The 72,089-nt window shown below is 42.8% G+C and overlaps 1 long non-coding RNA gene across 1 annotated transcript; it reads right to left on the reverse strand.

Annotated features, from left to right (window-relative positions):
- Positions 1-754: 754 nt before the first annotated feature.
- Positions 755-36,673, reverse strand: LOC307212100. The gene is made up of 2 exons (XR_013836825.1): positions 36,196-36,673; positions 755-980 (listed from the first exon to the last, which is right to left on the reverse strand). It is a non-coding gene; the product is annotated as an uncharacterized lncRNA (long non-coding RNA).
- Positions 36,674-72,089: the final 35,416 nt, after the last annotated feature.

The raw sequence follows: 72,089 nt of genomic DNA on the forward strand, positions 1-72,089 counted from the left end.
AGGGGGCAGATTTCCTTTTACAAGAAGAAAATGCATAAAAGAGCCTTCCTGACAACATCCTCCTTTTGGTAGCAATCAACTCATAGGTGAGTAGGATTGAACAATGTGTGATACATCAAGCCAGCTGCAAGTCTTCAGCAGTCAAGCCTCATATGATATCTCTCCAAGAGCTCAATAAACCTATTGCTTTAACTGTCTCCCTAGGACCAGCAGATCACAAGGCTGTAGTTAACTTGGTGGGTTACAATTTGTGCATGACTCCTGCAGAGGAAGTCCATAGGAACCCAGAGAGCATTTTCTGTTGTTCACCCTTGGTGCCTTCAGCCACCAATGGGAAAGGGAGGAGCCCAATGGCAGGCAAGCAGAGGAGGCCTTGACTCTTCCTCTGCTGCTGAGGGAAGAAGTCTTGGTGATGTTGCTCCCTCTGATGAATCCAGGGACAATGGCATTTCCCTTCTGCGGTATCTCAGCTTTGCCATGTCCAGTTTTGTTTGCAGTTCACACAAGCACAGGATGTTTTCTCCCACCCGAGGCTGTCTTTTGGGGAGGGAGAGAGGGATGGTCCCTTGTCACTCAAGGGCAGGCAGGTTTGCATCCATTAAGGGGGGAATTTAAATGGAGGCAGGTCCCCTGTGTGAGAAGCGGAAGCCCTCCCTACGCTCTCAGCACTGGCTGCTGGAATGCAGGCCAGGGAATCTCATTAGGAACCTAATACAAAAAGGGCACATAGATCCTGGGTTTGCAGGGGAAGAAATCAGATTAGCTTCATTACTTTATTCTGCACCTCACAGCGCTTCTGCCAGTGGACAATTACATTAGATCAGAAAGGAGATCAAAAGGCAAAATCTTCCTGGAATGCCGCTTTTCATTGTCTTATTGGTAGTGAGGTGTGGAGGTGGGGATAATTCATGTAGATTGAGGCCACATCCACCATTGCTAACAAACAGGTTTGGGATAAGCCATTACTTTAGGAAGAGGGTCTGTAAGAAAGAAAGGAAAAAACGTTACCGCTTCATCTGCTCAAACTGAGAATCTCATGGAAGCGTTAGCCTTCACAGCAATACATTCCCTCAAAATTTGGCCACGCAACTTTATTAACTCATTGTGCATTTTTGTAGGTGTGTAAGTTAGCATTCCCCTTCATGGATCACTGCCTTGCCGTGGCGAAGGGGCTTGAAGAACTCAGAGAAGCTATGAACTATGCCGAGCAGGGCACCCAAGATGAACAGGTCATAGTGGAGAGTTTTGACCAAACGTGATCCACCTGGAGGAGGAACCGGCAAGCCACTCCAGTATCCCTGCCAAGAAAACTCCATGGACAAAGACAACAGGCATATAAAAGTTATGACGCTGGAAGATGAGCCCCTCAGGTCGGAAGGCGTCCAACATGCTACTGGGGAAGAGCGGAGGGCAAGTACAAGTAGATCCAGAGCTGATGAAGCGGCTGGGCCAAAGCCGAAAGGACGCTCAGTTGCGGATATGCCTGGAAGCGAAAGGAAAGTCCAATGCTGTAAAGAAAAATATTGCATAGGAACCTGGAATGTAAGAACCATGAACATGGGTAAGTTGGAGGTGGTCAAAAATGAGATGGCAAGAATAAATATTGACATCCTGGGCATCAGTGAACTAAAATGGACGGGAATGGGTGAATTCAGTTCGGATGACCATCATATCTACTACTGTGGGCAAGAAACCCGTAAAAGAAATGGAGTGGCCCTCATAGTCAACAAAAGAGTGGCAAAAGCTGTGCTGGGATGCAATCTCAAAAATGATAGAATGATCTCGATACGAATCCAAGGCAGACCTTTTAACATCACAGTAATCCAAGTTTATGCACCAACTACTGGTGCTGAAGAAACTGAAATTGACCAATTCTATGAAGACTTACAACACCTTATAGAAGTGACACCAAAGAAGGATGTTCTTCTCATTATAGGGGATTGGAATGCTAAAGTAGGGAGTCAAGAGATAAAAGGAACAACTGGCAAGTTTGGCCTTGGAGATCAAAACGAAGCAGGGCAAAGGCTAATAGAGTTCTGTCAAGAGAACAAGCTGGTCATCACAAACACGCTTTTCCAACAACACAAGAGACGACTCTACACATGGACATCACCAGATGGGCAGCATCGAAATCAGATTGATTATATTCTCTGCAGCCAAAGATGGAGAAGCTCTATACAGTCAGCAAAAACAAGACCTGGAGCTGACTGTGGCTCAGATCATCAGCTTCTTATAGCAAAATTCAAGCTTAAACTGAAGAAAGTAGGAAAAACCACTGGGCCGGTAAGATACAATCTAAGTCAAATCCCTTATGAATACACAGTGGAAGTGAGGAACAGGTTTAAGGATTTAGATTTGGTGGACAGAGTGCCTGAAGAACTATGGATGGAGGCTCGTAACATTATACAGGAGGCAGCAACGAAAACCATCCCAATGAAAAGGAAATGCAAGAAAGCAAAGTGGCTGTCCAATGAGGCCTTACAAATAGCGGGGGAGAGAAGGCAAGCAAAATGCAAGGGAGATCGTGAAACATACAGGAAATTGAATGCAGATTTCCAAAGAATAGCAAGGAGAGACAAGAAGACCTTCTTAAACAAGCAATGCAAAGAAATAGAGGAAAGCAATAGAATGGGAAGAACCAGAGATCTGTTCAAGAAAATTGGAGATATGAAAGGAACATTTCGTACAAAGATTTCCATAATAAAGGACAAAAGTGGAAAGGACCTAACAGAAGCAGAAGACATCAAGAAGAGGTGGCAAGAATACACAGAGGAATTATACCAGAAAGAAACGGATGTCTCATATACCCCAGGTAGTGTGGTTGCTGACCTTGAGCCAGACATCCTGGAGAGTGAAGTCAAATGGGCCTTAGAAAGCACTGCAAATAATAAGGCCAGTGGAAGTGATGGTATTCCAGCTGAACTATTTAAAATTTTAAAAGATGATGCTGTTAAGGTGCTACACTCAATATGCCAGCAAGTTTGGAAAACTCAGCAGTGGCCAGAAGATTGGAGAAGATCAGTCTACATCCCAATCCCAAAGAAGGGCAGTGCCAAAGAATGCTCCAACTATCGCACAATTGCACTAATTCTCACGCTAGCAAGGTTATGCTTAAAATTCTACAAGGAAGGCTCAAGCAGTATGTGGACCGAGAACTCCCAGAAGTGCAAGCTGGATTTAGAAGAGGCAGAGGAAGCAGAGACCAAATTGCAAACATGCGCTGGATTATGGAGAAAGCTAGAGAGTTCCAGAAAGACATTTACTTCTGCTTCATTGACTATGCAAAAGCCTTTGACTGTGTTGATCATGGCAAACTATGGCAAGTTCTTAAAGAAATGGGAGTGCCTGATCACCTCATCTGTCTCCTGAGAAATCTCTATGTGGGACAAGAAGCTACAGTTAGAACTGGATATGGAACAACTGACTGGTTCAAAATTGGGAAAGGAGTACGACAAGGCTGCATTTTGTCTCCCTGCTTATTTAACTTATATGCAGAATTCATCATGCGAAAGGCTGGGCTGGATGAATCCCTAGCCGGAATTAAGATTGCCGGAAGAAATATCAACAACCTCAGATATGCAGATGACACAACCTTGATGGCAGAAAGTGAGGAGGAATTAAAGAACCTTTTATTGAGGGTGAAAGAGGAGAGTGCAAAATATGGTCTGAAGCTCAACATCAAAAAAACGAAGATCATGGCTACTGGTCCCATCACCTCCTGGCAAATAGAAGGGGAAGAAATGGAGGCAGTGAGAGATTTTACTTTCTTGGGCTCCATGATCACTGCAGATGGTGACAGCAGCCACGAAATTAAAAGACGCCTGCTTCTTGGGAGAAGGGCAATGACAGGCCTAGACAGCATCTTGAGAAGTAGAGACATCACCTTGCCAACAAAGGTCCGTATAGTTAAAGCTATGGTTTTCCCAGTAGTGATGTATGGAAGTGAGAGCTGGACCATAAAGAAGGCTGATCGCCGAAGAATTGATGCTTTTGAATTATGGTGCTGGAGGAGACTCTTGAGAGTCCCATGGACTGCAAGAAGATCAAACCTCTCCATTCTGAAGGAAATCAGCCCTGAGTGCTCACTGGAAGGACAGATTGTGAAGCTGAGGCTCCAGTACTTTGGCCACCTCATGAGAAGAGAAGACTCTCTGGAGAAGACCCTGATGTTGGGAAAGATGGAGGGCACAAGGAGAAGGGGGCGACAGAGGACGAGATGGTTGGATAGTGTTTTCGAGGATACCAGCATGAGTCTGACCAAGCTGCGGGGGGCAGTGGAGGACAGGAGTGCCTGGCGTTCTCTGGTCCATGGGGTCACGAAGAGTCGGACACGACTAAACGACTAAACAACAACAACAACAAGTTAGCATTTGTGTAAGTTAGCATTTAGCATTGTGTAAGTTAGCATTTGTGTAAGTTAGCATTTAGGTGTGTAAGTTAGCATTTAGATCCTGATGTTGGGAAAGATGGAGGGCACAAGGAGAAGGGGACAACAGAGGATGAGATGGTTGGATAGTGTTCTCGAAGCTACCAGCATGAGTCTGACCAAACTGCGGGAGGCAGTGGAAGACAGAAGTGCGTGGCGTGCTTTGGTCCATGGGGTCACGAAGAGTCGGACATGACTAAACGACTAAACAGCAACAACAAGTTAGCATTACCTCTCCTGGTTTTCAATTAAATAAAAAAATTATATCCTGTCCCAAAAGGAAACAGGCCTATCTTGTTAGCTGTGGTACTGGTCTTACCAAGAAGAGAAAGGTCACATGGCCCATAATACACAATAGTTTGTACCGCAGAGTACGGCTGGAAACCTGTGACCAAATAATTGTGGGACTTAATTCTGACTAGATTACAAAAATCTAAATTTATAACCCATTGGCTTAGTAGATACAGTGCTCTGATGCTTCCAGCTGGGAGCCATACCATAATCAGAGCAAATCCAGTTCAATAAACAAATGACATTAGTATCCCATGTCTAGTATGAGAAGTGACTACTCATGGGAAAAACACGACAAGCTTTGTGTGGAAAAATGCCACCTTGTGAGGTTGTTATTTAGTCTTTGGCTATTTGGTAAATGTATAGCCTTTCCACCACATACTATTCAAAGTGGCTAGCTACAATAAAATACAAACGCCAAAAAAAAAAAAATCAAAAATCCTCACCCCCCCCCCCAAAAGAACAGGTGAGGTAAAATACATTAATAAGACTATTTTTTTAAAAAAAAGCTTTCCTTTAAAAATGAATGGCCACAATCAATCAGATTGTGATGATGATTTCATTTATCAATCTCTTCCTATGAGGCATTTCAAAACATATCATATGAGGCTGGAGTTCTATTTCAGTAAAAAGGCCTATGGAAGATAGCTAGGGAGAGAGAGGGTCAGTCAGCAGTTCCAAAGCCTAGCAGCAGAAACAAAAAATGCCATCAAGTTCTTTGCGAAAGGTGCTTCAGATATTGGTGGGACAGACAGAAGAGCCTCTCTGATGGGTCTTAAAACACACTGGCCGGTTCATATGAGAGAACAGCATATTTCAAATCTTAATTGTAATAGCCAACACTTAGAATCATGCCTGAAAACTGACAGGCAGGCAGCGAAGATGTGATAATCTGGGAGTCACATGCTGGCTTCAGTCAATTGTTTGGTTGCAGCTTTCTGAAGCAACTGGAGTTTCTAAACACTCTTCAAAGGCAGCCCCATGCAAAGCGTGTTGCAGTAGTCCAAACAAGTTATAAACTAAAGCATGTCATTGTGGCCAGATCTGGTAGGGACAGGTGTAGTTTGTGTACTGTCCTTAGCTATGCAAAAACACTCCTGGCCACTGCCAAACCCTGGGGTTCAAATTGCAGGCCTAAATTGAGGCGTATATCCTAAACCATTTGCACCCCATCCAAAGACCTGCCTTTCTACTGAACGAGAACATGTCTATCTTGTTCATATTAATCGTCAGTTTGTTTGACTTCATTGATTGCTATGTGGGAGGGTGGAGGGAATTTAACCAGCAAGTTCTCTTAGATAGAATAAAAACCAAACCAGCCTCAGAAACCCTTAAAAAGGAGGGAGATGAAATCGCTGAGGAGGAAGCAGAACAACAAAACAAAGACAAGACAGCTCAAGGCAGTCAATAGCACAAATAATTCAAGAAGAATAAGGAACCATTTTTTCCCTCTTCTCCACCGACACACACAAAAATCTATATTGTAAAATATTACTGACAAGAACGTCTGTTTTACAGTCTATCAAATCATTTCAAAAAGCCTTTAAAGGGCGAGATCTCTCTAGTAATTTCAAGGGACATCAATATCTGCAGATTTTATGCTGTGTCTGATAAACCCACTTGAGCTGAGAGGGATGCCTGAGTGCTGGATTCCTTCCTCTACATTCATGGGTTTTGAACCTGCCACCTGACAGCTGCATTCTTGTGGCCGAATTTAAAGCGAGTATCAGGGAAAGATCAAAGGGAGAGAAGAGTGAAGGGGGGGAACAGAGATAAAAGTCGAAAGAGTGGTCCTCACCCCTCTTCCCCCAGAAGCCTATTGGGCAGGTAGGAAGTGGAATAGGGAGGTAGGGGGCTGTCAGAAATGGGGAGAGAGAGAAGGTGGCGTAAGAAAGAAAGAAAGAAAGAAAGAAAGAAAGAAAGAAAGAAAGAAAGAAAGAGGCTCCATCTGTACATTTTAAGCAAAAGGATACTACTTTAAAAGTAATGGCTTCCACCAAAAAAAATCCTGAGAATTTGTAATTTGTTAAAGATGTTGAGAATTGTTAGGAGACCCCTATTTCCCCTAACAGAGTTACAATTTCCAGAATGCCCTGGGAAGAAGTACTGATTGTTAAACCATCCTGGGAATTGTAACTCTGTATGGGGTCTATGCCTGTTGTCTTTGTCCATGGAGTTTTTTTGGCAGGGATACTGGAGGAGACTCTTGAGAGTCCCATGGACTGCAAGAAGATAAAACCTATCCATTCTTAAGGAAATCAGCCCTGAGTGCTCACTGGAAGGACAGATCCTGAAGCTGAGACTCCAATACTTTGGCCACCTCATGAGAAGAGAAGACTCCCTGGAAAAGACCCTGATGTTGGGAAAGATTGAGGGCACAAGGAGAAGGGGACGACAGAGGACGAGATGGTTGGATAGTGTTCTCGAAGCTACCAGCATGAGTTTGACCAAACTGCGGAAGGCAGTGGAAGAGAGAAGTGCCTGGCGTGCTCTGGTCCATGGGGTCACGAAGAGTCGGACACAACTAAACGACTAAACAACAACAACAATAGGGTCTATTAAAAGCTCTGAGCACTCCTAACAAGTTCCAGTTCTCAGGATACTTTGTGGAACGCCATAACTGTTTAAAGTGGTATAATAGAGCTTTAAATGTACAGTGCAGATGAGGCCAAAGGCAGTCTTGTGGTCACAAGGTTGTGTCCCTGGCAGATTACTCCCAAGAGAACACAGCTCCTGACATAGAAGAGGTTCCCCACCACCCCTGATCTAGAAATTCCCCTCACGTGCCCATCCTTTCCTGTTTCAGAAAAGGAGCCCATTGCAAATCCCTTCCATTTCCTTGCCCGTTAACTTCTGAGCTGACAGAATATGAAACAGGGTTTAAAGGCGAGATGTTCTGACAAGGAGAATTCCTTGTTTAAGAGCTCTAGTCATGAGGCACCCTTAATTAAAAATTGTATTGATTTCTCTCTTCCCTCCCTACTTCCTACTCCTAATGACAGGCACTGCTCTGGAAGTCCCATTGTTAGTCCGGTTGACAGTTTAAGTAGTGAAACAAAGGGCATTTACACAGCACTTAGTGCAAAATTATTACTGATTAAAAAGTGATTTATCATGGTAATGGTATCTGCTTAGACTTTGGTGTATATAACACACACACACACACACACACACACGCACACACACAAATGGAAGTGAAGAACAACAAAAGAGTGCCCATTCACTTGATTCCGGATCCTTAGCCGGATGCAGTTGTTGATGGTAGAGGTTGCTCACTAGATTTCAGAACAGTCTCTGAGAGCCAAGGTGATACTGTAGGTACATACTAGGTGCTCCTCTGCAAGCATATGCAGCAGTAGCCAAGCACAGCCCTACCACTGGGCAGAGTGAGGCAATTACCTCCAGTGGCAGAGGCTAGGGAGTGATAGCGAGGTGATGGAGGGTAGAGCTGTGTGTGCTGTGCCCCCTGCCCCCTTAAGCTAGCCTCCTCAGAACAGGTTCAACTGCTAGTCTGTACATCAACAATACTGAGATGGACCAGTGGTCTGCGTAGGCATAAGACAGCTTCCTATACTCATATTTTGCATTCCAATGCTAAGTCCTGGCTCAGCCCAGCCTTTCTACCTGTTTTCTACTACTTCTTACATTGGGAGGCCAACACAACAGCCTCTTTGATACCAAAGAGGAAAAAGGGAATGGGATCAAAACTGATACATCAATTAAACCATCATGGCTTTCTCTTTTTGCCACATTCTTTTTATTCTACTGTATGCCAAGGATGGGGACACTGTAGCACTCTGGACAATGTTAGGCTCCAACTCCAGTTGGCTTCAGCCAACAATGTCCAGCAATCAGGGATGATGGACGTTGTAGTCAAACAATATCTGGAGAGCCACGATGTTAGGCTCCAACTCCAGTTGGCTTCAGACAACAATGTCCAGCAATCAGGGATGATGGACGTTGTAGTCAAACAACATCTGGAGAGCCACAGCTTTCCCATCCCAGACATGTGAAAACAATTGCCTCACTTTGCTTAAAGAAGCAACAATCCACACAGCTTGATGCAGATAATTTATCACGCATATGGGATTTGGGTTCATTCAGTTGACTGGGCTTAGTACTTCTCTTGCTAAGGTGGCCGACATGTGACATATATCCTACTTCACAGGCTCTGGCCCAAGACAGGAGGACTATCCATGCCAAGTCTGGTTTAAAGATAAATAACAATAAAAGGAAGAGCCAGGGCTCTGAAGTTGCCCACTGACCATTAGCACCTGCCTTGCAGACTTAGCAGGTATGCAGGTCACCTGATCACAGTATTTCCCACTATGCTGAGATGTACCGTATTTTTCGCCCCATAAGGCGCACCGGCCCATAGGACGCACCTAGTTTTTTGGGGGGGAAATAAAGAAAAAAAAATTTTCCCCCTAGGCACGGGGCTGGGGCGGGAAGCTGTCCCCCAAGCTTGTGGGGCTGGTGGCGGGGAGAAGCAGCCAGCCTTCAAATCAGGTCAGGGGATAGCGGGAAAGGCGCGCTCTATCCCCCGAGTTTGTGGGGCTGGTGACGGGGAGGAGCAGGCTTCTCTCCGCCGCCAGCCTCCAAACCAGGTCGGAGGACAGCTGTCCCCCGAGCTTGTGGGGCTGACGGTGGGGCTCTCCAGGCTTCAGCGAAAGCCTGCATTCACCCCATAGGACGCACACACATTTCCCCTTCATTTTTGGAGGGGAAAAAGTGCGTCCTATAGGGCGAAAAATACGGTATTTCATCCCCTTCTTTGGTGATGCATTCCCCCACCCCACTCTTCCTAGGACGGATCCACTAGTAGCACACTGTAATTATGTACATTTTGTATGTGCTGAAGAAAGTAGCTGTATAAATGACAGCTAATTATGAAGAACTCTCCTGGGCATTAGTATCATTCTACCTGACTACTTTTAATGCTGTATACCTAGGCAGCTATCGCAGCAGTTCATTTCACAAGAGAATTATACTGCTGACCCTTCAGAATTAATTTATAGAAAAGCATAGCAATCCTCAGTGTAATGGAACAACCACCCATTATTTCAAAAATAAACTGGGGCACAATCCAGCCACCTGTAAGTTGCTTTGAGTCCCCTGGAGATCAATGGGAAGAGATGAGTGCTTGACTTATAGTTATTTTTCCTTTGTATTATCTCCATTTATCCAGGAAACTTTCAAGTGATGTTACAGATATCCACTGTGAACCAGCAAACACAGGTTTGGGATTGATTGATTGATTGATTTACAATATCTATGCTGGGGTCACCAACATGGGTGTCAAGTGAGCCTGCTAGTATCTGTTTTCATATTATTGTGTGTTGGTGGCGAGGGTCAGTCTGTATGATGTCCCTTCTATTTCCTGGGATCCTGGATCCAGCAAAGGTTAAAATCTAGAGGAGGATTCCATTGTTGAACTAGTCAGGCAAGTTTCATTGTGAGATGACATATGTCCGGAATATCCTGAACATACTCAGATTACTGTAGCTTCCCCCTCCAAAAATAGCTTAACAACTTTCCCAAAATAAAGCAAAAGCTCAACAACTTTTCTGTCCGGATTTTCACTTTTTGAAACATGGCCACCCTAGAGTTAATAGACCTAGGTATCATCATTAGAACAACAAAAGAAGTTGCTCTGTGCCAGAGGGCAAATGGATGGGCTCCACCCTCACCTGGTTGGTGGTGAGAAAGACGAAAGCCAGAATGTGTGTGAGTTGAGAGCTAGAAGCTGATAGCTAGAGAGACTGAACCATTCTTGATTTCTGCTGGAATCCAAAGCTATGGGGGAAGCAAGACTTCAAATAAGAGCAGATTTATTTTTATTTTATTTTTTAAAAAACATTAACATTAAGATTAAAATACAGAGACAAAGCAAATCAGATCAGCACAGTAGGCCAAATAACTGTTTCAATAAAGTAGAAGTTTCAACAGCATAATATTACGACAAAAGTTACAGTAAGTAAAATGCAATAAAGCAATCTAGTTATTTTTGCACTGTTTTAAAAACTATTTTAGACACCCTTATATGTTTGCAAATCATATTGGCATGCATGTAAAATGCATAGATTTGTTGCTGTTGTTAGCAGTAGTAGTATTTCTGAAGCAGGAGGAAAAGTCATGCCTTTTTAAATACAAAAACCTACTCTTTTCCCTGTGACTTAGCAATGTACAACACTGAATCAAATAGTGCAAAAATCTATGGCCCAGGCATGCCCTCCAAGTGAATCTATGCGATCTGTTTTGACATAGCTGAAATCCAATTTATATTACCAAAGGATCTGGCAAAGTCCTTTAAATTTGGCATCAAGATACTAAACAGGATCTAAACCAAATGAAACAGCCAAATTGTTCATGGTGGCAATAAAACCATAAAAGGACCAAAGACAACAAAAAAAGGAACAAAAAGAGGCATCAATTAAATATAATAGGTTTTTTTTAATAAAGAAAAACTAAAATAGCAAGCACCGCAATGCCTCGCAACAGTAGGAACGAGAGTGCAGGTGAGATCTTTGCCAGAGTCAAAGCCCTGCTGCCTGTGCTGTGATCTTTCAGACTAATTTTCTTAGCAGTCTGCATCTTTTTCCTCCCTTCCTCGTTGACAGACTGCGGCTGTGCTAGTGAAGTGGCATTTATTGCATAAGCAGGTGTCCTAGTGGAGATGCAGGTGTTCTCTCCTCATTCTGGCATAATCTAGTCCTATGGGGATAAATAAAGTTGCTTCTCTGTAGAAAATATTTTCTACGTGCCCTTGAAGACAATGCTTGAAATTCTAAGCGCCTGATTATGCAATAGCATCTGAATGGAGCTTGGCCACCTGAGTGCTGATTTCAAGCAAGGGAGCTGTGAATTCGCAAAGTGTTAGCCAAAGGCTAAAGTCGCAGTCCAGCACTGTGATGCACAATTAACCAGTGCAATCCTATGTGCACGGAATGACGTATTACAGTATACATACAGTGGTACCTTGCGTTAAGTAATTAATTCATTCCGAGTTCTGTTCTTAACCTGAAACTGTTCTTAACCTGAAGCACCACTTTAGCTAATGGGGACTCCTGCTGCTGCCGTGCCTCCAGAGCACAATTTCTGTTCTCATCCTGAAGCAAAGTTTTTAAGCCGAGGTAATATTTCTGGGTTAACGGAGTCTGTAACCTGAAGTGTATGTAACCTGAACCGTATGTAACCCGAGGTACCACTGTACACTGGTGTTTATTCTCAAGCGTCCATATGGTTGCATCCTGAAGCAACAAGCCTACGTAGACTACATGATTAATGTAATATTTAATTTGGCTCTAGACTTGGACTATAACTTCCCTAGTTGTTGATGGCTGAGTAAGAGTACCCATTTCCCTCTGCAATCGTGGGGAGTGGTAATTGCAGCCCCCTTGGCCATGGAAAGCATGCACTTCGTCCTCCTGGTCATGGCATGAAAGGAGGGGTCACTTCATGCTCCTCTGGTTGCACTAACAGCTGGGAATCACTTGCAAGGCTCAGTAGCCAATCGTAGGTGCTGAGGAGGTGCAGCTTTGGAGCAGACCTGAGAAAGAACTTCCTGTCTCTGGTCTGATCCCTGTTCTGGGGTGCAAGTGCCCTCGGTGGCATGGAGGGCCTTCCACAAGCTTCAGCTGGTAGCCCAGCTCTGACATCATCTGGGTACAGTCTGGCTTTAGTCGTCTACGCTCTGGTAACTTCCAGGTTAGACTATTGCCATGCATTGCACATGGGGCTGCCTTTGAAGATGGTCCCAATATGTAGAACTGTCCATGTTTACACAGCACAGAAGTTAAGGCAACATCCTTTGGTGTATGTGGATTGGTTCCAATTGTTCTACGAAGCTGAAAGGCTTTTGTTTTTTGGTCTTGAAATATTTTACAGCATGACCTGAAGTGACACTTTATTATCTTATAGGAGCGAGCAGATAACAAGCAATGAGTCCTAGTATCTGACAACATTTAATAGACAAAATGCAGCGGTAATTAGTATTTGAAAGTTGAGAGCTTATGAAGTTTTGTGACTGGAACCTGGCAAAAGAAAAACACATCAGAATCTGGAAAGCAGAGCGAAAGGGGTCACATTCAGACCACAAATGTGAGTTCAGGATTCAAAATTCAGAATTCAGAATTTGAACAGTGGGAATAGAAAATTTGTAAACATACATCTCAGCCTTCAGCACTGAAATGTAACTTACATAAAAGGCTTTGCACATGCTGCTAGATCTCCATAAGAGCCAATTGTTAACAACATGAACCCAATTCCCGATTCTGTCCACCTTAAGTGTGCTTTCCCATCCTTGTTGAAAACAAGGATGGTATTCTTTTCCATCCAACAAAAGTCCCCCCTGCAATTCATCATCATATCCTACACTTTGGCTCTTTGGTTTATTATAGGGAATGTTAGGATTTGTCCATAGGAAGAGAAGGCGGCAGATATACTTTTGCCTAATGTCCTCTTCCCTGTATCTCATGAGTTCCCATGTGAGCAGCTGGAGGTAATGAAAGGTAGGAGAGAAGCGGCTTGATAGGATTACCTAGGAATTAAACCCATTCTTCTCTACCTTGCTTCCCCGGCCCCCCCTTCTATGAGGGTTTTTCTTAATAGGCTTTTGAGCGAGAAGACAGAAGGAAGGAGTAGAGGGCAACTTGCATTGTGGCAGATTGGAGCAAAAGTAAAAAACTGCCCAGGCTGGGGGCAGGAAGGAGAAAGCCTTCTTTCCGATGGTTGCTAATGGCCTGCGGAGGAGCTGCACAGCAGTCATTTCACAGATAGTATGGCAGGTCACCGCGACAGATGTTCCCAGCATATGTGGAGAATTAATTACCCACTAGTAAACAAAATCTGTGATGCGGAGAGTCATTTTATCCAAATTTCTTTCGATTTTGCTGTTATTAGGAGCTTAATTTTTCTTGATCAGCCAGGCTCTCTTGAATTAAAGCGTTCCTTAATGGGCTGCGCCGAACGTTTTCTGAAGTAAAGTGTGGAGCGAAAGTGGTTAGGAGGAGGGGGCTGGGGCGAGAGAGATGAGTTTAACTGGAGATGAGTTGATTGGGATGCCACAGTGAGCGATTAGGAAATTATTTGATTAAAAGGCTGGGTACTGTTCATATAGGATTTTTTTAAAAAAGTATTCTTACAGCCAACCTGTATCCAATAGCATTTTCACTCCATTTGCTGCATATTATGAAACAGCTGGAGCCCAGGGGGTACATTATAATGTTTCAAGAGGAAGGGCTTTGGAAGGGAAAATGGCTGTGTTTTCATTCGCTGTCAATATTCGGATGTGTTAATGTCGGGGGACCATATTGTGCCATTGAATTTTAAGCAAAACTCTATTTAAATCCACGATGAAATTGGGTTAAAAAAAAATCAATGGTGGTAATAAAGGCCTTGCAACATTAGAATACTATTCATATGTTCATGACCCAGATAGTGGAGCAACAAGGCCAGGAACCACATGCTATTTCTCACACACTTCCAACCCACTCCTTATGGTGAAGTAAAGCATTGATAGAAGCAGATTGTCAAGGGACAATGAGAACTGAATGTTCTGAGGCAAAGGTCATTTTACAAGTGTGAGTCTCCTTCATTCTGTGGAAAGGATGCAGTTGTGTTCTCAGTCCTCTAAGCAAATTTGCACACGATCTCTCCATTCATGTGCTGAACTTCTGTTTCCCCAAGAACACGATTCTTCTTCTGAATTGCTGTGTTGTCCATGTTTACTCTTGTTTGGCACCACCATGTAATGCTTGCTGAGTGCTTGACGCAAAACAATGTGCCGAATCTCCACAAAATGGATGTGGGTAGTTGGCCATATTTGACTTTGAAGGTGATTATGGAGTTGAAATCTGTGGCTCTTATCAGTGCTATATCTGCATATTCTAAGGTATTCATTTTCATTACCAACACTTGTTTGATACATTCTTTGGCGTTAAATACAATCTATACATCATCTTATAATAAGTTTATTTCAAGCCGTAACGTGCTGTAAATCTTATATCTGTTTTCCAAAGCTTTTCTCAGGCAGCAATGTCTATCTTGTGTCCAACATCTTTTGCCCATCATTGTTGTTTTAACCATTTCATCCTTCGTTTCCCATGCTAGCAACAGTTTATACGTTTTGGAAATTAATTTCTCATTGTTTTCATGCAAACTAACTTCAAAGTATGATCGTTGCTCAGCAAATCCATTCTTTAAATCCTCTTTATAAATTTCATTTAATTGGCGATATTGAAACCAGTTGCTCACTAGGTTTCGTATTTCATTAAATTTTCAAAGCTTACATTCATTTTCATGGTTACGACGGCAGCTCTGATCCAGCTGCTGCAAGCAGAGCCTGCAATTTTGTGCCTACTATTCTACTTGCTTCCTGCCCATTACCACTTGTGTCAAGTTAGCCAGAGGGCCTGGTTACCTTCCCTCCATCAGAAGGAAAAGGAAAAAACCAAAATCCACTACTGACTGACGGGGGGGCGGGGACAAGTTAACTTGGGAAGGGAAGTGTGGTACTCCTGCAGTGCTCTTAGGTAACTGTAAAGCTTTTTAGGGTTTCTCACTGGTTAATCAACTGAAACGGTAGCTGACTAATCTACCTAATAAACCTTATTTAACAAGCTAGCAATTCTATACCAACAGAAGTGAAGGACAGTGAAATTTCATTCAGTATTTTAACACTCCTTTGGCTGAAAGATCACCCAGAAGAGATAGAGAGACCCAGCAGCATGAAGGCTGGTACAAATCATAAGACACTTAGTTACAGCAGTGATGAAGAGAGGAAACAGCATGCCTGAAACCAAGGATACTTTTTATTTTATTTCTTGCTCTACTTATTGATTTCCTGTCTCTGTTTTTACAGGCTTGACCCATCGCAGGAAACACAAAATTCCTTGAATAAAAAGGGATTTGATATATAACACCAGCTTGGGTTATATTTCTACTGCTAGAGTCCACATATTTATCCGGGCAAAAGCTTATTGCACCTGCTTCCTCCGGCATGCTCATTTTAGGGGATTACAAAGAATCCATCACCCTATCTCTCAGTATAGAATCATCAAAGGCAATTTAGATGTTCATGATGAAATTCTAGCTTACTGGTTTCAAGAAGCCAATGAGAACGTTGCTGTTGGTGGCTTTGGGTGAGGATTACTATTTAGTTCAGTGTAGCCTAGGAAGCTGCTTTATAAGGAGTCAAACTATTGGTCCATCTAGCTCAGTATTGCCTGCACCGATTGGCAGCAGTTCTCCAGGATTTTTCACAGGGGTCTTTTCAGCCCTACCTGAGGATTCAGTCTGGGATCTTCTGCAAGCAAAGCAGATGCTCTTGTGGCACAGGCAGAGTTAGGGAAGCACAACTGGTTTGCCCACACTGAGTGCCAAGCCAAGAGGGCATCACAGCAGTCGCAACAAGAATGACTTAGAACAAAAAGTGAAAGCTGGGGAGCACCGAATTTTGGCATCGCAGGAGACACAGATGAAATGTAAAAACACAAGGCTTCTGGTTCCACTCTGCCTTAATGGAGGCAGCCCAGGTGGGAGATCATAGGTGAAGGAAAAACTAGGATGACTGAGGGTAAATCATCCTTGCAAATCCCCCCCCCGGGACAGGGAGAAAGCAGTGTGTCTTGGTACCTGGCTCTCACTCCAGCATGCAATGTGTGGGGCAGGGAGGTGCTGGGTGCAAAAGCACTTCACTTGGTGAAAACCCTCCAATGCCATCATTAAGAAGCAGAGGTTCTCCTGTTAATTAGAGCTTAATTGGACTGAAGGACACACATGTGTGAGAAGAGATGAGATCACAAACTGCGGAACAAACCAGCTGCATGACTTTAAGGTTTGAATTTGAGATAAGACTTCATTCAGTGCAAAAGACGTGGGGGGGGGAGAGGGGAGTCTATGGTATCTTTATTTAATCTTTTCTTCTTTACATTTATGATTCAGCAACCCTCCTCTGAATGTTAGTTCAAATTATATTTGTACAAGTGAGGGTGGACGAAAAAGGATTATAAATATGGAGTATAACATCAAATGGAACTGTGTATGTAAAAAAAATAGGGAAAAGGGAGCAAAGCTCTATTTTGCAATAGGTTTACTTAGAGCTGACTCTTCCTCACCCTTTATTATGTTACAAAGTGAACTGAATAACGCTAAGAGAACTTGGAATTTAATTTAATTGGAAGGATAATCAGCTGGAAGGAAGGATGAAAGGAGTCTGTGAGCTGCCAAGGAACTGATAAGATTATTTACTGAGTCATCTGCAGTTCAACAGACTGCTCTTCTTCCCAGGCTGGAAAAAAAAAATGGTGACAACAGTTTATTTACTGGGACAGAGTGACTTTTGCAGCTGTCATTAAAGTTCTCAGTGCAAAACAACGAAGCACTGGATGGAGCTATGGAGAAATTTCTGGAACAACAATGGGATATCAGCTTCGCCCAAGGCATGATGGATAACAGCAAATCAGGGGAAAGAAAGACATAACATCTTAGAAGGACAGGAAGAAACACCACGGGCATAATAATTGCCACACACAGGAAGAACAAAGATATAGTTTGAGTTCCTCACTTGAAATTTTATAACTCATTTAATGTGTCAACATGAATAGAAGTTATTAATATTGCATTTGTTGTATAAGGGATAATTATTATGACCGGAATGTAATTGAAACTAATCAGATTTTGGAACACAGAAATAAAATAAACCACCAAATCATCAAATCTAGCATGCAGGTGGCCACTTTAACTAAATTGTATAATTTGATACTTGAATGAATGGTATTAATAATTGTATTATAAATTTGTATTGTTATAATGAGACTATTATTGGACTGTAATTGAAAACTAATACAAAATTATTCAAAGAAAAGAAAAGAAAAGAAATTTGAAAATGCAAAGTCTGCTTCTGCAAGGTTGCCTGGAAGAGAATGTGCCCCTAGGGCTAAAAAAAAATTCCCACCCCTGTTCTAGTGGGGACATGGAAATATTTAGAAGAGCAAATGATCTTCACAATAGTCCTGTGGGCTTTTCCTGCTTGCTCTCCTCCTCTGTAGCATGGAAGCATCTCAGTTCACGGGAAAGAGACTTTGAAGTTGGCTAAGATGTAAATTTGAAGTGATTTGGAGGAGGACAAGCACCTCCTCCTGGTCTGCCAAAATGACGAAATGATGGTTGCCCTGCCACTATTTACTCCTCTCAAAAGTAATATAAACGATTAGGTGTAAGTCAGATGGTAGAAAAATGCCATGCCAGCAAGTTAAGGAGAGAGCAATGTAAACCAAGCAGTCTACTAACACTCAGAGGTCATTAACTGCCCCCCCCCCACAGGTAAGGTAGGCTGTCCCCTGGATTCTTTTAAGTGCTGCTTATGCCCAGAAAATGCTTAGTTCAAGAAGCATCTTGTATGGACTTCATCTGCTCTCATTTATTATTCCCACCAATAGATGATTAGACCAATTCTCTGATTAATCAAAGGCTCACTTTGTCACCAGCTGTGTGAGACCAGAATTTTAAATCAAACGCCAAAGGCTGAAGCAGAACAATCCCGGAAAAAATTAATTTTTTGCAAGAAATATTTAGCAAATAAAGTCTAATTTTATTTTCCACTCAAAGTTAGTTTCACAGCCAGGCGTCATTTATCCCATAATTGTCCACTTCAGTTCCTGACACACAACCCCCTCCCTGCTTGCTTCTTGAGAAACACTTCATATTGCTAACTGCTGGAAAGAGCATGCCTGCGTATCCTATGTGTGCAATTTTCATGTGGGGACTCAGTTCTTTTTGTCTAAACACATTTTGCAAAATCTCTTTTCTCTTTCCTTCCTTCCTTCCTTCCTTCCTTCCTTCCTTCCTTCCTTCCTTCCTTCTCGCCCTTCCCTATCTCCACCCTGTGTGCCCATCTTTGCCTCTCCCAATCTTTCCTTCTTTCTTCCAATGTGGACTTTGTCTACAGCAGGTTTTTGGTTGTTGCTGATGTCGTTTACATTTGGATTGGGGATGACGACATAGAATTTATATACAGTGGTACCTCGGGTTAAGTACTTAATTCGTTCCGGAGGTCTGTACTTAACCTGAAACTGTTCTTAACCTGAAGCACCACTTTAGCTAACGGGGCCTCCTCCTGCCGCCGTGCCGCTGGAGCCCAATTTCTGTTCTTATCCTGAAGCAAAGTTCTTAACCTGAAACTTTATTTCTGGGTTAGCGGAGTCTGTAACCTGAAGTGTGTGTAACCTGAAGCGTATGTAACCCAAGGTAAAGGTAAAGGGGACCCCTGACCATTAGGTCCAGTCATGACCGACTCTGGGGTTGCGGCACTCATCTCGCTTTATTGGCTGAGGGAGCCAGTGTTTGTCCACAGACAGCTTCCAGGTCATGTGGCCAGCATGACTAAGCCGCTTCTGGCAAACCAGAGCAGCACACGGAAACACCGTTTACCTTCCCGCTGGAGCAGTACCTATTTATCTACTTGCACTTTGTGCTTTCAAACTGCTAGGTTGGCAGGAGGTAACCCGAGGTACCACTGTATTAATTTAATATACTTGTTAGTCACTTGTTACCTGAAGGGCTCCAAGTGACTTATAACATATTTAATACATTTATATTAACACATCATGCCACAAAAATGAATATGAAAATGGAACTACCCGCGTAACGGCCAGTTTGGCAGTTCACTAATAACAAAGCAAGGGCCTGAGGAAAAGAAGATAAGTCTTTTCCTGGAGCCAAAAAGATGTTAGTGAAGGCACCAGGGAGGCCCTGTTGGGGAGAGCATTCCACAGATGGGGAGCAACAACTGAACAGGCCCTCTCCCTTGTCACCATCCTCTTAGCTTCCCTATGACGGGGTGCCTGGACTTATTAAATAATTATAACAATCATACTGGGGTGACAGTCACAAATATAGTGATTTGGTTCATACCAGGGCATGCAGGGCATCTGAACACTTATTTACAATAATTTTTATACCTCCTGCCAAAGCAAAAGTCTGCTCAAAGGTGATGAACTGAACTGATCTTTTGATTATTATTATTATCAATATTTTTTCTGCCTGCAATGTATCCGTGGAGTCTAGCAATGCCTCTTGCTTGTCTGGATGAGGGACACAAAAGTGTGGGTAGATAGAAACTAGCCTACAGCAGAAAGGTAACAATTTCATTCATTGCTCTGCCTGCTTTTGCCTTTCACCATTCACCACTGGCATGTGGCCCTCAGAAGATTGCACAGGGGAGAATGCGGCCCTCGGTCTGAAAAAGGTTCCCTGTTCCTGTACTATTCTGATGGGTAGCAGCTCTCCAGGCTTTCAGGTCGAGGCCTTCCCCATAATCAGGTAATTACGTCTTTTAACTGGAGAAGCTGGAGACTGAACACAGAATATTCTGTATGCAAAGAAGGTGCATTAGCCTTGGGCTTCAGTAACTCCAATAAGCAATTCCTGAGCTAGCTAAACATTTTTTTTCAGTCAGGTAATACTTCTAGCTGTTCCTCTGCTTTTTCCTTTGAACTCTCCAGAATCCTATAGCTCTCTTTCTCTTTGGTGATCATTCATAGCCGAGTAAGATTGTCTTCCATAAACACGGTTTTAACAATAAATCCGTAAGTGACTGTGGAGGCAATTCTGGATCCACACGTCCTTCCACAGTGGGGACATTGGTTTCCGGGTAGGAGTTGATCATGATGTGGATTTGCCAAGCGTGCCTTCCTTTTAGCATGTTTCTCCCTTGTGTCCTGAGTTCAAGTGTCTTCAAAGCCCATGACACCTTTGGTAAAGGCTGTTCTCCAGTTGGAGCACTGGCAGGCGAGTGTTTCCAATTGTTGCTGTTTATACAAAAAATTTGCCTTGAGACAGTCTTTAAACCTCTTTTGTTGACCACCAGCATTACGCTTTCCATTTTTAAGTTCGGAATAGAGTAGTTGCTTTGGAAGATGATCATCAGGCATCCACACAACATGTCCAGTCCAACGAAGTTGATGTTGAAGAATCATTGCTTCAACACTGGTGATCTTTGCTTCTTCCAGTACACTGGTATTAGTTCACCTATCTTCCCAAGATCACCGACTAATACGCTCCTATAGCATGACTCACTGAAGGAAAGCTTTATTGGAGAAACTATACTCATTTGCCCTCGTAGTTTTCTCCTTAAACAAGCAATGCAAGCTTACTTCATGCCCATGGGTTTTCCCCTCGGCTTTTTGATGTTGTGATCATTTATACACACATATTTACGTACCAGAGAGGTAGTGTTTGTCCTGAACTTACATTCAGAACTTCATCCATAGGTATAGCAAGTGGTAGGCGGGTTACTTAAAGGATGAAATTATTTCCATTAACAAGTTACCTAATGGCACTACACATTTCTAATTAGTCACAGGTTCAAATGATACTGTTATTGGTTTATGCTTCAGGGCATGAACAACCTTGAATTAACAGAATAAACTTATTATAAACTGGTAATTAAAGGTAATTATAAAGTAGGTTTAAGAAATCAAGTGATACAACTGGCTTATAAGAGAATACAGAGGGTTGAGATTAATATTGTGCGACATAATTTTGGGCCTTGAAACTAAATTAATGTATATAATATTTAAATGCATTTTGTAAGAAAATTTTGTAATTGCGGGAAGACATTAAGGGATCATTCATGGCTTGTTGCATTGATGGTAATATTAATTCATGCTTGATATACCTCTTGATTATCATCAATATACAGCTAGACATGAATTAATTCACCTTGGTTCACACACTGTCATATTTGGGCTTCATTACTCTCAACTTTGCTTCGTATCCACTGACTTGGTTTGAAGGATCCTAAAATATCATGTTCCATATGTAAACAGGTACGTTAGAGCATGAATTCCCCTAAAAAACACTGGAAGAGATGAACATAATTTGAGAATAGGCCTTTAAAGCTTTTTCTAAAAAACATGAGAGATGGGACTTGCATAATATCCATAGAAATTGCATACTATAATAGGGGTACCACTGCCAGAAGGCCCTGTTTTGCATGTTGACCAGGCTAATCACCTTTACAGGCATGAGTTACAGCTGGTTCTCTGAGCTAGATGTCAAGATATGGGTACAATTATATGGGTGCAAGTGGTCCTTTAGGTAACCTGGTCCCAAGCCCTTCAGGGCTTTAAAGGCAATAACCTGCATTTTGATCTGGGCCCAGAAACACACTTTCAACCAGTACAACTGATACATAATGGGTGTTACATGTTATGGCTGCCTTGTCCCTACCAGTAATACAGTGGACCCTCTGGATACAAATTTAATTTGTTCCAGGGGTCTGTGTGCACCCCAAAGAATCCGTATCCAGAGGTGCCGCTTCTGCACACACGTGTGGCGTGATAGAGAGCTTCTGTGCATGCGCGAGCGGCGAAACCCGTAAAAATACTTCCGAGTTCGCCACTTTCGCAACCCGAAGTTTACGTTACTCAAGAATAACGTAACAGGGTGGCTGCATTTTGTACCAGAGCCATTCCCAAAGGCATGCACTGGATGTGACAGTGCACAGTCAACTGAGTTGTGATCTGACTTCTCTAGATAGGGTTGCAGTTGGTGCACTAGCCTAAGCTCCTACAAGGCATCATGATCTGAGCTTCCCCAGTGAGCGATGTGTCCAGCAGTACCTACAACCTGCAAACTTGTTCCTTCGGAGTAAGTGCAACCTCATGAAGGACAAGCTACCAGTCCTTTCTCTGGGGTTTACCAGTTTCCCCACTTGCAACATGTCCAACATCCCCACCTCTGTATTAAGCTTTGTATTGCACCTTCCCATACATCTGAAAATGGCCTCCAAGCACTGGTTTAGGAGCCTCTCTGAGATGAGTTGGTAGGAAACAGAGGTAGAATTGAGTAATGTCTGCATACCAATGGCACTTCAGCCCAAGCTTTCAGATTATGCCTCCCAGTAGCTCCACGTAGATATTAAATAGCATGAGTTTCAGAATTTGAATTTGAACACCCCACAGACCAATGGTCATTGGGGGGAGAAAGGCTGCTCTCTCATGATGACATCTCAGGAAGGACCAGAAACACTGTATATCACCATGACTCCTAAGCCCAGTCCAGATAACTGGCCCAAGAAAATGCCATGATTGGTGGCCGAAATTGCTGCTAAGAGGTCTATGAGAACTCACTGGGTTGTAGTCCTTCTACTTACTGTATTCCCTGATGCAACCAACAGAGCAATCAAGGCTGTTTCTGTTCCATAACTAGGTCTAAAACTTTATTGAAATGCAACCAAATAATCCATGTCATCCAGCACTGCCTGCAGTCAGGCCACTAAATATCGACATTAAACTAGAAGATTAATACTTAAGATCCTAAACATGTGTCCTCCGAAGTCCTACTCATTTTGATAGAGTTAGCCATTCCACAGGCACCTTTAATATTGCATCTTTATTTTAATTTTCAGTTTATGAGTCCTAATTTGCACGTGAATAGTGCCTTTCTCTCAAGTTATTAAGTTCTGAGTGTCCAGAAATTGGTGGTGGTGTGGGACAAGAGCAGAATCAGTGGCCTGAGTCAGTCAGTATTCTGGCAGCTTCTTACGTCATAAGTTCACCACGGATGAATGCAGGTAAAATTTCAAACTTTGATTCAGTTCACTTCTAAGACTGATATGACAGCTTTGTGCAGCCCATAACCTTGGAGAGCTTATAACAAACTCTGGTGAAAAAAGGAAGGAAAGATGCTGAGTAATAGCCTATATAAAGAAGGCCGAGAGTCATTAATACTTTGCACAATAGCAAATCTGGATTTGCCACCAAGTATCAGTGTGCATGGGACGCAGATGGCGCTGTGGGTTAAAGCCTCAGCGCCTAGGACTTGCCGATCGAAAGGTCGGCGGTTCGAATCCCTGCAGCGGGGTGCGCTCCCGCTGCTCGGTCCCAGCGCCTGCCAACCTAGCAGTTCGAAAGCACCTCCGGGTGCAAGTAGATAAATAGGGACCGCTTACCAGCGGGAAGGTAAACGGCGTTTCCGTGTGCGGCTCTGGCTCGCCAGAGCAGCGATGTCACGCTGGCCACGTGACCCGGAAGTGTCTCCGGACAGCGCTGGCCCCTGGCCTCTTAAGTGAGATGGGCGCACAACCCCAGAGTCTGTCAAGACTGGCCCGTACGGGCAGGGGTACCTTTACCTTTACCTTATCAGTGTGCATGATATACATGCTAGTGCCATCACACTATGCCTCTTAAAGTGTACACTCAAAATATCTTAGCAGTAAAATTGTAATGTGTGAATTGGCTGCAGAGATGCCTCTTTACCAAGTACGCTACCACCCTGCCAACAATGATTGAACTTGATGCAATGTTCTCAAGGACCATTTGAAAATATGAATGCGTTTTGTGCCAAACTTGGGTTGGATCCAGACTAAGCTATTGAGTCTAGGTTGCATTGATATCAATGGGACAATTTATTAATGACTTCTGTAGTATTGGGGGACTTATATTCCATTGTTTTTATTATTACAGTGGTACCTCGGGTTACATACGCTTCAGGTTACAGACTCCGCTAACCCAGAAATAGTACCTCGGGTTAAGAACTTTGCTTCAGGATGAGAACAGAAATTGTGCTCCGGCGGTGCGGCGGCAGCGGGAGGCCCCATTAGCTAAAGTAGTGCTTCAGGTTAAGAACAGTTTCAGGTTAAGAACGGACCTCCAGAACAAATTAAGTACTTAACCCGAGGTACCACTGTATTATTATTATTATTATTATTATTATTACTACTACTAGTAGTAGTAGTACTACTACTACTACTACTACTACTATTTACTAAATTTGTATACCACCACTGAAAGACAGAAAACAACAACAAACCAATAACCCACCTCCCACAAGCACAATTAAAAGGTTTAATTTGCCAAAGGCCTGGGAGAAAAGGAATATTTTTGGCCTGGTGCCTAAAGATATGTAATGAAGGCACCAGGTGACACTCCTTGGGGAGAGCAATCCACAAACAGGGAGCCACCACAGAAGGGCCCGTTCTTGTGTTGCCAGAGAGAACTTTCAGCCAGCTTTATCTTGATCTGACCCCCTTTCCAAACCTTAATAAGAGAAAGAGATGAAAATAAGAAGGCATTCATTAAGTTGTGGAGAAGCTAACACTGGAAAGAACAAATGGCACAGCTAAAGCAGCAGATTTTATTCTTAAAACAGAGATTAGCCTTTGTTGTGTTGTGTTGCCTTTGTTGTGTTGTGGACTACAACTCACATCAGCCCCAGCCACCATAGTCAATGGTCAGGAATGATGGGAGCAGTATTACCGGATATCTGGGGACCCCCACATTGTCTACCCTTGCTCTAAAGAAATCTATCATATGGAGGCATAGCTATGGAAGCTTTAGTTCTGCATTGTGTGTGTGTGTTTGTGTTTAGAAAAAAAGAGAGAGAAACAGTGCTTGAGAATGTAGGTCAGAGCATTAATATAAATTTGATCACTTTCTTTTTATTCTTCAACATTCCCTATAATAAATCAGCTCACCTCCTCACCCCTACCCCCCTCATACATTTCACCCTTTCCGTCCTGATTTCGGATCACCGAATGTAAATCTGTGACAAGGGTATCTATATATAATATTAATGGGGCTGGGGAGGGTTGGTGTGAAATGTGAGTGCTTGCCAAATAAGGAGCGATCAGAGCCGAGCTGTTCATTCTCTGTAGCATGCTCTACATCATCTGCAGGACAAATGTAACATCATTAGGCAAAAAACCTAGCCATTCTGCACGGAAATGGCTAAGCTGGAGGTACCAATCAATCTAGCCGAGCCAGGTCCCCTCTGATACTGTCAGAGGCAACAGACAAAACAGATTGCCGTCTTGATCACAGAGCTTCCCAAAGCAGAGCAAAAACAACCCTGCTCTTATCTATGAGATGCCCGTGTAACCAGTTGTTGCATTCTCAGAATAGATTTAGCCGGATGGACCGAACTTGTATGCTTCATTTGGAAATAAAGGAACATTCACATGATATCCAGCCCAGCAGTTCAAATACTGGGGTTGTGCACTTATACAGTTGTCCAGAATCTAAACCGGACCAGGCAATGATCTGTCCAGGACAAGGGGAAACATATCAACTTCCAACACTCTCAGAACATCTTTTCCCTATCCAGAAAAACAAACAAGGCCCAGTATATGGGAACAGGTCCTATTTCATTCATTCATTTATTTGAAAGCATTTGTAAAGGGTTAAAAAAATTAAAAATCATTTGGGACAGGCCCATGGCTATGAAAACCTGAACTGTTCCAGCCAGGTATGAACATGATATGATCATTGAAGTCATCCAAGACAATAAGCCTTGGGAATTCTAATGCCAATGTGGAGACCACCCTGGTCAGCTTGGGTAGAGAGACTTTAGGCTCTAAATGCAAATGTTCAATTCCAGAAGATTTTGGCATAGCTCTGACAGTTATGTTTACTTTGGCAGGGCATGTTTACATGAGAGACTTGCACGTTCATTTCGAAGTAAGTGCCACTGAGTCAAATACACTGATTGCAGATCTTAAAAATAGCTCACTGCAGGCAATTTCTGAGGACTGGCACCAGTAGTGAGCATCATCAGGCAATAGACAAGGCCATGCCCCACTAGGGCCCTCCACTTCTATTAGCTGGCGCCTTCTAGCCCTGTTGCTGCTGCTCCTTGCTGATGCTGAGCAAGTGAGCAGTGGAAGGAGAAAGAAGGAGTTGCATCTTCTACTCACCTAGTTCTCTTCATCTGTCTGGGTGTGTAGATCGGGCCTCTAGGAAGAGGGCATACCCTTCAAGTGTCCCAGTTTTACTGGAATTACAGCCTGGCTTCTGATATGATCCCAGAATGTCCTGTTTCCTCCCTCCAGCGCCGCCAGTGCCAAGCTCAGGGAGGAGGATGAGTTGGTGTTTGCAGCCAGCAGTTGTGTTTGCAACGAAACCCTCAGGAAGTGCAACCCTGCCAGAGCGGAGGCAGCCAATAACTTCCCCCACCCTGGCCAATGCTTTGCAATTCTCTCTTTATATATATATATATTGATATCACTGATTCGGGGTTCCCTACTGAATTTCTAGGCACTGATGACACCCTGGAATTTTATTTTAAGAAATGTGACCTGGGACCTCCATGAAAATTGAATTCCCAAGGGAAAGGATAGTGTCTCATGTTGCAAATACAGTGGTACCTTGGTTGTCGAGCTTAATCCATTCTGGGAGTCCGTTTGACTCCTGGAACTGTTAGAAAACCAAGGCATGGCTTCCAATTTGCTGCAGGAGCTTCCTGTACTCAATTGGAAGCTGCAGAAGCCACGTCAGAATGTTCGGCTTCCAAAAAATGTTCGGCTTCACAAACAGGAACACTTACTTCTGGGTGTGTGGTGTTTGGGAGCCGATTCGACAACCAAGGTACCACTAGATTCAGAAGTGATCATGACAAAATATTACAACAGGGACATAGAATATTCTTGTGGTGGGGCATTAACTGTTTTTTTTTAATGAGCTAATTCATATATTAAAAACTCTTGGTGTAAGGTGGGAGAGAAATCTTAATTTAGTACAATCACAAAAAGGTGGCTATGTTTCTTCCAGAAAAATTAATAGGTCGACCTGAATAGTTTAGAGTTTACAAAAACGTATCACGCACACAAGTTTTTCTCTCTCTCTTGTATATCATGCAGAAAAAAGGAATCTGCAAGGTTCCAAAATAGTGCTGAAGAATCAGCTGATCATAGCACTCTCTTTCCTCACCAAAATCTTACTTTTTGATCTAGCAGTAACATTTAACTCATTGATAATTCTATTATTTAAAAACTTGCTCGTGTTCCCCCCCGAGAATCTATTTTTAGCACCCAGAAAGGGTTAAATATACCATAGGTTATTTCTGTATCTCTCTGTCAAGGTCACAAGGTGCAGGGAGCCCAGTTCATCGTTTGCAGGACTAATAAATCTCTCCAAAGGTCAGCATCTGCACTCATTATCAGCCAATCAGTTTTAATTCCAGTTTTAATACATAAACCGCTTGGAAATACACAGAAAACATTTTGTGGGTACCTGCATCCTATTTTATTCCCTTCTCTTTTTTAAAAAAAGAGACTGTTTGAGTCAGTTTATTAATAGTTTAAATAAAGGAAATCAATAGATGCATTAGAGGTATTTATCTTTAAAAGCATTTCTGTTTCTAAAAAATATTAACTATAACAACAATTAACAGACAAATATGTCTCCAACCAAGCTTTTCATTATATCTGATGCTTCATTTACAGAACTGGGACTTGTGAAGGCTGTTTCCCTGCTACATATGTTGTGCATCTATTTCTTCCAAAAGAATCTAATTCACAGATGAGTAACCAGCGATGAGTTTCATATTTTACTCACTATTTCAAATTTGGGTTCTAAAACCATAGCCAGAGCAGCCTAGTGATAAGAGAGTTGGGTCTGAAATATATCTGTCAAACATGGCTGTGACGATGTCATGAGCAAACCACAGTTCCGTGTTACACCCAAACACAGGGAACTGAGGCTTGTTCTAACCGAAGTCACTCATTAAACCAAATTCAGAAATTATTCCAAATAAGAATGACTAGTAGTAGTATAAAAGGAAGAAGAAACCAGAAGTAGGGCATTCTCTCAGAAGGGAAAGTGATGGAACACTGTAACTGGGAATGTTAGAAGTTTGGGAAACCTTTGAGGAGGTTCTCCTTGCTATGATAATACAGCAGAAGCTGATATTGAGGAGCACCTCTAGCCTAGTTCACTTTATATTGTAAATGGCCCTGTGATCCTCACAATGAAGGGGAGTACAGAAATTGAATAAATAAGTAATTACCGGTAATAAGGGGAAAGCACAAAATTGTATCCAGTGCTGCAAAAGCATCAACTGCCATTTACGAAGCAACCCAAAACCAGTAGTGGCGTCTTAAGTAGCAGAAACCAGCAAGTTAGAGATGGACTGCAAATCCATTTACAGCTTTTCATTCTTGTAAGTGTGCTTCCACTTGGCAAAAAGGAGCTCTGCATTCTGTTGGGCACAGCTCATGGGTGGTAAAACTCCATATAACATTTCAGTGCAGAAGTATCCAGACTTTGGAAAGTCTTTTATCATGTCAGAAGCAACGCAGAGGCACAAGTATGTGAGATGTTTCTGCTTGAAACAAACAGTTCCTTTCCTATTATCTTGTTTCTCTTCTACCACAAGGAGGAGCACTGCTAAGAGGGACTGTAGCTCAGTGGTAGAACACCTGCTTTGATTGTAGAAGGTTCGAGTTTCAGTCCTTGACATCTCTAGGCAGAGCTTGAAACTCTGGAGAGATTGCTACTGATGTAGACAAAACTGAACTAGATGGACTTACAGTCTGATGGTACTAGACAGCTTCCTGAGTTACAATGAAATTTTATTGTAATACTTATGTATCAATTTACAAATTGCCTTCTGTATGTGGGTCAAGGCGATTTACAAAACAAAACAAAAATCCTGAAAATCGATTTTTAAAACAATACAAAGATGACCATCTATGGCAAAGGCCTTTTCATCCATCTGGAAGAGTCTCACCTCTTGGTGTCCTTTCCCTGTATAAATTGCCCGTGCAAACTCACCATGGAAACCCTTTATAATGCAGTCCTGTTTTGTTGTGTTTTAAACAGAAACTTCCAGGCATCTGTATGTGACACTCCAAGTTGCACCTGGATAACTGCAGCTATGTAATCATAGAAGCCCTTGAAAATAAATCCTACATTATGTATAGAGTTTGCCTTATCGCCTACCGTACCCTTCGAGGGGAGATAATAAATCTAATTGATTCTCTCGTGCGTTATCTTAATGCCAAAGAGTCCAACACAAAATTGTACAGCAATATTGAAATGACCACCACACAAAGTCAACATGATGCCAAGGAAAAGAATAGAACAATATTCTTAATTCTGAAAAACTGTATTGATAATCAATTGAAATGCAGCCACCATTGAAGAGCTGTCCAATTTTCAACTGCAGTATAAGTTGGGAAACAATTTGAAAATAATGGCTCATACAAAGAGGGTGGGTTGCTGGGTAGGTTTTTTTTTAGACAGTCAATATGGACTTCATCTGAAGGACAAATAAGATTTTGGCAGCCTTTGTGCTTTAGACATTATCTGCAGTACACGCCAAAGTGGCCCAACTCCTCTCAGCATGTGAAATCCTTGTGCTTGACTTTAGTGAACCTGCATTTAATGGGATACTCATCCTCCACAGCTATCTCCAAACAGTGATCATTAACACAACCACCAGTGCCACTATTATTAGTATACAATCACTGTAAGTGTGGGTGTGTCGACTCACTCCATATGTGGCTTGCTGAACTGATTCTCATTTGAAATGTTTAATTACTTTGCAATACTTCCTCTTATCATGTTGGGCTGCATGGTTTCTGGGAGTAAAACAGTTGCAAGTTGTAGCTCACCTCTGCAAAAGAAAGTTAGTAATTTTCTTCCCCATTGGACAACACAGTTTTCAGTGAAATTCATTATTTCTGCTCCTTTGATTGAAGGAAACAAGCCTCTTTATCCAGGTTTGATTGCCCATCTGCTTTAGGAGGCAAGGCCTGGCCTTTGAAAAGTCTTTAAAAAACTGGTATCATACACACATTTCAGTGGAATTATTATGGATTTGTGAGTAGGTATGAATGGCAGCATGCAATAAATGGCTGTTGGGAATAAGATGGGAGAGTCAGAAGCCATTATGAGCAATAGGAAAACGTCCAGGAATAAACAAAATGGAACGTGAGGAGGGTACGAAACAGAGCGAAGAAAGTGCCTCAGGCAACATATGCTAGCATAGAGGGAGGGTCATTCCTCTGGAGCACCCCCCATGACGTTCTAATCTCTTGGAGGACAAAATTGAATGTGCCATAGCTGGTTGCCATCAGGTCTGGTGAAGGAAATTGACCCCTCACTGGTGCTGTACTAAGAAGCAACTGAGAGTCTGGTCAGCAAGGAAGCAGTACCATGGACAGCTCCAAAAGAAGCAAAGAGAAATCTACAGGCAAAGTTCAGGTTGGGTCATACCTACAACCAGCAGAGGTTCGGAGTAAACTGAGAATTTACATGTTGTTGTTGTTTAGTCGTCCTGTCTTCCACTGCCTCCCGCAGTTTGGTCAAACTCATGCTGGTAGCTTCGAGAACACTATCTTGTCCTCTGTCGTCCCCTTCTCCTTGTGCCCTCCATCTTTCCCAGCATCAGGGTCTTTTCCAGGGAGTCTTCTCTTCTCAGGAGGTGGCCAAAGTATTGGAGCCTCAGCTTCACGATCTGTCCTTCCAGTGAGCACTCAGGGCTGATTTCCTTCAGAATGGATAGGTTTGATCTTCTAGCAGTCCATGGGACTCTCAAGAGTCTCCTCCAGCACCATAATTCAAAAGTATCAATTCTTCAGCGATCAGCCTTCTTTATGGTCCAGCTCTCACTTCCATGCATAGCCCCTGTTATTTTTTTGGTGTCCTTGCCTCTGACGAAACTGCTAGTGCTTACAGGGAAGAGATGGCGAACATGTGGCTCCCCAGAAGTTGTTGGACTACAACTCCCATCATTTCTGGCTATTGACCATGCTGGCTGGGGTTGGTGGGAATTTTATACATACATACATACACACATACACACACACACACATACATACATACATACATACATACATAGCTTTAATTGTATGCACCTTTCCATTGTTGAAACCAGGCTCAAAGGATGCTCTGCTATTGGAACTCTAGCTGAGATTCCTGATGGGTGCTTCTGTCTGAGATCTTGGGAAAAGAACACGTTCCATCGAGGGATCTGAGGAGCCAACTGTTATTCACCTGCCCTTGCTCTCTTCGTTGTTCTCTTTAGTTGTCTGTCGATGGTTCAAAATGCTCCTCTGAGAAAAGTATTCAGCCATTTAAGGTGCTCTATCTTTTCCAGGCAGAGCTAACTACACATGGTTAGGAGATTGCTTATGACATAATTAGTCGGCAATCTGGCACCAGGTGGTGATCGGTGAATCTTGCAACACATGGAAAGGTTAACAAAATGAGGTTCGTACCTCTGAAACAACCATGGGAAACCTTTTAAAAATTATTATTAAAAAGGAAGGCCCTCCTGTAATGTTAATCGATTCAACGTAATCGGTTTAATTTGTAACACCATCTAGGGGGAAAGCATTAACAATTTAATTGCTGCTTCGTTTTGAAAGAACACAATCCCTATCTTTCCCCTTTCCTTTCAAAAGCGCTGCCGTTCAACACAAGCAGCGCCTCTTCTGTTGTATAAGTGTAGGGAAAACGTATAGGCTCGCGACCCAGGAATGTTTTCTTGCCAGGGAGAGCTGGTACTTAAAATTCTTTGCACAGATAATTGCATCATGTCTAAAAGAGTAAAGTGTTGCAACCTTCCTCTGATATTTTTAGCTCGACTTATTTCATCTTTGCGCAAGCCAAAAAAATTGGATACCAGTAGCAAATCAATATTATAACAGAGAAAGAGAGGGCGGAAGCTCTCGGAAAGCAGCCAGATTCCCAAGCTGAGTTGCTAAGCAGATAGGAACAACTTCATCACCGTCCCTTCGAAGTAGCCTGAAATGACCATCTTTTGTGGCTTGTTTATGACACTTGGAGCGGTGGGGTGTGTGTGTGCACAGATTTCTCCAATGCACTGCGCGCTTGCTGCCATCTCATGTTCCCTTTTTGCAGTTTGCTCTTCCTTTTCCCCTCCGTTTGGGCAGCGGGGAGGAGACAGTTTGAAGAACATGTTAGTCCGCAGCTGCCTATCTGTCGAGGACAGTGGGCTTGATTAAAGGGGAGCTCCCTCCTGAATTTCACACATCACATCAATCATATTGATCAGCCCCCAGAAAGGCAACATATTGTCTGGGAATAAGCCAAGAAGGGATATCAATTTCACAATAGCACTTATGTCTTTCAGCCAAGAACTGGTTTATTTTTGGCCACTGAAAGCCGAGACTTGCTGTGGAGTTGTCTCCCACCGCACCCCTGCCGCTCCTTTCAGGTTTATATTTTGCCTTTATGTTGACAGTGGCAATTTTGCTGTCACAAAAATCTTAAAATCAAGGCTTGAACAGCTTTTAATATATATATATTTTTAAAAACTCCTAGATCACTCAAGGATGCTATGTGCAACCTTGCTACATTTGATACTTTCATTCCAGGGAACACAGATTCAACCTTCTCGTAAACATATTGTTCGAAAACAGCAACTCTGTCACATACAAAAGACAACATCTCTCAGCCACACATTTATGTAAAACAGATTCCACACAAGAGGATGCATGTACAGCTCACTCTGGAGCCATGCTCCCTTCTATCACACATATTTTTTTGTTAAATAAGAAATACATTTGCCAAAATGATTTAATAACTTAGACACATCATATACTTAAAAGACATAAAATGCACAATTAGAAGTTCCACGAATCACCTAATAAATCAGGTGTGGGAAATCTTTGACCTTCCAGATGTTGATAAACTACAACTCCCATTATCCTTGGCAATTGGCTGTACTTGCTGTGGCTGATGGGAGTTGTAGTTCAGCAACATGGGGGGGGCAAAGGTTCCCCACACGTGTAATAAATAGAGCACCAATCCATGGTGAAAACATGACAAAACACAGAACATACCTCTGGTAGGGAGCAGGCCAGCTAGGGCTAAGCTGCTTTCACACATGTGGTTTGTGCATCCACGGTCAAACTGTAGAATTTGATGCTGGCTGGGAAGCCAGCACAGACTGTAGTTTGAATGATATATTTTGAAGTATATATAATAGATGTAGGTAAAAATCAGGGCTGGGGAACCTGTGGCTCACCAGATGTTTTGAATGACAGCTCCCAGCATCCCTTACCATTGGTCATGCTGGCTGGGCTGATGGGAATTGGACCCCAACATCTGGAGGGCTACAGGTCCCCCACCTCTGGTATAAATGAGTAGACAATTTTTTATTGCCTAATTACCAGAGCCCCCTCTAATCTGCAAGGGTTAAGTTAGCATGTACAGGGTATTAGTGTGCTTGCTCTGCCCCTTCATCACCATTCTTGCGACATGAGTTGGAGGGTGACCTGGTGGATTGACTGGAGAGTCTTCAGGTCTTGTGGAGGCTCCCCATACTCCCTCCCCATACTCCCCATAGTTGGGGAGGCTTTAAAATGTATAGTGATCCTCTGCAAATACAGGAGATTCATTACTTGAGGAGATCACTCTCCACGTCTGAGGTTAATGAGAATGATGAAGAGGGGTGGGACCCTCTTCAGACATTACCTATAAGCCACCATCACCCCTCCTTCCCAAATGGTGGCTTAACCCTTCTAGAGGAGGGAGGAATAGGACTGGCATGTGGTAGTTGCCTGGATTCAATCTCCTGTTTGCTTGGTGCTGAATACAGAAAATTATTCCTTGTGCTACACCCTCCTGCACTTGTGGAAATAGCCCTGATGTGTAGGCAATAGTTTTTTTTATGCACAGCTAGACCTCTGTGTATTAGGGATTCTGCCTTCAAATCAAACAGATTATATCCAGTTGTGCCCCTCCACTTACAGAAAGTTCTTACACCCAGTGGATGCTTCTGTGAGCAGTGCAACGGGCAGACAGCTCCCCATGGCCCCCAAGACTTGGTCCAGACAGTTGGTTTGGCTTTTGGTAGTGGTGTTGGAGGAATATAGAAAGCTGCTGAGTCAGACCACTGATCCGTCTCGCTCAGTGTTGTTTACGCCGACTGGCTGCCGCTCTCCAGGATTTCTAACGGTGAACATTCTCAGAACTCACTGGAGACGCAAGGTGTGGCATTCGTATAGAGCCCCTGGTCATCTCACGGACTACTGACCCGTACACCACTAATCTACTGCCACCAACCAGGTAAAATCACTTCAATCTCAGTCAGATTCTCAAGTTAATAAAGAAGAGGGTATTTTACTTCAGTCACAACCGAACTTTTACGGCATTCCAAATGTTGTTACTCTTTACTTTCTTAGTCTTATTTTCCTCTCTCTGTCTCTTCTACCTCCCCTCACTCAAGAACCCACTGCCCTGTCTCTCTGTTTCCAACTGCCTGCCAACTGCTTCTCCAATTGCCTTTCCCAACCAGCCAACCCACTACAACCAACCAACTACCCACCAACAACTCAAACAAACCTCGGGCTAAGCCCTTTTATACACATCTAGGCTCCCCCTCCAGCTTTCCTATTGGTCTCCATTGTTAACCCTTTCTTTTCCCCTGTACAGACAGGCTCTAAACGAATGGGCAAACGCCACACAAGGGATTGAACCTTCAGCATGCAAAGTGGATCCAGTCTACCTCTTGAGCTACCGCCCTTCCCCTACAAGACAGCGCACAGGGCTGCAGACAAAAGGGGGACTTTGCAAAAACTGCTTGCCTCTTCTATTTGCAAAAGCTTGCATTGTGGGGGGCACACAGCACAGCACAACGCAGTGCAGAGTTTGGAGCCCTCCTATAAACATTCCACAGAGAATTCTTGCAACTGAACTTCAGGGTCCAGTGGCAATACTGTGCAATGCAGGGCACCAAGTTTCCCTACGTCTGCCTGCCTATTACAGTACTCTGTGCCACATCCTGTACTGTTCAGGGAAGTCCACCAACCCTCAAGAGGGGGTTACAGGAGGGGGTCACAGGAAGTATGAAGATCGACAAAAATAAGATGCTCTGCCTTGCATGATCAGAAGCGCTTTCTTCTAGCTCAGAAGTTTCATGACCTGTGTGTGTTTAAAATGCTACCCAATCACTGGCTCCTTTTAAAAAAAAAAACTTTAGTAGCAAACAACAACTTTTCCAACCATTTATGTATTTTTGAACCAAGATAGGAGATCATGCTACTTTCCTGCAAATTAAGTAGTTAATATTCATGTGCAATCCCTTCTAACAGTCTTATCTTAAAAAGTTACTATGCAGCTTGATTAATACAAGCCTTGATTTGCAATCCTATACACACCTACCTGGGAGTAACACCCACTGAACTCAGTTGGGTTTACTTCTGAGTAGATATGCGCATCATTGCAGTGTTGATGTCCTATATGGTTGATCAATACTGCAATCCTATACATGACTACTCAGCGATACATTTGACTGAGTTCAGTGAGGCTTACTCCCCAGTAACTAAAGTGATTAAATACGTTATTATACATTAGTTACAAAACAATTTTTAATGCTGCTATAATACTTTATTATTATAATTTCCCCATATATCAACATCCCTTTCTCATATTTCTGCTTACTCAATATCCCTGCGTTTACTGATTTTTGAGAAGTTTACATTTAATTTACTGGGATGATTAAATTTCATGACCATTTATTAAAAATCCCTTTTTTTAAAAGTACCATTATTATTAGCATTAACAAACAGATTTATTGTTACTAAGTGAACATGCAGGAAAGGGTAATTGAATGTTATTTTATTTTCTAAGCAAGCACAAATAGCTATGTTTATCCTTTAAAACAAAACATGAGAGAAATGTTGTGTTTAAAATTCCTTAATTAAAATGTTTCTTCCAACTTACAAATTTCGGTTTGATTGGCAGCACGTTTCAGAAAGCTCCATCTTTAAGAAAGGTTAGCAATAGGTTGTGTTAGATGACTGAGCTTGCAAGGGTATCCTATGCAGAATTCTGCTGATCGATAAAACTCAAAAGATACAGCAACAGAAATACTATTTGCATAAGTAAAGTACACACACATTGGGATGCAGTCGACAAGAATGCATTTAAACACAGGGCTTTAAAAAACAGAGAGAAATAAAAATGTGCCGAAATAGGTTTTTTTAGGCTTCGATAATTTATCATCATTTCTACGGAGTTTCTTTACTGTTTTCATCTCAATCTTTTTAGTTATCTCTCGACCATTTCCATATGTAGCCCATATTATCATACGCTGAACTAAGTCAGCAGTTCTGACATCTTCATTTCGGTGTCCTTTCCTGTACCTTTAGCAATGTTAATGTTACAAATTACAGGAAGGCATATTAATAGCAGTACCAAAGAAACAGAAAGAAATGAGCATGGGCTGGTTATTTTTTTATTTTAATTTTTTTTAAAAAAAATAAAAGGAACGGAAAGGAACGGAAAGGAAAGGGGGTGGGGGTAACCCTAAGTACTGACTTGGGATTTCCCGGGCCCATTGTCAAGTCAGCCGAACCACCGCCACTTCCATTGTGATGATAATGGATTCCGTGTTGTTGGCTCAAAGGTCACGAGGTCACCGTAAGCTCCTTAATGGACTGTGAAATAACTTTAACTGCATTAACCTCTCTGGATCACGTGGGGTCGCACCAACATCCCCTCCTGAAATCCTCATTCGCTTATAGAGACAATACCATTAGATTATTATTTTTTCTTCTCCTTTTTGGAATAGCAATAGCTGCTCAATGTAATTATGCACCTAAGCATTTCCATTAAGTGAATAAGACTTTAAAAAAGATTAACTGGGGTTTCTCCTGCATCCCAGGATAAAGGTAAACTTAAGGCAGTGGTTTTCAAACCCTTTAAAAAAAGAAAAACACCACCTCTGCTGGAGAGACAACGCTGCTTTTAAAGCAGGAAGTCATTAACAGAAATGTAACACTCCCCCCCCCTTTCGTACAATCATCTGAAGAAGAGTTTAGCTGGTCGGGTGCCCACATGGTGGGCATGGATTACTAATAGCTTTATAGAATGGCTGCACACAAACTGGGTGATTATTGGCAACATGGGAAAAAATCACTTATGCAGAAAACATCAGATGAAATGTGACAGCTTGTTACCCTTATAGTACTCTGTTGTCAGAAATCCCTGCCATTTGGACTCTCTGAAAAGACATTGTCTCCAAAATACATTTATGGAGATCGCCTCGGAATTCCAATTCTGACGCCGGTTTGCCAACTACAACTTTTTAATTTATTTTAAACTTCACCAGTTTAATTAGCCACCGTTCGAAATACAAAGTTTTCCTTTGGTGACTTGCAACATTTAAAATGATTAAAGGCCATATAAAGTATAAAGCAACGGCGCCACTATCATAAAAACAGCAGCAAAAACGTTGCAGATCATTCTGTATCATTAATTCCCTTAAATATATCACAGAAAGCTGTACCCGCATAATAGACGGTGCTAACTAAAAGCCTGGTTGGCATCTGTCTGTCTCGGGAGACAATGGAGGAGTGTGCCTTTGGGGTTGAGGTCAAGCTGTCGGGAGGTTGCAGCGCCTGCTGTGGCTGTAGAGACCAATGCAGGAGAGACAAGTTTTGTTGCAGCTGGGGCAGATGAAGGCATCCAGTTGTGCTGTTGCAGATGCGCCATGGCATTTCTTCTCTCTGCGCTCCTCCCAGCGGTCATTCCTCCTCTGGTCACTGCTATGGGTGCACAACCTGAGTGCGGTCGTCTGCAAGGGATTCCCACATGGCAGGATTGATGCTTCCAGCCTTCATGTCACAATTGCAGAAATCTTTGTAATGAAGAGTTGGTCTGCCAATGGGCCTGGCGCCTGAAGCCATCTCCCCGTAGAGCACGTCCTTGGAGATCCTGCCATCTTTCATTTTGTGGTCATGGCCAAGCCTGAAGAACAATGTGTTTGCAGCCTGCCACAACAAGGCAAAGAAGACTAATATGCATGGGTTTTATCATTGGTTTTACAGTTGTATACCACTTAGAAGCTCTTCTGGCATATGAGTGGTATATAAATTAATAAAGAAAAAGTAAATGTCTGCAGTAGCAACTGGCCAGGGCTGCATTGGTGACGCTGCCTGACTCTCCCGTGTTTCTAAAGTCACTGCCCCTTACTGAGAGGGAGAGGTGCAACATCGGAGCTAATTTGATGCTCCTGAAGCTGCGGCCGCACCATGCCAGCCTTCTCACCGCCTTGGTCCTTCAGCTGTCCTACTTAGTAACTGGCAGGGATGTGTGGCGTTGGGAAGACAGTAGAGCAACACAGCCCTGTCCATGCAACCCTGTTGGCGGCAACTGGCAAACTGTGTATCTTGGGAGATGAAGTTCCATAGATGCAGGGCCACAGCAGAAAAGGACCTGTTCTTTTGGATCTACCAGCCGGACCTTCTGGCAGGTATATGAGCAGGATCTCCGTTACCTTTCACCTCCTCCATTGCTTATGGTGTGAAATGCCGGGGCCAGTGCAAACAGACAGCTCAGGCCCAGTCCACCCAAATAAGTTCCCATTTGCTTGCTCAGTCCAAAGAAACATCCCACTTGCCACGCCACCCCGTTCCTTGATAACGGGAGCCCAGTATGTTTGTGTCTCACTTGCTGGATCAGAATATTCGCTTGCGTAGGTACCTGGTGTGCCTTCAAGTCTTGTTCCTGCTTATGCCCTGGACTGATCTGAGCATTAAAGGTTTTGGCAGAAAACACACTCCAAGTCCACCATCCAGCGAAAACCAGGACACCACTAGGCCCCCGATGTTGAAGAGGGGCTTGTGTGCATGACCCAATGGCTTCCTTTTGTGTTCATCCTGCACACCTAAACGAGTCTTCTCTCTCTCTCTCTCCCTCTCTCTCTCTGTCTCTGTCTCTCCACTCCCATAAAAGTTAGCACAGGCAACATTTCCATAGCATTACATCTTTGCTGAAATTAATAGAATGGACAGCTGATGTCTGTAACATCCTTTATTTCTGAAACTCTGATGTATCCGTTCTAGGGCACCAGCACTTATAACTGTCCATTAGGAGCTACATCGAGATGGTCACAATCACTCAGAAGCCCCTTTCCACTTCCTAAAAGCCCCAATTTAGAAAATGCACATTGGAAGTCAATGGGGATTTAAGACACGCTTAAAGTTAAACATGTGCATTAGTGCTTTGCCGGAGAGTAATGGATTTCAACATATGCTTAATGTTTAAGTGGCCCTCTTAAGTATCTTCCCAGAGCTGGCAAGCGAGAGCAAAACTCTGAAGCTCATCTTTCCAAATTGGAAATAAAAATGTTAGCATATAGATGCAATATGGAATGTATAAATACAAGGATATGCAATCGATTAAAAAAAGCAACCCTCCACCGTTTAAAAAAATATTTTGGATACATTACTAAGTATGTATAATTTGTTTCTAGGCCATTCACCTAATATGGTGAATCACTCAATTATTTCGTTATGTCCTTGAGAATACTCACAATCTGCAAAATATTGGAGCTAAATATCCAGTATAATCTAGCAAACCCTGAGGCTCCCTTAGGCAAGACATCACACAAAAATCCCACCTCCCCTATGCTATGCAATGGATCTTGGGATTCCTTTGCCTGCTGATTGTCCCACAGCTAAAGTAACTTTCTCTCCTCCCTGTGGTTTAGTGCATTGGCCCCAAGTCCTGATGGGCTGCTACTGTCACCGAACCACAGCGACTGAAGTCTAGCCCTGAGCTTGCAAAAGTAATCCACACCCCAGAGGAGTGCTCTTCAACCTTGGGTCTTCAGATATTGCTGGCCCACAGATCATTCCCAGGCAGCTTAGCTGATGGTCAAGCAAGATAGGAGTGGTAGTCCAACAACATATGGGGACCCGAGGCTGAAGAAAACCACCCTGCAGCTTTGCAGATGCATACCCTCCAACTGCCCCATTTTAAGAGCGACACTCTCAGATTCATAGAACTATTCCCAGCTTCTGTTTGGATCCAGAAATTTCCCGCTTTCCCCTTCCAGCACTGCCACTGCCGAGCTTCGAGTGGAGCATGAGCTGGCTGGCTGAACCTCCCCGTGGCTGCCACTGCAGGCCTCCCTTCAGTAGCTTGTAACAGCGGCTGGAGAGCTGTGAAGATGCTCTCCCTGCAGGGGTTGTCCTCACCTCCCTTGCATGCCCAGTGAGGAGAGGAGTGGTGGTGGCTCTCCACTGCTTCCACCCCCATCTCAGGCCTGACCCGGGAGTGGAACTGTGGGCTGGTGGTACTGAAGAGCAAAGGAGAAGTGCAACACTGCCGCCACCGCTCCTTCTCCCTGTTGTTTCTGCCTCTGGTGTTCTGAGGCACATATTCATGACCTAGATCCAAAGGTAAAAATGTTGGAAGGTATGTTGATAAACCCTAGTTTCGTTGCCACACGGTTGTTTGCTGCCCCGTAGTGGCTGGTGACAAGGCTTCGGTTCCCTCTCCTTATTACTCTTCTCGGGCGCCCAATGAATAAAATCGCACGCACTAAACACAGCATGGGGAAAAGAGCAAGTTGCTTCCATTTACCGAATAGGAATTGGGCTGTTTTGGCTGCAAACAAACAATGAGGACAAATGTTTAATGAATAAGTTGTCTGGAAGTTGCTACCTTGGCCTTTCCCCAACCTGGTGCCCCCCCCCCGAAGTTTTGGAGTCTGTTGTGATTGATGGCCTGGGAGAAGATTGTGAGCATAAGTGGGCAGAAAGAGAGTTTGGATCATTACATTTTATAAGTTCAGCAAGTATAGGTGTTTGAATGTATCTACCTATTTATTCATCTGTCCATCTGTCAGATATTCCAATAAGTGGCTCTTGTCCAGGTTTGTTAATTGTCTTACTTTAAATGTTGTGAGGATCCTATGCCCTTTTAAAGTGTGGTTTTGGGGTTTGTTGGGTTGTTGTATTTATTTTGATTATGTGGCTTTATATTTTTATTTTATTCCGCAAATCGCCCTGAGACCTATGGGTATATAAATTCAAATAATAATGATAATGATGATGATGATGATGATGATAATAATAATAATAATAATAATAATAATAATAATAATAATAAATATATATGCATTCTAGCACATAGATTGTAAGTTTCAAAGGAAAGCATGTACGTTGCAAATGTGGGTGTGAAATACATAAGGAGCACAGAGAGGCTGTAGCTAAAACAGAGGTACAAAACCTTGATGGGAAAGATGTCAAAGCAGGAGGGGGAGAGGGGTCCCAAGGGTGCTGCATTTCATCTTGTTCATCATTATGTCAGCCCCTGAGACCACGTAACTAGATAGATAGATAGATTGATGGTTCCTTGACCTCTGCTTTTTTCCACGGTTTTATCACTCTACGGCCACATCCCCAAATTTCTTTGTCTCTTTGCATCAACCCTTGTGTCAAGCGCCATCATTACTTTTAGTTCCACACATGTTTTACATGTCCCAAATCATTTTTTCCAGGTGTTGTTTGCTGTGGATTGCCATCATAAATGAACCAATAAGTTTTTATTTATTTATATTATAGTATAAATAAATCTGGTCTTGGGTTTGCCTAGGCTTCTGCTTGCTATAGCCTTAGGAGGCTGCATTTAGACTCCCCCATAAGCAAATACTGTCATAATTATAATGTGGTTTGTATTAATTCCAAAACATCCAGAAGTAGCCCAACAACGAATTCTTTCCAGCTATTCGTAGCCACAGTTTTTGCTATCACTCCTTCTTTGTGCACTTGTTGCTTGATTCAGCTGTAACTCTGCACATGCCCCAAGACTTTGTGTACATTGTGGTTTTGTTCTGAGCATGGGTGTAGCCAAGGGTGTGTGTGTGTGTCCTATTCATGTTCTATTCAAGGGTATTCCACAGAAAAGCTGAACAACTTTGCTTTGTGGCTCTGAGCAATCAGTATGATGCTCTTGCAAGGAATCGAAGGAAGTAATCCAAACTACGATATTCCCAATGGAGGGAGCACAAGCAAAGCATCAAGGGAAGCTCTAGAGTGGGGATGGAGAATCCTTTTCAACCTGGGGGCCACATTCCTGTTAGGCAACCATTTGAGGGCCATATGCCAAATGTGGCTGGGACCAGATGCAAACACAGGCAGGGCAATGCATGTTAATTTTACGTTTGTACAAAAGCTTAGCTTTTACACACACACACACACACACACACACACACACACACACACACACCTCTATCCTGCATACAGAAGGGCTGTGCCTGAACTCCCAATTTTCCAGTGGCCCCAATTGGTGGCCCTCTGTGGGGTTTCTACAGAATATCTTCTGCCTTGTGGCTGCTGTACAGAGGAATTATCTCACAGTGACCAAATTCCTTGCCGTAATCATATATAATGCAAGGAAATGCCCTCAGTTAGTACTACTTAATTCTGGGAACACCCTACAGCAAGCTCCTTAGCTTTCACATTTCCTGGGTGCTGACTCCTTTCCTAATGCAGAATGCTCCAAATAGCCAAGAAACTCCTTGCGATTTCCCTGCCACTCTCTGGTGGTTTGCTGGAGTAGGAACATGTGATTAACTTGAACACTTCTTCCTTTGTCAAGCAGTTGGAACTGCTAGCAAGAGGGCTGGCCCAAGACATTTTGGCACCTGAGGCAGACCCCAAAATGGTTCCCCCTCTTCATGCCAGGGAAGGAGGGGCAAGAGAATATCTACAGTAAGAACAAGGGGAGGAAGAAAGATCGGTATCGTGATCTGCTGCCACCTGAGGCAGTTGCCTCATGATGCCTTATGGGTGGGCCGGCCCTGGCAAGCAAAACCTGTAAGTGATGGAAGAAAATAGTGGCCTTGGAAATTGTAACTTAAATACTGATGATCAAGCTGTAGACATTTCCATTGTTTCTGTTGTGATTTACAGTTTATTAATTCTCTTACCTTAATACCTCACCTTTCTGGAACTCATAGGCATGGCTCCCAGGCACTCACCCATCCAGGCACTGAACAGACCCCCGACTTGCTTAGCTTCAGCAAAGTGTTGGCCTCGTGGGCCTTCAGAAATGAAATGCTGCTAGGAGCTACATGAGGCAAAGGGGGAAAAAATTACGTTTGTACTTTTTGACACTGTGTCCATATTTGAGTTCCCCACCGACTCATTCAGTTCCAGAACACTGGTTAGATTTGTTTCAGGCCCTGATTGTCTCTAGTGAGTAACTTTTGACAGCACACTTGTCAGTTTCGAGGTTTATATTTGAAACTCTTTCTCTCTCCCTTTCTCCCCGCTACTCCTTACATACCTGATTGGGGTTTTCTCTCATGGCTAAAAATCAACCTGTTTTCGTTTAATCTATCTGACATTTCAGCCAATATTGCGGCCTCTCGTTTCTATGATTTTCAACATTTGTCACAGCTTGGGATGAGAGGTAGCCACTCGCTAACCAAACAATGCTGTTTGCTTGCTACATCTTTCTTTTATTTCTTTGGCAGCTGAGGAATGTCAACTGGGCTTTTTTTTTTCTTTTTTTTTTTTGGCTTGCAGCCTGACACCGAGAGATACTAATCACCTGTAAGTCTCACTGAACATTGGAAGAACATCTGAGGCCCAGGGACTGAAGGAGTGAAATGTATTTCTGATTACGGCTCCTGTTAAGAAGGCAGCTTCTTTTTTAAAGGCATGTTGCTCTGGTCAATGAATTAAACACGGTTTGATTTACAAAACGTATTGGTTTTTGTCAACATCCAATTTGAAAATATAAGGAATCAACTGCAGAAGAAGAGAATAAGGTTCTGTGGAACAAAGTTTGATGGGGGCACATAGGTAGTTTGCTTTGAGACATTGAAACTACGTACTGCTCCATTTTGGGGGGGGAGGTACTTTAACAGAGAAGAAATAACTTTTGAAGATGGCGCTGTATATTTCAAGAAACACAGAGCTGCTATTAAACATAAGCATCTACCTATAAATTTATTTATATATGTAGAGCCTGAAGAGCAGCTGCAAATTAAATAAAAAATTAAAAAAGCAAGTCCACACATTAAAACAGCAGCAGCATTTATTAAACCAGCATTCCTCAAGCTGGGCCCTTCCACATGTTTTGGACGGCATTTCCCATCATCCCTGACAATTGACCATGCTGCCTGAGGCTGACAGGAGTTGAAGTCCAGCAACATCTGGGAAGCACCAGTTTGGAGAAAGGCTGTATTAAACCAATGGCAGTAACATAAAAGCATGTATCAGCAGTATGTATATGATCTGGTCATTCCATAATTGCAGAACTATCCCCACAAGGCCCTTTTCTCAGGCCTTCAATGTTATCTGAGTTGGCAAGGAGACACTCAGAAGAGTCTCTAATTCCTTTCCTCCCTCAATAAGGTGTAAAACATATCTCATGTCTGGATGTCACAAACTGTGTTCAGGTGCAAACTGCACATTTAAATAACTATCACACTCCTTGAAAGAGTCATAGCTTTCCCCAAAGAACTGTAGTTTGCAGAGTTGAGAGCTGTTAGGGAAGTGCTATTCCCTGCACAGAGCTATAATTCCCAGAGTTCCAAAGGAAGATTGACTGATTTTAAACTACTATGAGGGGAATAAAAAAAGGTAAAGGTACCCCTGCCCGTACGGGCCAGTCTTGACAGACTCTAGGGTTGTGCGCTCATCTCACTCTATAGGCCGGGAGCCAGCGCTGTCCGCAGACACTTCCGGGTCACGTGGCCAGCGTGACAAGCTGCATCTGGCAAGCCAGCGCAGCACACGGAACGCCGTTTACCTTCCCGCTGGTAAGCGGTCCCTATTTATCTACTTGCACCCGGGGGTGCTTTCGAACTGCTAGGTTGGCAGGCGCTGGGACCGAACGACGGGAGCGCACCCCGCCGCAGGGATTCGAACCGCCGACCATGCGATCGGCAAGTCCTAGGCGCTGAGGTCCCTTCATGAGGGGAATAGGGGACTCCTAATGACTCTTAGTACCCTTAACAAACTACAGTTCCCATGATTCTATAGAGAAGCCATGACTATTGAAGGTGATAAGATAGTGCTTTGAATGTATAATGCAGATGGGGCCATGACTCACATTGGATACAACCCATAGGGCGGTATTCAGCTAAATCACTGGTCTTCAACCAGTGGGTTGAGACCTACTAGGGAGTCACAGCCTTATTCAAGGTGGATCACAACAGGAGCACTACCACTATGCAAATATATGGTTAAAATTGAGAAATGGATCCTCAAATGCATGTTTGGATTCAAAGTGGGTCCTGGGTCTGGAAAGGTTGAAGATACTTGAACAAAATAATTGCACTAGCATCATGGAAATTTCCCCCTCTCCTCCCTGCACACATGCCCCTTCCCAGCCCCAAATTTGCTCTGGAGATGGCACAGGGGAATGTGGTGAGAGGGAGAGAATCTTCTTCCCATCTACTCTATTTATATTACCACCAAACTTCCACAAGGGCCTTAGAATCAGCATAGCAGAGCATGCTGGTCAGAAATAAGAGAACATGCTAAGCTAATGGCAGATTTTGTGTGCAGGGAAAGATTTCTGTGCGCATACAGAGACAAAGAACTTGATTAATCGCCCAGGAAAATGTGTCTGTATATATATTCAGTGAACTCTGTCTCCATGTAACTGTTCCACAGAAACTTTATATATTTTAGTTCTTAAAATATAATATCATTTTCACATGTGGTGCATTTATTTTCATAAGTCATTTGCAACCTTGGATCAACCCCCATCTAAGAACACAAGCGATGGAAGCCTTACCCCGATGGGTCTTGCTCCCATTAGTTTCCCAATAGATGATGGATTTTTAATATGCAAAGGCATTTTTCATATATTGGAAGACAATTAAGAAAGGAGAGCTTTGCGAGCCCGGAGTTCCCCTATGTTCACCTCATAGTAGTCAAGGACAATTCCAGGCCTCTTGGGAGATATTAAGCCTCCATTTTCCTGTTACATCTGAAGAGAACAGCCTAGCAGAAATACAAAACTGTGTCTCTGTATGTGGATGCTGCACATTTTCCCCTTACAGTTGTTAAGCAAAATCTGTTGTGAGGAATTTGCTCATGCCCAATTAAGGTTAAAAAATATTGCTGAAATTAAAATCTACCTGGCCACAAAATACATTAGCCTATGTGGTAAGTTTGTCAGCATCCATCATGCAGTCTGATCCACCCGATGTTCAGGGCTTCCTGTCAAAGATTGTTTAGGGTAGATATTGGCTTGTTCTGATCATTTGCTTTCAGTGGCTACTGCCCACAAGAGCGCTTGTTTTAGTGCCACTTGTCAGAGGCAGCACACCACACCAATGGCTGAGAATCACAAGAAGGGAGACGGCTGTTGAGCTCAGCTCTTGCTCGCAAGCTTCCCATAGGTATCTTGTTGGCCCTTGTTGTTCGATGGGTTCTGTAGGCAGGATGGGAAAAATCGTTTTACAGTTTATTGCTCATATGTGTGAGCAGAACGTTTTAAAATAATCAGTTTAGTGTTTAGACTTAAAACCATTAGTTAGCAGAGTTTAAACACCATCCCTTGCAGCATTAAAATGTAAACTTTGGGACCAGACTGTGTAGATTTAATTTTATTTATCCAGGCTGTGGTAGCAGACAGGATTTTCTCTTTCCCCTCTTAATAAAAAAAAAAATCATGCAACAGACTGTAAATTAATCATAAAATAGTGTTTACTCACATAAATAATAATAATAATAATAATAATAATAATAATAATAATAATTTATTATTTGTACCCCGCCCATCTGGCTGGGTTTCCCCAGCCACTCTGGGCGGCTTCCAACAAAGATGAAAAATACACTAAAATGTCACAAATTAAAAACTTCCCTGAACAGGGCTGCCTTCAGATGTCTTCTGAATGTCAGGTAAAGTCTTGCACTCGATTCCAGCAGTAACAGTAATGAAATCAAGGCAGGCAAATTCTACTTCTAGATTACAAAATACATAGCTGAGCTCAGAATGGAGTCTCCACTGGAGCAAAGAACAGAAGGATGTCCATCTGCCTTAGAAGCATGGTGGAAAAGTCAAGGAGTTCTGATGAGGCAGGAGTAGAAACGATTAAACCCTCTTTTTTCACTTTTCCCCACCAGAGAACTCAAAGGAAGTGACATCACAGAGTGCCTTCTCTGGTAATCAGGAACTCTGTCAGTCTTAACCCCTTCATATCCTAATTTAGCAAACATAAATTGTTATGCTGACTGCAAATTCCCACAACAGTGAGAATAGGGAGCTGGACCAGATGGGCTTTCAGCTTGATCCAGCAGGGCTCCTCCTTTGTACTTGTGCTTTATTCACAACCTGATGCTTCCATGATCTCAGCCTGAGATCCCTCTTCCCTCCAAACATTATATACTATAGAATCATATTCTAGTTTCCCAGAAAGGTACGATATGAACCAAGGGGGGCGAAAGCATTGAAACAAGCTAATACTTGCCCCTAGTACTGTAGCCCAGACTTTCCTTGCTCTGCTAATTTTTCTATTTGCAGATTCTTTCTATTTTTATTTTTTGTACCCAGGTGATCATTATGTGGTGCAAACCACCTTTTCACCTCATTCTGCTGCATGGGCAGATTCAGGCTAACTTGGCTCCTTTCAGTGTCTCCTTGGTTCTGCTCTTTGCTTCATGGCTGGGGTATCATTTGTAATTCAGCTGTTCTTAAGCTTTGTGGGGCAAGAATGATACACAAAGGGAGGATGTTCCACTTCTTTGGCTTGGTTAAGATAGCCATTAGTACAGGGCTCTACTTGAAAGTGTTCTCTGTTTGAAGAAGGTGCTGTCCAAGCCTGGTTTCAAAACAAAGAAGCATGAGGGGAAGCAAGGTCTTTGATGCTGCCCACCAACAACATCTAGACCAGTGTTTCCCAACCTTGGGCCTCCAGCTGTTTTTGAACTACAATTCCCATCATCCCTGACCACTGGTCTTGCTAGCTAGGGATGATGGGAGTTGTAGTCCAAAAACAGCTGGAGGCCCAAGGTTGGGAAACACTGATCTAGACAGAAGACTGAGCAAGCATAAAGATCCCTTGGTCACAGTGTTCCCCAGTATGGTGACATATGTCCTATTTCTATTTAAATTATAGCAATTATTTCCAAATCTTTACATACACATTGGCAATTTTATGCAAATTTGCATCTTATTTTTGGATGGTTCTTTCTTTCTTTCTTTCTTTCTTTCTTTCTTTCTTTCTTTCTTTCTTTCTTTCCATAGTCCTGGAATTGCAATGTGAGCAGAAATCTTACTTTATTTTGTGCTGAATTCAAGTGTTATTTTTGCACTGAAATGCAGTGCGGATTAATGTAAGTTTGAATTTGGCTGAAGACCATCTGGATTCAAAGCCCTCTTCTTCTGCACAGACTTACTGCCTTGCCTCAGGAAAGTTCACCAACTCTCAAGTCACATTTCTTCTTCTGTGAAATGGGAGGAGAAATGCCCTAATAATGTAATAAAAGGAGCATTTAAGACTTTGCAGGATTATGACACCTTCCCATAGACGATCACTGAAAAGAGGATGTCTGGAAAGAGATACTGGACTAGTTAGTAAGAAGAAGCCCTATGTATGATTACAGTTTCCAATACCTTTTTTTACCTTTTTAGTAAAGTTCTTGCATTGCCCTTATTCTCCTATAGATCATTTTTGTGTGTTAATTCTTCTATGCAAATAAACCTTGCCACAATCCTTAGTTAACTGCCACCTCATAGATATATTATGTATACCTATATGTTTTATCAAACTTGTGTCGTTTTCAAAAGCTATGATCTTAGAGTGCATTCTTCTATCAGTTACAGAATTTAGGTAGAAAGTACTATGGTCAGCAAGGCCAAAAAGGATCCAATTATTGGCATAGCCTCATTAAAGGACCTCTAATAAATTACTTAAGTGGACTCCAACAATTATGAAAACTAATGAAAATAATCTTAAATGGCTTAGAACAAGCCTATATCATTTTAACATTTACATCATAAAAATAATACTCAAAAGGCTTTTTAGTTCTGTAAGGAATTATTCTAGATACTGAGCTAACTTCAGCTCTGTCAAATTTAATGACCTAATTTGGGGCAGGGGGAGAGACAAAGTTGAAGGAAAGTTTAACAGGTTTGGGTGGGTTGTATTTCTCGATATGCACCTTCCCCTCATTTTGATGGATGAGTCAGGAATGTAATGGTTGCTTCTGCCACTGCTTTTTTGTAGTGTAAGAGGCTGCCATAAAACAAGAAAAAATAATAATTCTGGGGCTGTTGTGTGAAGGAGGGAAGATTCAAGGGAACATCTGACTGACTCACACATATTTCCCTACGAACTGACATGTTCATAACTGAGTGGCACAGGAACTCTACATTCATACATCCTGCTCAATTTTTTATTTAGTTTGTCTACATGAGAATTTATATCTCACCATGATAAGTCCAGGGGTGCTTACAGTCATCCTGGTTTGTTTGCAGGGAGATTAGACAATGTTGACTATTTCATTCTGATTTTTGCCAGAATGTTAGAGGATGTTGCATCAAAGCAAGTGTTGCTATTTTTTCTAATTATTATTTCATGGAAGGGACCAACCCCCTGAAATGCAGGAATCTCAGCTAAAACATCCATGACAGATGGCCATCCAACCTCTGCTTAAAAAGCTCCAAGGAAGGAGAGTCCACAACCTCCCAAGGGAGACAGTTCCACTGTCTAACAGCTCTTACTGTCAGAAAGTTTTTCCATATGTTTAGTCGGAATCTCCTTTCCTGTAACTTGAAGCCATTGGTTAAAGTTCCACCCTCTGGAGCAGGAGAAAACAAGCTTTTCCCCTCTTCCCTTGAGATATTTGGGTAATTTCAGTATTGGTTAATATATAACACTATCCCACACTTATCCCACACTTTCCAGGATATTTTCTGTCACTTTCTTACACACACACTCACACACAAAATCAAATATTTGGGATTTTCTGTGGGCTTGTTGTGCAAGAATATAATTAGCCAACCTGACTTTGCCAGTGTGTGAGTCAATATCACCTGAAAACAGTGGTGGCCTGGAAGCACCCAGTAAGAGAGAGCAAGGCAGTTTGGCTCATCACCCATGTTAGTTGGCTCTAATTAAGTCCAGACGGGCTGGCTAAGAATGTGGGTTGGAAAGCAGAGACATGGGATGAGTAGGAGGGCCTCTGCCCCCTTTATAAGCAGCAGAAAATGATGAGGAGAGAAGGGAAGAGGGAGGACTTACAGAATGTACGGAGATTGTAAGGGAGGATTCTTAACAGCAACAACTCTGGAGAAGAACGAAAGTTCTGTGAATTCTAGTTAGTCTGCAGGAAGGAAGTTTATACAAGTCCTCAACCTTCTCCTGTGATGAGCTCGGTCTCCTCTGTCCAAGAAGAGAAATTAGGAGTGGCTTCAAGCTGTGTCCTCTAGCATGGGGCAGGGATGGGCTGAAAACACTCTGTGGGGCTGTGATCTGGTAGGCAGTTCCACACCCATCTTTTCCCAAATTAATCAGTGTGGCTTAGGCAACTGACTAACGTTAAAGAGCATCATAGGACAACAAAAACAGCAATAATTTTGTTATTTATAAACTAACTTTTTTCATTTGTATATTTGAGAAAGGGGGGGGGGATTCTAAAATAAGAAAAAGAAATCATTTATGAACAATAACAAACCACCATGTCACAATAACCACCACTACATCCATCTTAGAGTAGACATCAACATGGCTTATATTAATTTATAATAATAATTTTGTCATGAAGCTTTATTGGCCAGTGCCAGTTTGGTAGGAGGAGGCAAGCTGTCCACACAATGTTCTCTTGATAACAGCCAGAGCCTCTAGTTGTGGGATACTGGTATATACAGAAGATACATCAAATGTGGCTAGCCATACTAATCCCAAGGAACCCACAGTGCCCTTAATGTAGCTCTCTCGAGTACAGCAAAGGGTCTTGAATAAAATCCTACATACTGAGGGATAGGGGTAGTTCTACCTGAAACTCTAGGTGTGCTGGGGGAGGTAGAAATGGAAAATTCTCCTATGCAAGCAGCTTTGGGTTTTTTATTGGGGCAAGAGGCTTCAGTCATGGGGCTCCATTCCATTGCTGTAGTTTGGTTAAAAAGATGGGGATCATCAACGCCATCATTTGCTTCTCATGCTATTCCTAACCATTTGTGTGCGTGGGTCCTGTCTGTGCACAATATATATATAAATATAATTTTATTACAGATCCTTGGTATTCAGTGTAGTGGTGCACTTTTCCCCAAGGAAAAAAATACACACTTATGCTGAACGTGTGGTGAAATGACATTACAGCACTTTCTGGTCTTAAGCATTCCTGTGCACCATGGTTTACTGTTGAACAATATTTTGGAAGAGACGTAATTATTTCCCACCAATTTCCTCTTCTATTCCTTCCTCACACTGTTGTGTGAAATCTATTGATTTATTTCTTATATTTCTAATCTTGCAAATCCCATTACGAGCGCGCGCACACACAAAGGAAAACCCCTCTATGGTTTTCAAGGGCACTCTTGGATTGAGCAAATGCAGCCATTGGAGGCTCCTTTTCCTGTTACACATAGGAAAGGAGGGCAAAAACGTGGAAAGGCTCTTGCCTGGGATGCAGGCTGCCAGCACCCCCCCACCCCACCCCACCCCACCCCGGCAGAGTTAGATAAGATGCAGCTGTAGCTGTCCCAGGTACCTAGTTCCCTTTTGGCATAAAACGGCACAGGCAGGCAGTTCAGAGAACCCACCAGGTGAGAAGGAGGTTATAAAGAGGTTCAGACATAAAGAGGGAAAATAAATAAATAAATACAAATATTGCTTAGCTGTAAATCTTTTCAGGCAAAGGACATGACCATAGGAAGGAGACTTCTCGCCAATCACTAGGACAATGGTCTATATCAAGTTGTTGTTTTTTAAAAACAAAATAGATGCTTAGTTATCACTTTGCTCCTCTCTCTCTCTCTCTCTCTCTCTCAGGAATGGGGAACCTGTGGTTTCCAGATGCTGTTGGACTTACAACTCCCATCAATCCTGACCACTGGCCATGTTGCCTGGGACTGATGGGAGTTGGAATCCAAAAACTTCCGGAGGGGCGCAGGTTCCCTCCCTTGTTTTAGATGTGGCCTAAATCCCCCCCCTCCCTGACTACATTAAAAAAAAAATGTTTACATGCCACAGAAGAGAAAGTGTGGGCTTTTGTTATTAATGTTGTAGAAATACAAATATGTCCACCTTAGAAGAGGAGTCTTTATTAACTCCCACAGCCCAGAAAATTAAGGCACGGCTCATCAGGATCTGAGCTTGCTCTCGGCTAAATTGCAAGGGACTAGTTGAGTTTTGCCGGGGTTCATAATGCTGATAGAGCGGTTTCCACGTGAATGAAGGATAAACAGCGATTAATTTCAGCCAATAAATAATGGTTTGAGGTCCACACTGAAAGAGGAACAATTACTTTTCCATTTTTCCTGCCAAATGAGCTGATAAGAGAAAACAGGGGAGTTGGCCACGTAAATCAGTCTTAATTTTATCTTCCCCATTAAAAAGCAGCCATTAAGACCATCTTCGGCTCATTTCATCCTCTTCTTGTTTCACTTTTTCAATTTGCACAAAAGGGGGGAGTTTGCTCGTCATAAAATTTCACTTTGGCCAACCTATCATTTGCATCTGAGCCAATAAATAGCAATTAGCATAAACATTTAAATCAGGAACTGGAACAAATTCTTGTTCCCTGAGCAAGCTGTTAACTTACAGTATTTTGCGATATATAAGAAGCGTTAAAAACAAGATCTGCTGGGCACAATTATCCCTCCCCAACAAGATATGTTGGAATGAAGGGGAAATGTCTTCCTTGCCAGAAGCCAAGAAGCTTAATCAATGGGAGGCTTTGTGAACATAAATGCATTAAAGTTTGTGAGGTGCTCAGACAGCCAGTAGTGATAGGCACCACATAAGTGCCCTTTAGTTGAAGCAAAAACTCCCGTTGGAAGTTTGTCTTCCAAAAACATCCAAAATAAGACACACACACACCAAAAATTGGGTGAGGGGAAAGAAAATAATTATGGGAAGGTCTCAACAAAATCCAAAAATGGATAGTGCAGATATGGCTGCAATTTCTTTCAAGGAAAGAAAAGTCCATTGAGAAATAAGGAGCCCTTCCATGATCAGACAAAGCCTTCTGCGGTGGAAGGAAACCTTTGGATCCAGCTCATTCAATGACAAACCCCACATTCCAGTGATAGAAATGAATATAAACAGGCCATATGGTCTTCAAACTCCAGGCATCTCTGTCTGGCTCCAGGACTCTCCTGAGACCAAGACCTGCTCCTGCCTTCTTTGAGAGCTTTTATCTGGCTGGAATGAGTTCTGGAACTGCAAATGCTTCTTGCCTTCTTGGATGTGATATGTATGTGTACAGAAACCCCTTAGTTTTGCATGGTTGGAATGTAGTCAGCTGTACCCAACATTCAGCAGTGGGTGCATCCCCTAAATTACACTGGGCAACAATTTTTTACTTTTTGAATGTTGTCTAGATTTCTACAACTGATTTAGGGTATTTTTGCACCGCTGAATCAGGAAATGGCATCCGTTTCTCTCCATCAGGTCAGGTTTACTGTAAACTGAATGGTGGGCATTGATAAAGGTAAGTACATGTAAATTGCATGTTGCTTCACCATTTTTCAAACTTCAGGGCTTGAACTTCCGTTTCTTGGAACTCCTGGAATGCTCAGCGGCAGGGGGTCTCTCTTCAGAGTCCAACAGTAGTCAGCCATCATGACTGCGTCCCAGCAACCCTGATACCTGGTCTCCATCTCTTTCATGTCCTGATGGAATCTCTTCCCCTGCTCATTACTCATTGAACCCAGGTTCTCAGGAAACCGGTCCATATGTGAAAATAGGTAGTGCATCTTGACGCTCATGTTGCAGCCCAGGTTTCTGAAAGCAGTCAGCATGTTGTTGACAAGTTCTGCGTAGTTTCTGGCCTTATTGTTGCCAAGAAAGTTCTTCACTACCAGAACAAATGCCTTCCACGCTTCCAGTTCCACTTCGTTCATTGAGTTTCTGAACTCTGGATCTCTGATGAGCTGACGGATCTGAGGACCATCAAAGATGCCAGCTTTCAACTTCTCCATGGTCAATCCTGGAAAAGCCTGGCACAAGTAAGTGAAGCAGTCACCATCCTTGTCCAGAGCCTTGGTGAACTGCTTGATTAAGCCGAGCTTGATGTGCAGCGGTGGGAAGAGTATTCTGTCTCTGTCCACCAGAGGGTTGTTGATGACTTTCCTTTCTTTGCAAGGCACCAATTCCTCCCACACAGGCCAGTCCTTCTTTGTGTAATGCTGAGCACGGTCCCTACTATCCCACATGCACAGAAAACATGGGTACTTGGTGAAGCCAGGCTGTTGTCCCAACAAAAAGTTAATCATCTTCAGGTCAACACAAATAAACCACTTATGCTGATCATGACCAATTTTCTCCAGCACATACTTCACCGCTTCATAGTTCTCCTTCAGTGTAGTCGAGTGAGCCAGGGGTATAGAGGCAAACTGGTTGCCGTTGTGTAGCAGAACACATTTCAGTGATCGCTTGCTGCTATCAATGAACAGTCTCTAATCTTTGGGTTCGTACTGTGGCACTCCAAGCTTGAGCAGAAGCTGCGCAATATCTGCACAGTACACCAAGTCCTTCTCTTCCAAGAAAAAACGGAGGTTTTATGACTTCAAACTGATCCCTTTTCGACATAATCACCCAGAACTATCGGACCTGAATACTTCTGTCATTAAAATAATCATTTCCAATCAAAACAATTATTTGACATGGCATTTTACCCCCACCAACTTCTTCTAAAATGCTCCACACAAGCTTACATGTTAACAAAAACGTAAACAAACGACATGTGGCCATAGCTCAAAAACTTGACCCGATTGAGCAAAACCAATGTGATTTTTGGATTCAGCGCATCAGATTCGTCCTAAATCAACTGAAAAAACGCAGACAACAAATTTGTTGTTGACCAGTGTTATGAGTTGTGTGAATAAGTATTCTGATGTGGTTCTCTGCTCCTGCACTCCAGATCTCATGCGGCCACTTTCAACCTCAAACATAGAATGAGTGAGCCTTGCTTGCTTTCATGCTTCCATAAAAGATAGCGGGTTGACGCCAATTCAGTTATATTCAGGAGAGCCACTGAAATTAGTGAATCTATGAAATTCATGTTTTCAACGGGTCTATGCTGGATACAACCTAGTGGCCATCTATGCAACAAACCGCTTCTCTTGAAGTGTCTGCCATAAAGCATAGAGGAAAGCAACCTTTTTCCAAAGCAAGGGATCTCTGCCCATAATATACAGAGCTAGTTACTCAATGTCTCTGCATCATCACATGGAACACTGTGTTCCTGCTCGGTGTTTCTGATTACTTGCTGATGGAAGTACAGAGACCCTCAACACAACAGGAGGAGTGATATATGCAGTAAATACTCTATATCTTCCAGTATCAGAGCTGAGCTGTAGACAACAGCCTGAGTTGGACCAAGAACCAGAAGCCATGGGTGGGAGCCAGTAGTCAGGACTGAAGAGGAAATCAGAACTGAAGGCCAAGCCAAGAGGTAGGATTGAGGAGCAAATCAGAAGTCAGTACCAAAGACTACAGGAGCAGGCCAGAACTCAGGAAAACCTTGTTGTTCAATCACAGCTTAGCAAAAACAAGAAGCCCATTTATACTCATTTCTGTCTCTGTTTTGAGCCCTAGAAACTTCTTACATGTATTTGAAACAGGGATGGCAGAAGTTGTATCCGCTGACATACCGGTACCTTTGGTGACTGTAACCTTTGCTGCCCATAGGATACATAAACTCCAGGCTCTTAGTTATTCAGCTAGAACCAAGGTACTAATGAAAGAAGAACCACTTTGTCTCTGTTCAATACCCCTTAAAGGAGCCTGTGTCAACCTGTGCCAACTGGTTATTAAGACCTTGCATTATATTTAGACTTCACCAGACACCTTCCCTAACGTAGCAGTAGATAATGTTCTGTACCCTAAGCTCTGTACTACAACCACATTGACCCACACTCTGGCTAATCGCCCCTCTGTTGTTTTGGCTGGCAAGCTAAAGAAAACCACAAGGCCTTTTTTAAATGTGAAAAAGCTGGGGGGGGGGCACATAGTGAGGACAGGAAGCTACTGAGAGCTGCAACTATTTTAACTGCAAAAGAAAGCAGAAGAATCTATTCTACCTTATAACTTAGCTCACATAAGAACAGCACCCTAACTCTAAAGTTTGAGAAAAATGCCTTTCTTCCCTCTCTGAAAGCTTCAGAAACTCGTTTGTTTGTTTGTTTGTTTGTTTGTTTGTTTGTTTTGGTGAAGGACAATTGGACCAGAGGAAATGTGGAGTGAGTTTTAGCATATCTTTAAATATAGTTTATAGGAATGAAATGAGTCTGACTCCCAAAAAGGCTTACAGATCTCTCAAAGCCAATGTTGCTGGACTCCAACTTCCTTCAGCCACCACCAGCAGGGGCAATAACCAGGGAAGGTGAGAGCTGTTAGTCCAACAACATCTTGGCAACTCTTACACTAAAGCAGGAGTCAGCAACCTTTTTCAGCTGTGGGCCAGTTCACCGTCCCTCAGACCACGTGGTGGGCCAGACGATATTTTTTGGGGGGTGAAATGAACGAATTCCTATGCCCCACAAATAACCCAGAGACGCATTTTAAATAAAAGCACACATTCTACTCATGTAAAAACACGCTGATTCCCAGACCGTCTGTGGGCCGGATTTAGAAGGCGATTGGGCCCCCAGGCCTTAGGTTGCGTACCCCTGCTCTAAAGGAATGTGAGAGAGGTGGAGTGACACAGCACGGATCACTTCCATTCACAGAAGAGTCATTCTGGACCCATCCCAACGTGTGCAAGTATGGCTATATGAACATCCTGTCTGTGGTGCTAAAGCTGTGATGGCAAATTCACACTTCCCAGAAAGCATGTATGTGGACCTCTTTCCATAGGTGAAGAGATAGAGAAATGAGATGTTTTTCACTTTTTATGGATGCATAAATAGACACACTAAGCTGTGTACATATATTAAATTGCAATAATTATGTGACATTGCGATGAACATATCGACATTTCCTTTCATAGAATTACATTCACTGAAAACATTTCAGAATCACTGTGAATTGTACACAACCCCTCTTCTTTCCTTTGCTATTCAGATTACCCTCTGCAAGAGTTATTCATTCTCACACTATCTTCATTTGCTTCAATCAATAAATGCATATTGATCTATATTTAAGGGGTTTATCTGACAGCCCTCCTCTAGATTCTCTCTCTTCTTTTTGTTAAAAAGTTATACAATGTGGTGTCCCCTGTGAAGCTAATCAGAGCGCCCATAAGGTAATAATCATTGAACGCGCAAGTCTTGGACAGAAGAACATCCCTTAATTGACACATAAATCTGAGTTTAGCCCTGTTGTTCTCTTGCACTGGGAGAGTGTTTGTAACAGTTAAAACGAGAATGAAAAATATGGGCCTGGAATAAGCGTTGCTTTATCCCTGCCAGGCTGAGAGTTCGCAGTGGTAGCCAGACATATGTCTGGCTTTCACCCACAGATGCTGCTGTGCTTCTGCAGAAGAAGAGAGACAGACCGTACAACAATGGAGGGGCAAGAAGATGATAACAGTTTTGCTAGTGCCAGGTTTTCAAAAGTGATGGCTCCAAAGAAATCATTAAAACTGGAGATTATTTAAAATGACAGTTTGGGGAATCTACATATTTGTCCTTTCTGAACCTTCATGATACACTTAATTAATATTTCAAGCTTTTCATCGCCATGTAATTTCCCCTCCTGTAGAATCATAAAATGGGTCCAGTGAATTATGCTTAGCAACTTATGTAGCTCATTAAGAAAAAAAAATACTGTGGAAGAAACATATCTGCAATCATATAAACTACCGTATTTTTCGCCCCATAGGATGCTCCGTCCCATAGGAAGCACCTACTTTTTTTTGGGGGGGGGGAAATAAAGGAAAAAATTTTTTCCTTTATTTCCCCCCCCCCCAAAAAAAACCAGGTCGGGGAACAGTGGGATGGCGGCACTGCGCCTCCCCGCTGTCCCCCGAGCTTGTGGGGCTGGCCGATGTCTGTCCGGCGCGCGGGGCACTCTGCTTCAGGGCGCCTCGCGCGCCGGGCGGCAGGCTGCTATCCACAGCATGGGGAGCCCTGCGGGGAACTCCTGCAGGGCTCCCCATGCTGCGGATGTCTGTCCGGCGCGCGGGGCGCTCTGCTTCAGGGCGCCCCGCCCGCCGGGCGGCAGGCTGCAAACACCTGCGCGAAGCACGGGGCGTCCTCCAAAGGGCGCCCCTTGCTCCGTGCTGCAGGCTGCCGCCGGCAAGCCTTGCGCGCCCGGGGGAAGCCTGGAGAGTGAGAGGTGTCAGTGGGCACCGACGCCTCTCGCTCTCCAGGCTTCAGCGAAAGCCTGCTTTCGCCCCATAGGACGCACACACATTTCCCCTTCATTTTTGGAGGGGAAAAAGTGCGTCCTATAGGGCGAAAAATACGGTAATAGCCAGCTCTGAGCTCTCCTCGTATCTCTCTTGATGTAGTCAAACCAGCACTATCTGTGTACAAGAGGGAGGTCTATCAGCAGGCCTGGGAAATCCCCAAGTTTTACAGTACAACTTTTAAAGTGAAAAACACCCTAAGGGTAGGGAACCCTCAAGACAGCCCAATGAGGATAGAGAGAGAGGGAGGGAGGGAGAGGGCGAGGGAGAGGGAGAGGGGGAGAGTAATGCTGAGTAATGAGGGTACAAAAGTAAAACTGAGGGAAGTGACAGGAAGGGAAATGGAATGGAGTATCCTGGGTCAGCAGTGCAATATTTTGTTCCTTATCAGTAGTACAGCAGATAATCAAACTTAACATCTCAGAGCTGCGATCCCGAACGGTTTGGACCTCGGGTAGCAGTTGCTGTTGGATGAAGAAGAGGAAGAGGAAGCATTTGTGGAGAATGCCAGAAGCAGGGAGCAGCTTGAGGATGGGCCCCCTGCTGGTTTCCTCTCCCAGTGGTAGACTTTGGGCTCTCAAATTTCAGTGGCGCCCTGTGTGGCGCTAAAATTAGGCACCCCTCTGCCTCTTGCAGGTAGCTGAGAGGCAAGGAGAATAGTAGAAGGGATAAATTATAGGCACCTGGAGGTAAGAAGGGCCTGCTGGATCAGGCCAATGGCAAATCTAGTCCAGCATCCTGTGTTCACTGCAGCCAATCAGATGCAGGGACAAGAGCACTTCCTGCCCCATAGTTTCCAGAATCAGGGATTCAGAAGCATCATTGCCTCTGAACATGGAGACAATCATGGCTAGTAGCAACTTGATAGCATTATCTTCCATTAATTTGTCCATCTCCTTGCCCTGCTGTTTGACAGATGAGATATATGTTTTCAGGAGCCACCCTGTTTCCGCGACAGTAATTTGTTTTAATTGTTCTAAGTTTCTGGATGTCATATTGTTGTAGCCTGCCCTGGGACTTCCTGTTGAAAGGTAGGTAATAAATCATCATCATCTGTATCTTTCCCACCATTGCTCTTTGCCACACTTTTCTCTTTCTCTTATCTCTGAGAGGAGTAAGGAAAGACGAGAGAGGAAGAGAGACATAGGTATATAAAGGGTAGAGACAACCCTCTTGTCGTCTGGATAGGTCATTTCCTGGTTCACTCCGAGAAATTATTTCTAAATGGCCCCAGGGATGAAAGTGAGATCTGCCCTGAGAAATCGATGGAGTGTGTCCACCCCACCTGCTCTTTCTAACTCATTTTTTATTTAGTGTGAAACATTTAAAAATAGCCCTGTAAATGCAGATTCAAAAGCAGATGCAATTCATTGTCACCAGCTTGCAAGAGGCTGTGAATAGGAGGGAGTGTATTTGACAGCCCTGCAGTGTAAGCTTGTACAGTGGTACCTCGGGTTACAGACACTTCAGGTTACAGACGCTTCAGGTTACAGACTCTGCTAACCATGAAATAGTACCTCAGGTTAAGAACTTTGCTTCAGGATGAGAACAGAAATTGGGCGGCAGCGGCAGGAGGCCCCATTAGCTAAAGTGGCACCTCAGGTTAAGAATAGTTTCAGGTTAAGAATGGACCTCCAGAACGAATTAAGTTCTTAACCCAAGGTACCACTGTACTGAGTATGGCAGTGGAGGCTCCAAGTGTAATATTGTCCAAAGGTATTCGATTGCAGGACGGGAACTGGGCTGAAGGTTTCAACAACCTTGCTGTGCTACCCATTGCTATTTTCCTCAAGTTGCAGGTTTGGCTGAAAGAGAAGTACCATATTTTTCCGTGTATTAGACAAGGTTTTTTGACTCAAAAATCATGTAAAAAAACTGGGGTCGTCTTATACACAGGTGGTGGTGGGGAAGCTGCGCACCGCCAGCCAGCTGGTTGGCAGTCCGCGCTCTAGGGAGTGGCGTGGGGGGAGCGGCTGCCCACTTTGCCAACCCACAGCAACAGCCCTGCTGGGGTGATGGCGCGCATGCAATTCCCCCTTTAAAAAGCTCAACAACTCTCTCTTCATCTTCTTTAACTTTAGTCCCCCCAAATAGGGGGTATCTTATACATGGGGGTGTCTTATACACAGAAAAATACGGTGTGTGTGTGTGTGTGTGTGTGTGTGTGCATATAAGCCCTGCAGTGTGGTTCACTGTTAAAATCCTATTGCAGGTTAGGGAGCTGTGCAGAGTGTGAGAGAAGCTCCTGGAAACCCTGCAATGGAAGCCTACTGTTAACCTTTAAGGTCAGAGGTAGGGCTGGGTGTGATTTGGATTCCTTGTAAGAAAAAATGGTCATACCTCTGAGGTTGCAGCAGAGATCAGACCTTTCAGACTTCATCCCAGGCCAAATTCAATACCCTTGAGTGCCACGCACCATTGAATTTCATGCTGACTAGTTGTACTTTTAAATGTTCACAATCTTAAAAACAAAACAAAAAACCCCCCATAAAAATGAAATTTTGCACGTGAAATAAAACTCAAGTTACATGTATTTGACTTTTAACTTGGCTGCCCCCGCTGAGGGAAGGGTCTCTAAAGGTGACCTTAATGTGTGTACTGGCTGATGTAGAAGCAGGTGATCTAGAAGGAATCAATGAAAATGTAAATTTAGAAATGATACATTTTAGCTCTGGCTTTCAGGCCCTCTGTACTGCGTCACCACGGAAGATAGGATGCTGCCCTATACAGAGCCAGAAAAAAATGGGTCCATCTCCTTAAAAAGCAGAGACATCACCTTGCCAACAAAGGTCCATATAGTTAAAGCCATGGTTTTCCCAGTAGTGATGTATGGAAGTGAGAGCTGGACCATAAAGAAGGCTGATCGCCGAAGAATTGATGCTTTTGAATTATGGTCTGGAGGAGACTCTTGAGAGTCCCATGGACTGCAAGAAGATCAAACTTCTCCACTCTTAAGGAAATCAGCCCTGAGTGCTCACTGCAAGGACAGATCCTGAAGCTGAGGCTCCAGTACTTTGGCCACCTCATGAGAAGAGAAGACTCCCTGGAAAAGACCCTGATGTTGGGAAAGATGGAGGGCACAAGGAGAAGGGGACGACAGAGGACGAGATGGTTGGACAGTGTTCTCGAAGCTACCAGCATGAGTTTGACCAAACTGTGGGAGGCAGTGGAAGACAGGAGTGCCTGGCGCGGTCTGATCCATGGGGTCACGAAGAGTCAGACATGACTAAATGACTAAACAACAACAAGGTTTTCACACTCGGGTCTCTTCAAGTTCGGGGTGTGTGTGTTTATGGGTAAGTTGCATTTGCTGCCCATCTGTCTGGCACACTGCTTTAAGAATCTTGATGCACAGCACTGTACCACTCAGCCACTGCCCTTCATGCAAAGAACTGCACTGCCAGTTACGTTGTAGAAATTCCATGTTTACCGTCAGAGGTGCCCATTATAAAAGACAGCAGAAAAACCAGAAGTGTGTGGGCATGCATGTGCATACATATAAAACACCCCTGCAATGTGCTGCGATGTTCCACGTACCATTGTATAATTCGCCTTACAATGCTAAGCTTTGCCTGTTGCAAAATCGGGCATGTTGGATCGTATGTTATGTCCGCATGCCACTACCAGTCATTATAGTTCTGCATATATTACAAACATTACCCTGGGGCCCTCATGAACCCATTCGTGCAAATTTTCATAAGGCAATTTAATCCTACCTAGTGGGCACTTAAAACCTCCTTGGGGTATAGGAGCTAAAAAGAAGAAGTAAAAAGAGGGGATTATGACAATAAGTGCCATCGAACAGACTGCAGAGCCTTGAAAGCCCCCTCCCCCTTTTAGAGGTATAAAACCTTCAGCGTCTCAGACTGTAATTCTGTCTTAATTGTTCCGAAGATGCTAGTCATGGGTGTGTGTGTGTGTGTGTGTTTAAAAAAAGGAAGAGGCTAAACTGAAACCCAGAGCCCTTATACTGGTTAACTAGACAGAACACAACAGGTCCTATGACCTACTTTTCCTTTCGACAGTGCAAGTCAAAGTACTTAACTTCAATCACTATCTCATTTACAACCCCCCTCCTTCCAAAAATAAAAAGCATGACAGTTAACACTAATATGATGGTAATTTCATATTGTTTCTGCTTATGAATTTGTCTTCCCGTTATTAATCATCCCTTAAAGTACTGACGCTGCAGAATCCTGACGTTGACCAGCAAACCATGTACTAAGGACAGTAGCACCCAAAAGGAAGGGGCTACGTCGGAACTGGAGAAGCGAAAAGTTTTATTAACACCAGAGGCCCATTAGAGTGCTCTCTGTTCACCTTCAGTGGAGCAATAAATGAAGAGAGCCAGAGAGGAGAGGACTCCTACTGTCTCTACGCTGGTAATGCACAGCCAAGCTGTAGTCATGTTGTAACGCTTGTAAGAAACAGATGTTCCTTCCCTGACAAATCTCCTTTCTTGATTTATTATTCATTTGCTCAAATCACAATGGAAAGTCTTTGGCCCATTAATTAAATTCCAAGCAAAATAAAATTTGCAGCAGAACTCATTACTGGTAAATGACTTTGACACTTCATCAGATTTGAAGGTAAAATAGGCGACTTTAAGGAAGTTAAAGGTGGCGAGAGCTCGGCCCCTTTCTGCAACCGTTGCAAGATGATAAAGATTGTGATGAAATTTTTATGTTAAGCACTGATCTTGAAAAGTTCGGTTTGGTGTCTTTCCTGCTCACCCCCCCCCACCCCCACCCCCGCGCCAATCCCTTTTGCTGCAAGTGCTAGGATCGTTCAAACAGAGGGGGCCCAGATAAAGAGAGGTATTTGAGAGAATAAGAGACGGCGCTGTGAATTAAAGCGCAGGCAGAGAAGTGGGATGTGTTTAGCTTCCTTGTTTGGATACACGTTGCAAACAAAAGCAGCAAGACCACACAATACTGGTAATAGGAATCCAAGAGGCTTCTCTGAGCATAGTCACAATGTTCTATAATATGCAAGGGGTGATTGAAGCAAAATTGAATTTTTAAAAAGAGAGCTGGCAAGAAGGAAGAAATCATTGTGAAATGTGGGTTGAAAATGCTGGGTTGTTTTTTTTTTTTATGACAGCTGTAATACACTTTGTGAAACTTGGGAATCAATGTGTCTTAACTTCCAAATAATACAAAGGAAATTTGCCTCCAACACTAAGCTCCAGGTCTGGTTTTCAGTCTGATAGTACAAATTTGGTACATGCAATACTTGGTCAGGAAAATATAAAAAAAAGATTATTGACAGCATTAACTTAGTACTGATTCTATCATCAATGCAATTGTAAGTAGCCTTTATTTACACCATAAGTATTTGCAGGATTCAGCTGTGATATTCATTAGAACTTGTACCTGAATTAAAAATTAAAAATGGAGAAAATGAGACATTTAGGAATTCAGAAAATAGCACACCACATCCAGACTAGTACCGTATCACTGGCAAATACTGATTATTCATTTGTAAGATATATCTGTCACCCTTCAGCAAAGATCCCAGGTCAAGTTACAAAAAAATAAATAAATAAATAAATACGTAAACTATAAAATATAACAAATTACTGCATTAAATGGGGGTGGGGGGGAGAATGTATTTGCCTAGTGAAAGATGTTGCTGCCAGATGAGCCTTTCTGGGAAATTCCACAGCTGAGGTGCTACCACCAAGAAGACTCTTTCTAGGGTTGCCACTGATCATAAAATCAGTGGGGGCTGAAGCCCATTAAGACTAGAAGGAAGTCAGGGTGACCAACAGCAGCCAATGACAGACAGAACCAGCTAACTCTAGATTTGTCCCCATCTGCTTTTGAGTTCCACTAATGCAATACTGAGACTATGCAGGCAAAATGTGTCAGCCGGTGTCCTAGACTGGTTGTGAGGAAGGAGTTAGGCAGGAGGGTGGAGGTTGGCAGGACAGTTCCCATTCACCCTAATGGACCACCTGCATTGCATTACATGGGTGATGGGGCCTTTGGAAGAGACCCGCTAAAGATGGCTAGGCATACTTGGGATAGCAGACAAGAAACAGGGGTAACTCTCTTACCCTGGCGCCACTTTGAGGATGGGTGCTAGATTTTGTTTAATCACCATGAGGATTTGTAAATCCTCAATCACTTGGAGTTCAGGGGCAGCTCTGGTTCCAGTTCCTGTTTGAGTTATTGATACTTGGCCAGCAGTAGCAACAGGTGGAGCAGAATGTATGATGCTCCCAAACAGTGCTGGCTCCCCCTAGCCTTCACAAATGCATTTGGTGAACTTATCTATATTTTGGACAGAGTGGAATCCTGGTCAACTGCATCTCACTTATCACAGCAATTCTGTTTTTGCTGGGGGGACACTGATTTTACTCATTAAATAAAATGAGTGTGTTAGTGCACAGCTTTCTCAAATTGTAGGGATAGTGGCAGACACTCATTGATCACGGTAGGTATTCAATTTGACCACAACCATGACCATAACAGGTGTGACACAGGAGATGTATTGGTAAAACACGGGACTATGTTTATTTAAAGGTATGCAAATTATCTCCTGTGTGACTGTGTGGAAACCTAGCTATTAACCAGTCAGTTCAGGCTAATGGTGTCACATGAAAGGGGGTGGCTTAACTCCATCCCCTTCTATCAGCCCCACACCTAAGCGTGGGTAGGGAGGCTTTCCTGACCCATCCTGTCTCAAGGCCCAATAAATCAGTGTGATTGACACAGGTTAGCCACAAAGGGATTCCTCACCCATCAACCTAGAAGGCAAGCCTCAGGTTTCACCTTGCACCTGCTCTGTGAAACTGCAGCCCATGCTTACCAGGTATGACCAAATTTATTAATACTATTATTATTTAAATTTCTATGTCACTTTTTCATATGAATATGCTCGAAGCAGCTCACAAGGGTGCTATAAAATGCATATCAACACACCATTACAATGACTATCAGATACTAAATCATTTCAAAACACTCCAGCCAATAACTCGATTTGATTATATGAACATTTAAAGACATCAAAAAACAAAGCATCAATCAAACATATGCATCAACCTAGTCGATACTGCCAAACCATCAAATTAACACAATGAGAGAAACAGAGCAGAGTAGTAAAAACAAACAAACCCACAAACAAATATAAAAGCCCCAGTCAGTGAGGTCAATAAGGCAACTTGAAAAAACATCCTATTCAACCCTTAAAAGGCAACCAGTGAAATTTTCAAAGTACTTGGGAAGGGGAGCACTGCAAAGAACAGAAGAGGCCATCAGAGGGGCAGAGAGGGTTTTAATAGCCCCCTGGCCTCCAAGGTTCTGGCATAATGTGTGAGAGCATGCTATGTGACTAAAAGCCATGCCAAGATTTCAGCCTTGGTGCAGCTGTAAAGGCCCGCTGCTACCAGAGCCCTGGGAGCTGGATGGCTAAGCAGAAAATGTCCTGGACCCTTTGGCATTCTTAGAAGAGTGGGAGAGAGGAAATTCAAGGCTGAGGCAAGGGCTGCACAGCCCTGATGAATCCTCCTTTGCACACCTTGATTGAGTGCTTGCAGCCCTAGCGCGTTCCTGAAGAGCATTTATACCTGAGGGCTTGAGGGTTCACAGGAGTGGAGAGCCTGTGGCCTTCCAGGTGTTGCTGGAATCCAACTCCCATCACGCCTGACTATTGGCCATGTTGGCAATGGCTGATGGGAGCTGCAGTCCAGCAATATCTATAGGGCACCAGGTTCTCCATCCCTGATGTAAGGGGTTTGGGGAGTGGGAGGGGGGCTAAGAGCCAACCTAAAATTGGCCAAGCCAAGTGGAAATAAGGCAACTTGTCCTGCCAAAATTAAACAGATAGGGAGGTGACTGGTAGCATACCTAAATGGAGACTTGGAATGGGGACAGAGTTATGGAGGGAGGTGCCTGGTCTGTCCCTTATAAAAGTCCTCTCCCTCTTCTTCCTCTTCAGGGAGAGAGTGAAGCAGCAGACAAGATGCTGGCCATGGGAAAGAAAAACCCCACTGTGGCACCTGACCAGGTAACAGTTTTTAAAAACCGATGGGGAGATGGAACAAGGAAAGGAAGCCTGAATGATAAATGAATGCCATAATTTCAATATTTTAAAAATGGGAAGATAGAATCAATATTTCTGAAGAAGAGGAACTTAAAGAAGTCACTGAACTATCTGAAATGAAAAGGACGCACCCGTTGGTTCTCAAAGACAACTGCAAATAAAAAAAAGCAATGGAAACTTGGGTAAAAAGAAATACAGTTGGAATTATCATTTTATATGAAGAGGATGGTGTGTGGAATGTAACGCTCAGAGACAGTTATAAATGCAACTCACTTATATACTGACTATTCCCCAAACTGTTTAAACTGATGACCTGTGATTTAAACAGATTTATTTCCATTGGCAGAAATGCAGCTAAATTGGCTTAAAGTCAAGTTCTTTGGCTTAACTGTATTGAGGATAGTTACTTAGAGTCAATCAGTATTTGCTTTGATTTATTTGTTTTTAATGGGTTCAGGAGCTTCGATGCACACACAGATTTCTGTCTGCAAAAACTGCCCTATTAAGCGGATCCACCTGCATCTTAGTTTGGTTCCTTACCTGCTCAGGAATGAACTATGCAGTCTCATGTGCAAGAGATCCACTTGTGCCCTTCTGAAAATGCAGAACTCTGGATTAAGGAAATCATGCAATTAACTCATTGGAGAGATGAAAAACAAAAACCACTCCACTAATCACCACGGTTTTCCTAGTGAGATGGTTCTAAAATGTTTTGTTCAAAATACAGCCACCCATACTTTATTTTTGTTGTTCAGCTGAGCCCAACAGTGGACCCCATTTTCTAATTTGCTTCTTCCAATATTGTAACAAACTGTGCTCTCCATGAAGCCTGCCTTGTTCATTCTAGTACAGGGGGCTTTGTGGCTTTGTGTACCAGAAGTGTGGCAGCTCTTCAGAGGCTGTGATCCAAGTGGATATCTCCAAGGACAGGGCCTATTCAGTAGTGGCCCTTCCCAGGAAGTCTTGCCTGGCACCATCCTTGTGCACTTTTCACCACAAGATAAAGAGCTTTTTGTTTATTTATTTCACCACATTTCTATACCGCTTGGTTGTAATAAAAACTCAAAGCAGTAACCTCTGCAATCTGGACTTTTGTATTTTAAATGTGTTTTTAACTTGGGGGGGGTGTGCACTAAGTTCTGCTTTTTTTGTACTTATGTACCCCCTGTGGGTTTATGTTTTACTGTGTATTTCAGTTGTGTTTTTTTACTTGTTTATTGTAAACTGTTCAGTTGTTATGGAATGCCATAAATGAAACCAAAGAGAGCATCTTTTCAGAAGCCTTTTACATGGACGGAACATGAAATTTGGCCTGACCAATGTTAGAACTTGCTTCGAAGTCTGCTCTGTTAAACCCATGTGGGTGGGTGCCATTAGACCCAGGCATCTAATTATCAGATATCTTGTTCTTCCTTGCTCTCTAGTTGGGTAAAGTCCGGTTAACATATGCAAGCTATCACATGCTGCACCATTAGGATAATCTGCACCGCTTCGAGACTGCAAGTGTGTCTGTGGGGCAGGGGAAGTGATTGCATTTGTGGATGCCACCCCACTTGATAAACTCAATGCTGGTTTTGACCTTTAAAGCCCTATGCGGCCTAGGACCCTTGTACTTATGGGACCGCCTCTCCTGGTATGTCCCACAAGAGTAATAATAATAATAATAATAATAATAATAATAATAATAATAATATATTTATACCCCGCCCATCTGGCTGGGCTTTCCCAGCCACTCTGGGCGGCTTCCAACAAAATATTAAAATACAGTAATGCATCAAACATTAAAAGCTTCCCTAAACAGGGCTGCCTTTAGACCTGGCCATGTGTACACATTGCACATGAGCAAAGATGTCACCTGAAAACTCCACGTGTCATAAGGCGAGTGTAACACTTAGACCAACTAACCAACAAAGGCATAGGAAAGAGGCAGAGGATGCTGGCAGGCTGGTCCACAGTGACTTCAACTCAGCACCCACCTGTTCCCTATTTTCCTGTTTGCTTACCTGGAACCTGGTTTACTGGATCCTCCCCCCCCCCCCAAATGCTCCTCCCAGTGAGACATTTTGGAACACCTCATTCTGCTCAGCTGCACTCAATATCATTTAGGATAGAATTTTACTGGGAAAAGATATATGAGTCAGAGGGAATTTTTTGGAGGTGAAAATAATTTTCAAACTTACCTTGCACATAGCATTACATTAGTTTTATGAGTTCCAAAAGCAGGTTTGAATTTTAACATCCCCCTCTCCTCCCATCTCTGACTCAGGAATTCACATAAAGTAACATAATGAAATTTTGAATATGATTTATGTAATGTAGAGATTAAGTTGCATTTCCCCCCAATGTTTCATCAAACCATCAATTTTTTTATGATGTTTATATACAAAAGAAACATAAATGGTTGGTGATCCAAAGGTTAATATTTTCAATTGAAATTGAAACAGATTTTAAAACAGGCACAATTTGAAAAATGAAACAAGGAGCTTTGTTAATCGTTTTGTAATTATATATAGTTATTTTAGTTAAATTGTATTTTCAGCTGAATTTTATGGTAAACCACAATTTTACTAAGAATTGAATCAAAGAGCAGTATACAAATACTGAAATAAACCGAAAGGAATTGTGGTATATTAACTTAAACAATTTCATGTCAGTCAGATTATCCAAAATAAAAATAAAGCAAAATTTATACCATCCATGTTTATATTCTAAAGTTTTTAGAGAGTGATAGTTCTAATACCTTAGGAAGTAAATAACTATTCCAATTCAACCCATTAATTTAAAAGGCACTTATTCAAATCTGCTAAACACCCCCCCAATCCAGAAGGAACATGTGACTTCTTTAAAAATCAGGGCAATCTAATCTAGACCACCAGACAATAAAGAAATTAATTATATCACTCAGTCAGATTTTTAGTGTAGTAGCCAATGGCCATTGCAATATAAATCATAAAAAATAAACACAACCGAATAATAAGTTAAAACATAACCCATTTTCAGAACTATGAATTATCAAAACAGAAAATTGTAAAGTTCCCCAAATCACGTAGATTAAAAAAAATCCCCAGTGGCCTCAAATCAAATTCAATATGAGCATGTCATTGTCACAGCACACACATGGCACGGCAGAGTCAGCCTAAATTGAGCTCTTGCAAGTCCCACTGATATCATAAGGGGGTGATTTGCAGTTCAGTCCTGGACACGTTTCCTCAGAAGTAAATCCCATTGTTGCACAATGGGTATTTCTCTTAAGTGAGTCTGCAAAGGATTTCAGCAATAAGCATGTGTTTCATTCTCCCATGGGGCCTAAAAAGTGTCAAACTTTAATGTGATCTTGTTCTGAGCTAATAGGAGTTATGCATAATATTATATAACAAATTATATGACAAGTGGCATTGCATTGTTAGCCTTCCAAAGGTATCAGACTTTCTTTCTTTCTTTCTTTCTTTCTTTCTTTCTTTCTTAGGAAAAGCATTCAAGTAATTGATAATATCAGATCTGAGAGTGGTCTCTAGAAGAAATTAATTCTGGGGACTAAATATGAACACATATATAGACATACATTTGAAATGCTTCCTATTTTGTGTGATTGATATATAATATATATATATATTACATTGCATTATAAATCTTTCTTGAACTTTGATGTCGGCTGCACCTAGTTCAGTGTAAGTAAATTATTCTTTGTGTGACTGCCTTTTACTGTATGGGCTGTCCCCTAAATACGATTTAATTTAGAAACAGAGAGGAATGGTCAATAGTCTTATGAACGAAAGGATGCTTGCCGCAGGAAGCAGGTCCTGAAAACAAATGCCGTTTCTGTCCTGCTTTACAGAGGTCGGCGCAGCATCTTAACAGCAGCGGCTGTCTCCAAACGCAGCCCGTCTCTCTCTCTCTCTGTGTATATATTCAATTAGGGAATAAAACCAAACTGAAGGGGGTTAAACGTTGTCTGTATTCCCAGTTCCTGGTGCCCCTCAATTCCCACTGGGTTTTTTTTAAAAAAAATGTAACGAGAAGAAAAGCAATTAACGGGCTTAGGAAGTAAAATTTTCCATATGAGACTTTGCTTTGCAAAGAACCACGGATTCTTTCCAAGGGATGCGAAAGGAACTGAGCTGAGAGGTTTTAGTTTTTTGAAAACCACATATATATATGGTTATATTTATATAGATATCTTAGAGGCTAGGAAACAACTCCGCTAATATAATAGCCAAGACTATGGCCACCGCAAGCAGTCCGTAAAACAGAAGCCAACACAAGGAAGATCAAATGCTCATTTATCAGCACCAGAGGAGAGTTTGGCTTTTTATAACGTATTGTTCCCTATTCCCTGCGAGGCAGCTTTGTTTGATAAAATGCTGAGTGCAGTGTAAAAATATCCCTTCTCTCTGTAATTTGCACTCCTCTCCATTTAAAGCTATTCTTGCTGCAAACGAGAATTGAAAGCTGCTAAAATTAAGTGGTGTCAGTTTTCAATGACACTTTAATGATAGAGCGCTCAGCAAATGAGATGAGAATGAATCCCAGCATCTCGGCTAAAGATAGTAACTGGCGTTAAACAGCATCATGCTCCAGCTAGGCTACACTTCATCTGCTTCATTCATATTTAGTAAGGAGCCGAAATTGGGATGCTGTAATTAAAATGGTCATAAAGGGAGAAATGTAAATGTCTAATGCAGATAACGTGAAGCAACACAAGCTGGATAAGTCAAAGCTCCTCATAGAGTCGTCACCTTAAGGAATAAAGGTCATTAAAAATAAATAGGAAACAAATTATCTATTTATTTATGCAAAGTAGTTGCACAGAAAAGCTACCAGAGTGGGCTTGCCCGCAAAACCTGTGTCCTCAGGCGTACAATCGGAAAAGGCATGACACAAAAGGAAAAAGGGATAAGGAGGGAAGAGGAAAACAAACCCAGGAACCAAATTGTTGATGGTGCAGATAAAATAAATAAATCAAGAATATGTCATGATGACCAGCTCAGATGGAAACAGGCAGCTTACACTTCAACAAAAAGGGCATGGCGACTCCTAAGGAATAGCACGGCAATCCTGATCCATGACTCTCAGGGTTCTAGTTTCTTGAAAACAAGGCTACAGAAATAAAAACGAGAAAAAAGATGAGGAGCTCCCATGCCTTATTAAAGGCATATGGCATGCAATTTCACACAAGAGTTGTAAAAAAACTCTTTGTCTACATAGGGCTTTGGCAGCAGATCTTATGAAATGCCTTCCATTAATTTAATGTCATTCTTTCTTGTCTGAGTAGATCTGGGACAGACTAAG

The sequence above is a fragment of the Podarcis cretensis genome, assembly GCF_951804945.1.
Source record: "Podarcis cretensis genome assembly, chromosome: 3".
Taxonomy (NCBI): domain Eukaryota; kingdom Metazoa; phylum Chordata; class Lepidosauria; order Squamata; family Lacertidae; genus Podarcis; species Podarcis cretensis.